This window comes from Equus przewalskii, chromosome 6 (genome assembly GCF_037783145.1).
Source record: "Equus przewalskii isolate Varuska chromosome 6, EquPr2, whole genome shotgun sequence".
Classification (NCBI taxonomy): Eukaryota; Metazoa; Chordata; class Mammalia; order Perissodactyla; family Equidae; genus Equus; species Equus przewalskii.
This window is the reverse complement of record NC_091836.1, coordinates 83,779,073-83,851,161: the sequence shown is the minus strand read 5'-3', so window position 1 is coordinate 83,851,161 and position 72,089 is coordinate 83,779,073. Positions and strand designations below refer to the sequence as shown.

General features: G+C 41.2%; 1 protein-coding gene and 1 long non-coding RNA gene across 3 annotated transcripts; one reads left to right on the top strand and one right to left on the bottom strand.

The window, feature by feature from the left end:
• Positions 1-28,317: 28,317 nt before the first annotated feature.
• LOC139083983 (uncharacterized) lies at positions 28,318-65,200 on the bottom strand. Its single transcript, XR_011541214.1, has 3 exons — positions 65,034-65,200; positions 29,373-29,510; positions 28,318-28,475 (listed from the first exon to the last, which is right to left on the bottom strand). It is a non-coding gene; the product is annotated as an uncharacterized lncRNA (long non-coding RNA).
• Positions 31,764-39,621, top strand: LOC103565272 (calcitonin gene-related peptide 1-like). 2 transcript variants are annotated; one of them, XM_070624373.1, is made up of 5 exons: positions 31,764-34,786; positions 35,776-35,870; positions 36,640-36,765; positions 38,792-38,901; positions 39,467-39,621. In XM_070624373.1, exons 1-4 carry the CDS (start codon positions 34,700-34,702, stop codon positions 38,874-38,876), a joined length of 393 nt encoding a protein of 130 aa, XP_070480474.1. In that variant the 5' UTR covers positions 31,764-34,699; the 3' UTR covers positions 38,877-38,901; positions 39,467-39,621. The 2 variants fall into 2 exon arrangements, with proteins under 2 accessions (XP_070480474.1, XP_070480475.1); XM_070624374.1 differs by lacking the exon at positions 38,792-38,901.
• Positions 65,201-72,089: the final 6,889 nt, after the last annotated feature.

The following is a 72,089-nucleotide window of genomic DNA, read 5'->3' as shown; positions in this document are numbered from 1 at the left end:
CATTGTTAACTGTGCTGCTTAGGCAATATGCTATCTGACTGCCACTAGGCTCCTATAGATAACATCTCCCTGGAGCCTGGGTCACCATGGTAATCGGTGTGTGAGCTGTTCTTCAGGAATTAGAACCCCTTGTCCACTTCAGGCCAGTTGAGACCACCAACTCATCAACTGGGCCCACACAGATGTCTGATAAGCAACGTTTTGACATCAAGAGCTAAAAGCTCCACCCTCAGACCATGGTCATGCCGCCATTTTGTTAACATGCATCCTATGAAGAGGCATGGAGTCTGACCATGCTTGCACAGATCATCAATCACCTCATCTCTCCTCACCTCTAATCACCAATCTCCACATTTCAGACCACCTAGCCCCTCATCCCATAAACACCCCTGAGTCCCTATTTTTGAGGAAGCAGATTTGAGACTTATGCTCTCATTTCCTCACATGGCTGACTTGAAATTAAACTCTCTCTCTCTGTTGCAACCTCATCATCTCGGTGTTTGGCTTTCTGGGTGGTGGGCAAAAATGAACCTGGTGTGGTAACAGAAATGTCTATAAATTATAAGGGGGAAATAGGTGTGACTCACAAATGTTGAGCCTGTATAAGTTGTCATTCAAGTAAAAAGGTTAAGAAACATTTTCAAACATCAAACCTCTCTGGACACACACCACCCACAAACTCATCAACAAAAAGCACTTCAGATGATAAAATCAGCTAACCAAAAGCTGATTCAAAATTAAGAACCTAAAGAAATAAAATGATAAGTAATGATTAGCATATAAACATAGAACACAGACTAAACAACTAGGAAAATTATTTCAGAAGACAGCCAAAGTACTACCGTTTGTGCTTGCAACCATGAGGGAGTCAATGGATTAGGACTCACCCTTCAACCATGAACAATTAGAAAGCTAGCCAAATATACATAAAATAAATGTTTTTAGACATTGGAAAACATCCAGTGAAGGGTGTGATCCCTGAAAGAAAGGAAATAAAATATGTGAGTCGTACAAGAGCCCCAGCTTTCAAACCCTAGACAATTTCTGGCCCATGGGTGCAGGTAGGGGGAATGTGAAAGGTCTGTGTAGTTTTCTCTGAGTTAAGGAGACGGATATTAGAGTTTAGAGTGGCCCAGGCAACTAGAATTTGAGAGTAGAATACTGTAGAGAAGGGTGCTATTCAGAAAAAAGGCTCCAGATATCTGAACAAGGATCCCTGTGAGTCTCTGACTGAATGCTAACCTGTCTATGCACAGCATAAAATTCAATAAGACTACACAAAGAACAACACATGGAGAAAGAAAAATTACCACAGAGTGGAAGCCAAACAATGTCCTTAGTTTTCTACAGGGCCAAGACTATTCAGGTCCCTCCCAGCCAGAGCAGAAAGATATGGTTAAATGCACATGACATTTACTACTGACCCTAAGAATCACATCTGGGGATAAATTGGTACCTTAGGAACATCTACTCTAGACACATCCTTAAAATGCTGAAAAATCTTTAAAACAAGCCTAGAAAATATCAGACTGAATCATGAGCCATTTAATTGCTTACCAGAACAAAATCCACACCCTTTAAAGAAATACAACAAATTCTGGCACTTAACAGTGAAATATTTACAATGTCTCATATCCAACTAAAAATTGCTAGGTGTGCAGAGAGAAGAATGTAACCAAGGGAAAAAATAATTTCATAGAAGCAGAGACAGAAATGATAAAGTTGATGGAATTAGTAACAAGAATGATAAAATAACTTTTATAAATATGTTCAATATGCTTAAGAACTTAAACAGAAACATGAATGTAACAAGAGAGAAGTGGAAGATTTAAAAAATGAAAGCATATGGAACTGCTTTGGAAGAAAAATAAAATGTCTGAGAGTGAAAATTACAGTGGAGGGAATTCACCACAGATGAGACATAAAAGATAAAAAAGGTCAATGAACTTGGAGACAGAGCAATAGAAAATATCCTAAATTAGGCACACAGAGGAAAACATAAAAATAAATGAGACCCTAAGTAATCTGTGAAACAATATCAAGCAGTCTAGCATACGTGTAATTAGTCTCAAAACAAGAGGGAAAAGAGAAGAGAAAAAAATACTTGAAAGAATAACAGCAGACGTTTAAAATACACAAAGCTGACACATGACAATACTGAAAGAAAAAATAAATAAAACTAAAATTATAGTTGTAGATTCCAAATTCTTCTCTTAGTAATTGATACAAAAGTACAGAAATTAGTAAGGATATAGAAGACCTGAATGACAATATCAAAGGAACTATTGGACATTTCTAGAAAACTCCACCCATCAAGAACAGAGTATATATTCTTTTCAAGTACACACAGAACATTTATCAAAATAGAAAAGATGCTAGCCATTAGCCAAGTCTCAATAAATTTAAAAACATTGAAATCATAAGGGAGTTAAATTAGAAATTACAAAAAGATTACAGAAATATCCAAATATGTGGGGATTAAATTTTATAATTTCATAAGGACCCATAGCTCAAATAATAAATCACAGGGAAAATAGGAAAATATTCTGAACTAAATCACAATGAAAAGTTAGCACATAAAAATTAGAAGATGCATGTAAAGCAGTCCTTAGAAAGGAAATTACAGCATAAAATGCTTATACTGTAAAATAAAAAAGTTAAAATCAATAAGATAGAAAATTAAAAAGCAATAGAGAAAAATAAATGGCCCCTAAATGTGGTTTTCTGAAAAAATTCAATAAAATGGATAAAACTCTAGGTAGAATGATCAAGAAAAAGAGAAGACACAAATGACCAATATCAAGAATAAGATAAGGAACATCACTATAGATCTTACAAATGTTAAAAGAATAGTAAGTGAATATTGTGAACTGACTGAAGAAATAAAAAATCATGAATAGCCCTACAAGACATTGAATTTGTGACTCAAATGTTTTCTCTAAGAAAATTCAAAACCCAAATGATTGTATTGTTTTATCAAACGTTTTAAAAAGATAATATACCAATCCTACACAAATTCTTTCAGAAGATTAAGAAGGAGGTATTACATCCCTACTCATTTTCTGATGCCAACATTACCCTGATGGCAAAATCAGATGAAGACATTATAAGAAAAGGAGACTACAGACCATATCCATCATCTACATAGGCAAAAACAAATCCTTAATAAAAGAAAATTTAAAAATTGGATCAAGTAATATGTATAAAGGATAATATATCTTGACAAAGTGGAATTTACCCCAAGAATGTTAAATTGGTTTAGTACTTGGATCAATCAATGTAATTTAACATTGTGGCAAATTAAAAGAAATACAGAATCATCTTAATAGATGCAGAAAATGCATTGACACCCATTCATGGTAAAAAAAAAAAAAAAAAAAAAAAAAACGGAAAAAAACCCCCTCTCAGTTCTTAGAGAATAGGAGGAATTTGATCAAAAATATCTATAAATATTCAGAAGCTAACATCACGCTTTCTTGTGAAAGAATGAATGATTTCCCCTAAAGATTATGAACAAAGAAAGGATATCCACTCCCACCACTTCAATTCAACTTTGTACTCGAAGTTATAGTCAATGCAATAAAGTAAAAAAAAAATAAATGAGGGGCCAGCCCCGCGGTTAAGTTCTCGCACTCCGCTGCGGTGACCCAGGGTTTCGCTGGTTTGGATCCTGGGCGCGGACGTGGCACCGCTCCTCAGGCCACGCTGAGGCAGCGTCCCACATGCCACAACTAGAAGGACCTGCAACTAAGATATACAACTACGTACCGGGGGGATTTGCGGAGATAAAGCAGAAAAAAAAAAAAAAAGATTGGCCACAGTTGTTAGCTCAGGTGCCAATCTTTAAGAAAAAAAAAAATGAAAGTTATACATATTGGAAAGAAAGTGTGATATTGTGATTTATAATAAGAAATATATATTTGGTCTTCCCCCTGTTCCTGGCATACAGCTTCAAAAGCTGTTGGAATTTCCTGTGATGAGAGTGATAATGGTGTCTTTTGTTATGCTAATGAGATGACTTTTGGAAAGCCCTTAGATCTCCTAAGGAGGGGGGATTCTGGTCGCCAGAGGAACCAATCCTGTGATTAGAGGGTTGAAACTCTCATTCCCACCTCCCTGACCTCCCTGGAGGGGAGAGGCTCTGGAGGTGGAATCAATCACCAATGGCAATCTTGCCTATGTAATGAAGCCTCCATAAAAACCCAAAAGGAGGGGATGTGGCGAGTTTCCAGGTTGATGAACTCATCCCAGTACTGGGAGGGTGACATACCCCAACTCTATGACGGCAGGAACTCCAGCATTCAGGACCCTCCCAGACCTCACCCCATGTATCTCTTCATCTGGCCGTTCATCGTATCCTTTATCACATCTTTTAATAAAGTGACAAACCTAAGTGTTTCCCTGAGTTCTGTGAGCCTTTCTAGTAACCCAAGGGGGAGGAGGTCATGGGAACCTCCGATGTGTAGCCCATTCAGACAGAAGATGTGGATAACTAGGGACCTACTACTTGAAGTTGCCATCTGGATTGGGAGGAGGGGCACTTTCCTGGGATTGAGCCCTTGACCTGTGGAATCTCATGCTATCTCCAGTCAGATAGTGTCAGAATTGAGTTAAACTGTAGGACAGCTAGCTAGTGTCACAGAAAATTGCTTGATGTGGGAAAAACTCCCACACATTTGGAGACCAGAAGTGTTGTGAGTGTGTAGCAGTGTGAGCGTAAAGGAGAAACACAGGAGGAGAACTGGGTTTTTCGCTAACACGGAAATTAAAACTGCTTTTATTCACAGATGGTAGGACAGTGTGGCTAGAAAATCCTGAGGGCCGGGCCCGGTGGTGAAGCAGTTAAGTTCACACATGCCACTTCAGAGGCCCAGGGTTCAGATCCCAGGTGCGGACCTACACACCACTTGCTGAGCCATGCTGTGGTAGGCGTCCCACATATAAAGTAAAGGAAGATGGGCACGGATGTTAGCTCAGAGCCAGCCTTCCTCAGCAAAAAGAGGAGGATTGGCAGCAGATTGTTAGTTCAGGGCTAATCTTCCTCAAAAAAAAATAATAACTAACTAAATAAAAACACTTCTCCCCTCCCCATTCTTAAAAAAAGAAAAAGAAAATCCTGAGGAATCTACAAAAATCCTGTGAGAACTGGTAAATGAGTAAGCAAGGTCACAGGATACAAGGTCAATATAAAAAAAAATTTGTTTCTGTATTCAAATAATGAACTGGTAATCGAAATTTACAAAAATATCAACAAACGTAAAACTTTTAGGAACAAACTTACAGTGGAAACTACAAAACCCTCCTGAGAGGACTAAAGAAGCCCCCCAAAAAATAGAGAGATAGCAAGTTCATGAGTTGGAATAGTCATTGTCATTAAGATTTCAAGTCTCCCCAAGTTAGCCATAAATTCAATGCCATGCCAATCAAACTACCAGAAGGATTTTTTTTCAAAATTGACTAGTTCATTCTACAAATTAAAGGGAACTGTAAAGGACCTAGAATAATCAAAACCATTCTAAAGATGGTTCAATTGGGAAGACTTACATGACCTGATTTCAAGACTTAATATAAAGCTATGGTAATCAAAACAGTGTGGTGATGGAGTGAGGATAAATGCGTAGATCAATACAACCAAATAGTCCATAAATAGACACACATATATGTGGTCAACTGATTTTTGACAAAAGTTCTAAGGCAATTCAAGGGAAAGTGACAATCTTTTTAATAAATGATGCCAGAACAACTGGACATCCATATGGTTAAAAAAACACATCTTGATCTCACACCACCCAAATATTAACTTGAAAAAGATCATAGACCTAAACATATAGGAGAAAATCTTGCACACTTGGAGTGGTGAAGATTTCTTTAGATAGGACACAAAAAGCATAAAACATTGGACTTTATAAAAACTAAAACCTCCTGCTTTTTGAAAGGCATCAAGAAAAGCCATAGGCTGGGAGAAAATATTCATAATACATATATCTGACATGATTAGCATCCAACATATATATATTATATATATATATATATATAATATATATCTCAATTTTAATTGAGTTGTTAGAAGATAACTCAATTAAATGTGGGTGAAAGATTTGAACAAACACTTGACAAAAGATAGTACACAAATGGCCATTAAGTACATCAAAACATGCCAATATCAATAGTCATAAGGAAAATGCCAAGGGAAACCACAAACAGATACAAATGCACAACCAGCAGAATGGCTAAAATTTTTAAAAGCTGACAACACCGAGTGTTTGTGAGAATGTGGAAGAAGAGGAATTCTCATACCTATTTGGTGGGAATGTAAATTGTTACAATCATTATGGAAAATAGTTTGGCAGTTTCTTATAAAATTAAACATATGCTTGCCACATGACCTAGCAACTATACTCCTGGATATTACCCCCAAAAATGAAAACATATTTTCACAAAAGTATGTACAAGAATGTTTGCAGGAGTTTTTTTTTAAGTAAACAAAAACTGCTAACAGCCAAAATGTCTATCAACAAGTAAATGGATAAACACAATGTGGCATATTCATACAATGAATTATTACTTAGCAACAAAAAGGAACAAACTACTGATACACACAACATAGATCAATCCCCAAAAGAATCCATATAAGGAGTATATACTGTATGGTTACATTTATTGGACACTCTAGAAAACTAATCTAATCTGTCAGATAGCAAATCCGTGGTTGTATGGAGGAGGAGGGGTGATTGGGAATTGTGGGGTTGATGGAAATGTTTTACATCTTGAATATGGTGGTAGTAACATGTGTATATACATTTGTCAAAACTCATCAAATTATATATTTATAATGAGTGCAATTGATTGTAAGTGAGTTAGACCTCAATAAAATTGGGAAAAAAACCAGCAAAGATATATATAACATCTTATTCTCAATATAATTCCTTCTAAAATAATGTGACACATTTTATGCAAGGCTTTGGTTTAAAATATGTGTATTTCAAACTTTGTGTTAGTTAAATCCTGTTTTCCTAATGATAAAAACATCATGTTCCGACAAAATAAAAATGTGACAAAATGAGATGGTATAGGGAAGTATTTTTATATCAGAGAGAAAACCCATATTCTCTAAAAGTGAAGCATATACTAAAAGAAAAAAGAATGAAAAGTACAGCTTCAAATTTTTAGGACAGTGAAATGCTCTGTGTGATATTATAATGACAGATATGGGTCACTATACTTTCTTCCAAACCCATAAAATGTTCAACACCAAGAATGAACCCTAAGGTAAATTATGGACTTTGGGTAATTATGATAATGTCAATGAAGATTCATCCTCTGTAAAAAATGTACCATTCTAGTGAGTGATGCTGATAATGGGGGAGGCTATGCACGTGTGATGGCAGGTGGCATATGAGAAATCTCTGTACCTTCCTCTCAATTTTGTTGTAAACCTAAAAGTGCTCTAAAAATGAAAGACTTTTAAAAAATTAATAGAACACTTCACCTAAAAAAGGTAAATTTTACTCTATGTAAATTATGCCTCAATAAAAGAAATTAATGGGAGAAAAAATATAGCTTCAATTCATCATAATTTTTATGATCATGTTGTTGAACAAATATCTATCTGCATTCCAGCAATTCCTTCAGCTTATTTTTTTCTAGTAAATTCAAGTAAGATAAATGTAATACATTTAAAAGGCATGTATAGTACGATCTTAGTTTCTAAAACCATTTTTATTTATCTACTTTCCTATCACCTACATATCCATAGTTTTGTCTGATTATGTGCTAAAGGTATGTTTGGAATTATTCTTACCAAGCACTAAACTTTGTTATTTCTGGCCATTTTGAGTAAATTGTTGCTTTCTCTGTCTTTTTTCTATATCACTTAAACTTTTTTCTTTCCTCTCCTTTTTCAGGTTATTTCTCAAAAGTTACCTTCCTGACACCTTCCCTGGCCAACTTGCGTCCTCACCACACCCACCATTTTCAATCTCTCTTCCCTTACTTATTTTTCTCCAGCGAAATCGTCACCATCTAACATACTATTTGTTTTATTTTTAAACATTTTTAATCAACTTTATTGCAACATAGTTTACATGCAATTAAATGCACCCATTTAAGTATATACTTGGTCTGTATATTCCTTTTCCTGTGATGATTTTGTTTGCGTTTAGCAGCAGGGTAATTCTGGCCTGAAAATGACTTGGACTCGTAGAATGAGTTTGTATAAGATTGGTGTGATTTTTTTCCTTAAATGCTTGGTAGAATTCACCAGAGAAGACATCTGAATCTTGAGTTCTTTTTGTGGGAAATATTTTAGTTATGTATTCAATTTTCTTGGTTGATATAGGATTGTTAGTTTTGTCGCTTTGGTAACTTGTATCTTTCAAGGGATGTGTGCATTTAATTTCAATTTTTAATTTATTGACATAAATTTGGTCATGATAATAATCCTTTATTGTCCTTTTAATATTGAGTATCTGTAGTAATGACTCTAGCATTCCTGATATTGGTAATTTGTGACTTCTTTTCTTATTGATCAGGCTTACTAGAGGTTTATCAATTTTATATATCTTTAAAAAGAACCAGCCCGTGGTTCACTGACTTTCTCTGTTATTATTTTTCTATTTTATTGATTTCTGGTCTTATCTTTATTATTTCTTTTCTTTTACTTACTTTGGGTTTAATTTGATCCTCTTTTTCCAGCTTCTTAAGATGGAAGCTTAGTTCATTGATTTTAGAACTGTTTTCTTTTCTAACACAAGCAATTTAAGCCTACAAATTTTCCACAAAACAATTCTTTAGTTATATCTTACAAATAATGATGTATTTTCCTTTCAGTTCAATTCAATTCAATTCTTTCTGACCCATGAGTTATTTAAAAGTGTATTATTAACTTTCAATGTTTGCAATTTTCCAGGTATCTTTCTATTATGGATTTCTACTTTAACCTATTATGTTCATAGAACTCATTCTTTATTGTTTCAATCATTTTAAATTTGTTAAGATACAAAAGAGTATGTACTGCATGATTTTAAATTTATTGAGAATTCCCTTATGGCCTTGCACATGCTCTCTCTTGTTTAATGGCATGTGCACATTTGTAAAGAATGTGTATTCTGCTGTTGGTGGTGAATGGTTCCATATATGTAGATTGAGTCCCATTGGCCATTAGTGATGCTCAAATCTCTTCTAGCCCTGCTTATTTTCTGTCTACTTCTTACACCAATCACTGAGAAAGGAGTGTCAAACTCTTGAACTATGATGGTAGATTCGTCTCTTTTTCCTTCCAGTACTGTTAGTGTTGCTTTATGTATTTTCAAGCAGTGTTATTGGGAATAAACAGATAAGATAGTTATGTTTGCTTGACTGATTGATCTGTTTAAATCAATGCTTCTCTTCATCCCTGGTAACATTCTTTGTCCTGAAATCTTCCTTGTGTAACATTCCACCTTTAGAGTGATTCGAATTTGCATGGTATATCTTTTTCCAGCCTTTTACTTTTAAGCTATCTGTAACTTTCTATGCAGTCTGACAATCTCCGTCTTTTAATTGGGGTTCTTAGATGATGTTCTTGGGATTTCATCTACTGCCTCGCTATTTGTACTGTCTGGACTTTGTCCCTTTTTTCTTCTTTCCATATTTTCTTTTGGATTAAGGGAGTATTTCTTGTTGTTCCATTTTATCTCTACTATTTAATGTATTTTCTGTTCCTCTAAGGTTTACAATATGCATCTTCAACTCATCACAGTCTGTCTCAAAATAATATGCAATATGCTTCTTCCCATATAAAGTAAAACCTTTACAACAGCGTGCTTCCATTTCCCTCCCCCGTCCTTTGTGTTCTTGTTGTCATAAGTTTTAATGCTACACATATTATAAACCTCATAACACACTGCTATTTTTTTTTTTTTGCTTTAAAGATTCAATTATCTTTTTAAGAGTTAAAAAATATTTAAGCATCCATGCTACAGATATATGGTTCCCAAACTGTCTGCTGAGGTGTCATGGGACACCATAGCAAACTCACAGGGGACAATGGGACAATTAAAATTTTCTAAGAAACCGTAATACTCGACGTCTATTGGACGTGGCATGAACGACTAGCTTGAGGTTGTTTATAGCTTTGGTATTAGATCATACTCCTTTCCTTTTGTTGATGTCATAGCTCAAGAAGCTGGCAGCTTCTGTCATATGAAGCAAGCATCACACAAAAAATCAGTGTGGAACAGGCAATGAAGGTGGTGGTGTCTATCTGATTCCAAATTTTGAGAAGTTGACAATACCCAACAGGCATGCGCATACTGTTAGCAAGTAATTGTGGTTGTTTAAGAATTAAATTAAAATGTATTTTCTTCCAATTTACATGTATTATTATTTCACATGGCTACTAAGTTATTAGGACATAAACACTTTAAGTTGTGCTGTGCGAGGAATATTGTTACAGCTTCTTTCAAAGTACAGATATTAGAAAAGAAAATGGATGAAATCCCTGACATTTTCTTGAATTTTTGTACTTATTTCTATAAATGATACCTCACCAATGAGTTAATTTGCATAAGACATGCCTCTTAATCTCTCCCACATGGACTTCTCAATATTTCTCTTTAATGGACAGGAAATTGAACGCTCTATATTCTCAATCACATCAGGACATGGGAGTCCCCTTTTTACAATACAAAGATATTGCCTGACCTCTGTTTACTGTAAGAATTAAGCAGCCAGAAGGTTCTGATATATCAGATTTGGAGTCTGGGAAAGAGAAGAAGGAGAGTAGAATAAAATATTCCAGTACAGGCACCATGTGATACCCATTACCAGCAATGACGAATCATTTATTCTAGGCCCTGTGATTCCTTGGGGCAAGTTCATGCATATCACATCCCATCACTGTGCCCAGCACACAGTAATGCCCTATAAATCTCTTTTGATTGAGTAAAGACATTTCTCCCATTGAATAAGGAGATTGTTGAACTGTCATTCCCTGTGATTTACCCACTTTCATTCAGGACATATTGTAAATCCCCACAGCGTCAAAACATCCAAGTGAAAAGAACAAAAAATCAGCTGAAAACTTTGACTATTTTAGTTAAGCAGCAAAAAAGGTCTAGAATCCATACTGTCCAAAATAATACCCACTAGCTTTGTGGCAATATATATTTAAATTTAAGAACATTTAAAAATCAGTTGCTGAGTTGCCCAATGTCAAGTGTTCACCAACTACAGGTGGCTAGTGGCCATGGCATCAGACAGCATAAGTACAGAACATTTACATCAATACAGAAAACTCAAAATTCTGTTAAACAGAAAGTTCTAGATGATTGCCTGAAACTCTTCCCTTTCATCTTGATTTTCTTTTGCTTTTATAACTATATCAGGGCTTCAAGACTTTTTCTAAATATTTGGTAGAGTCCCTTAAGGGAAATGATTTGGGGAGTCAGGTTTTCCTATAATTTGGGCTTGTGAAAATGACTCCAAGATTGAGGAGGGCTTGTTAATATACATTGAAGTAGATCTAGGATTCCCTGAGAAGCCTTTTCTTGCTCATTTCTCTATTCCCAGCAGCTAGGAAATTGCACTTAGTAAAGTCTGAATAATGTTAAATATGTATGTATCCTAACAAATTACACACTCTTATTCAGACATTTCACATACCTCTCATATATGACACGTTTATTTCAGATGTCAGAGGTGTAGTCCAGTCTGTTGCATAGAGGATGAAGAAAGGACCTGCCTATCAGCAGCTTTATCTTCTGATGGGCCTGTCTTCCTTCTTCCTTCCACCTCCAGTGTAGTCTATCTTTCCTGTCTTCTACAATAGTAGATTTCATCTAATGATAGTACCTTCACAGAGTTTATAATGATTGACCATATGCTCTACATTAATGATGTGTGTATTAGGCAACAATAGAATTTATTGTTGGCTACTGTCTTAAATGTTTGTGCCACCCCCCCCCCCCGCCCCCACCAAATTCATATCTTGAAATCCTAATGCCCAGTGTGATAATATTAGTAGATGGAGCCTTTGGAAGATACTTAAATAATGAGAGTGGAGCCCTCATGAAAGGGATTAGTGCCCTATTAAAGAGGCTTTAGAGAGATCCTTAGCCCCTTCCGCCATGTAAGGACACAGCAAGAAGAGTCATCTGTTAAGCAGGAAGCTAGACCCCAATCAACCATACTGACACCTTGATCTTGGACTTCCAGACTCCAGAAATGTGAGAAATAAATTTCTGTCAATTATAAGGTACCCAGTCTGTGGTATTTTAGTATAGCAGCCCAAACAGACTAAGACATTGTTCATACTGGTAACCTTCTGAGAGTGAAAGCAGTGGTATTAATAGTTCCAACTGGGATTCTAGGTGTAACCCAAGGCCACCCAGCTGGTTTTGTTCTTATCTTCCAGGAGTTCTATGTTACTGTAGACTGAATGTTTGTGTCCTCCCAAAATTCATACATTGAAACCTAACCCCCAATGTGTTAGTTTTGGAGGCTGATAATTTGGGAAGTGATTAGGTCATGTGAGTAGAGCTCTCATGAATGGGATTAATGCCCTTAAAAAAGAGACTTCAGGGCTACCTGGTGGTGCAGCGGTTAAGTTCACACATTCTGCTTTGGGAGGTCCGGGGTTCACCGGTTCAGATCCCGGGTACAGATCTATGTACCACTTGGCAAACCATGCTGTGGCAGACATCCCACATTTAAAGTAGAGGAAGATGGGCACAGATGTTAGCTCAGGGCCAGTCTTCCTCAGCAAAAAGAGGAGGATTGGCAGCAGATGTTAGCTCAGGGATAATCTTCCTCAAAAAAGAAAAAAAGAGACTCCAGAGAGCTCCCTCACCCCTTCTGCCATGTGGGAAGACAGTCATCTATGAACTAGAAAGTGGGCTCTTACCAGACCCCAAATCTGTCAGTGCCTTGATCTTGGATTTTCCGGCCTCCAGAATGGTAAGAAATAAATTTCTGTTGTTTATAAGGCACCTAGTCTATGGTATTCTGTTACAGCAGCCTGAATGGACTAAGACATATGCCTACTTGTGTCTTCAATCTTTTGACCACTAGAAGATGTCAACATTGGTTTCAATGAGATTCAGGCATCCTCAGCAACACATTCTTACACATATAGCCAGATTTGTGAACATTCATCATGCCCATTGAGTTCATATTGTTTATGTTCATTGACTAATACACACCATGTTTTACAATTATTTTGGTGATAATTAATTACAGAGGCTTATATAATAGAGATCTCTACAAGAATGCCAAATGAGGATTTTCTCCACTACCTGTTGAGCTGCCTGATATTCTAAGATAAGGCCTTTGGTCAGGACCTTGTTAAAATGCTAAATAACAGCCTAGGGTAAGGCCATTAGAAAACTCCCATGAGAGGCCAGCCCGAGGCCAAGTAGTTGGGTTCCCGCACTCGCACTGCACTGCGCTTGGCGGCCTGGGGTTTTGCTGGTTCAGGTCCTGGGCGCGTACATGACACCGCTCTCTGGGCCATGCTGAGACAGTGCCCCACATGGCACAACCAGAAGGATCTACAACTAGAACATGCAACTATGTACTGGGGGGCTTTGGGAAGAAGAAGAAAAAACAAAAAAGATTGGCAACAGATGTTAGCTCAGGTGCCAATCTTTAAGAAAAGAAAAAAAGAAAAGAAAATTCCCATGAGAACATAATTCAGATTGGACCTTAGGTGAAAAAGAAGGCATCAGAAGGAGGGAGATGATCCAAAAGGGGTGATCCTGAGGTCATCCTTGACTGAAATCGACATAAGTAGACTCTAGTCTAGCCAAAGTTATTGATCAAGATAGAATCCTTGGTCAGACCATTTTTTAATTTCAAAAAAGATTGATTTCCATTCTGTAAATATCCTCCAGTTCATTTAAATTAAAGAGCATTCCTTCTTTGGCATTCTTCCCCTGGCTACATTAGCAAAGGAGAGCTAGAGCCATGACTCAACAAGTCTGACTAAGAGCACTGACGAGATGCTTCCACCCCCGCTGCCACTGCCCCTTGGAGAATAGCCATTTATCGTGTTTTCCCAGGGCTGAGCAAAAGAAATAGCTCCCTGCATTTGCTCTGGAGTGATATAAAATGATCAGTAATGTTTGTCTATGGATTTGATCACAACAAGGATATTTGATGGAACAGGAAATGAAGGATTTCACGGTTTCATGGAAGAGATCCCATCTTCAGTATGCAAGTTAGAATAGGTACCTGGAGACAGGTAAATACCCTATACAGGGCTCTGACACTTCCATATGCAGAATGGTAACCCTCTTGATAGAGAACAGTGCTGCAGTGCTCAAGTGAGAGCCTCTTTCCTGCCCTTTAGGAATTGTCCCACTAGTACTCATCCTGAGGGGCAGCATCAAGTGAGAGTGTCTCATGGCTCCCTGCCAGTTCTTGGATAGCTTGTGGCCCTGGTGTGGGCCATGAGTGCTCACATCACAGAGATCTTCCAGCACAGAGTGATGCAACCAGCACAAATATGCCTCCTTTGTGCATTCAATTATGTGCACTCACAGTTTTGTTTCATCAGGATAGAAGAAAGAAAGGGCCTAAGATGGAACAACCTAGTTGATAATGTCAATTATAAAATTACACATGAGAATATATCCCATTCCTGAGTAGTAATAAATTGAAGAGTAAGTAAGGGCTTTGTCCCCTGTTGGATATTCTAACCATAAGGTACCAGTAGGCCAGAGGTAAAGTTGGTAGAGCATATTTATGTGTTAAGACCTGAAGAAGCCCTCTCAACACTAAGAGAAAAAATACTTTCTCTCACTGATGGATGAAGTTCCATTATTAGAAATCCATTCCTTTTGTTTAAGCCTTATCCATGGCAGGATGAGAATATTCAGAGCACTTGGCTATTATGGTAGAAATGGTGTCAGAACACTCAGGATCTTTTCAATTCTCCCAGCCAGCTAGGAAACAAAAATATGACTGTTCTCACACTTCCTTTGTATTGTCTTTGTTCCGTTGTCAAAGATCAGTTGACTATATTTATGGAAGTCTATTTCTGGGCTCTCTAGTCTGTTCTATTGATCTGTTTGTCTATTCTCTTACCACCACCACATTGTCTTGATTACTGTAACTTTATAGTAAGACAAAGTCAGGTAGCATCAGTTGTTTTCCTTTAAGGTTGTGTTGTCTGTCCTGGGTCTTTTACCTCTCCATATAGACTTTAGAATCAGTTTGCCAGTATTCATAAAATAACTTGCTTGGGTTTTGATTGAGGTTGCACTAAGTCTATATATCACGTTGGAAAGAACTGACATCTTGACAATATTGGGTCTTCCTCTCCATGAACATGGACTATTTCTCCATTTATTTAGTTCTTCTTTGATTTCATTCATCAGAGTTTTGTAGTTTTCCTCATATAGATATTCTACATATTTTGTTAGATATATACGTAAGTATTTCATTTTGGGGGGTGCTAATGTAAACACCATTATGTTTTTAACTTCAACTTCCACTTATTCGCTGTTGGTATATAGGAAAACAATTGACTTTTGCTTATTAACCTTATATCCTGCAAGCTTGCTATAATCGCTTATTAGTTCAAGAGTTTTTTGTCTTCTATTCCAAAATGTATACATTTTGTTTCATTTCTTACCTATTGCATTAGCAAGGACTTCCAGTATGATGTTGAAAAGGAGTGGTGAAAGGAGACATCTTTGCCTTCCAGTTGAATCTTAGTGGGAAAGCTTCCAGTTTCTCACCATTAAGTATGATATTACTGTAGGTTTTTTGTAAATAGTCCTTATGAAATTGAAGAAGTTGCCCTCTAGTCTCAGTTTGCTGAGAATTTCTATCATAATTGGTTGTTGGATTTTGTCAAGTGCTTTTTCTGCATCAATTAATATGGCCATGTGATTTTTCTTTTTTAGTTAGTTGATATGATGGATTACATTGATTTTCTCCACACTTCCTTAAAGCTACGGTCTGAATGCAAATTTTGTCCAATTAGATGCCTTGTGTGAGACTTGGAGGCAGGAAAGAGACAGATCTATCTTCGTGCCCTGCTGTTTCCTGCGGGTGCACACAGTCAAGGAACCAGGGGTTCTACGGCAGCGTTCCAGGGCCCAGAATCTCATGGGTGTGAGAGGTAATTGTGACAGCTCCAGGGGCAGCTTCCCAATCCCTGGATCCCCGCCTCCATGGGATTCTCTCGATGTCTACAGTTCAGGTGTGTGACCTTCTCAGTCCCCATCTTTGTGATTATGGTAAACATAGCATCTTTCAGAACTACAAACATTATTTTTTAACATCTAGCACCCTGTGTGAAATTCCTTTCTGCTTAAAATACCCAGAGTAGCTTCTATTTCTAAAACTGAACAGGGACTGTCACAGATGTGAATAAGCATTCCTACTGGGGAGACGGGATGAAGCAATGTGAGGGGATAAAATTCCTCATGAGGGCATGAGCTCTAAAACATGGGGAGAAAACAAGGCTCACAAGAAAACCAGTCCCATTTCATGTTTGACTAACAGAAGGCTTTCTTAAAGACTGCTTCTTCCAGGAAAGCTTACCAGAAGCTCAGGCTGATCTTCCCACAAAAATAAAATACAATAATCATCATCAGTGGCTTCCAACTACCTCCAAGGAAATGACATTGCCATCACACAGTGTCCTCCATTTGTTCCTTGCTCTCGTTTATCCACCTCCTTCACCCCCTCCCCATTTTAATAAAATAAAAAGATAAAACTAGAAGGGGACTCACAGCTATTTTAGTTAAATATTGCTATTTTCTAGACATATTAAGAGGCCAAATAGGTACAACGACTTTCTTAATGTGAGCTATACATGATCTAATGACTATATATGATGTAACTTTACCCCACACCTAGCAGGACTGCAGAGAAGAAAAATAAATGGACGAGAGCTAGTCTAGACATTTAATGCTCAACATACATGACAGATGTAGGAATAAATTTCCTTATAACCTCCTCCTATCCTGCCTCATCACCTGCAGGAACCTAGCATCTACGTTCCTATACAGAAAGCAGAAAGGGTTTCTTAGTAGTATTTTGGCCCCTGAAAACTCCTGGCCTTCTGAGGCAAAAGAAACAAGCCATTCCCAGGTTGACCACAAGGCAAAGGAGAAACCAACCGTTCCCTAACCCATGGTCTCTACTCTGCCCTTGGGCTCCTCAGGGAGCCTATTCTTCACATTCTCATTTTAACTGGAGGGTTTCTGTGGATGGTACTTAACGGTGCTGAAGAGAAGTTAGGCGCTGACTGCTTAAGTGTGTTTGACTACTGCTTAAAGCTGTGCCCAGGACAAGTGGCCCAGGGCTGGGGAGTTTCCAAAGGGCCTTTAAGATCCTCTGGGTCTTTGATGCCAATGACTGACTTTGATTTGAACATTTGAAAGCTGACTGATCTCTCAGCAGCTCCAAGAACCAAATACATATTTACCTGGAAATGAAAACACGATTTCTGCTCATGTCCTCAGAGCCCTATTTGTTATCCAGGGACACACTCCTCACAAGATGGCAGCCTGGATCGCTGAGCCCTGCCCACATCACGGGCTTTGTCTTCACCATGACCTTGCCTCCTGACGGAAACTACAAAACATCCACTCATCAGGTGTCACTTGCCTGCAAGCTCCCTTAAACCAGAGAAAGCTGGGAGAAGAGACCAAGAAAACAGCCTCTGAATAACTGAAATAGGTGTCAAGGCAATTCATTCCTGCCATCGCAGCCATTACTAAGTTCTCACTCAATGTCTGTATACTTTTCATTCACACACAGCTCTAACTTGTTTGGCTGTTTTCTCTTGCTTCCCTGAGCACAAGTCAGTTGAAGCTGTTGTTACAAAAAAAACATGAAGTTCCTGACCATTACTCATAAATGCTCACTTGGTATCTATTTACTCTGTATTTACACACAATTAGGACAAGCTTTGTTTCTGTTTGCTTGAGTACAGAGTAGTCGAGATGTCCAGAAAGACTTTGACCAGTATTTACACGTTTGTACTCACTGGATGTCTAGAGATAGGCTTCTTGTTCCCGGACCATTCTGTTTTACTGTTGTTGTTTTATTGTTTATTTCACTGCATACCAGACGAAAATGGGAGCGGATGGATTGTTGCAAAAGACAATGACGCCAGCAAGAAGTGATTGCTGACACCTTAACGTGGAGAAATGAAATAGAACAACCATAAAATTGTACAGGTATTCGACCTTAAAATAAAGGACAGCGTGATATCATCTAGTTTGGGGCTATCAGCCCTACATGTCTTATAGTCCCTGGGGGCAGACAGCATTAGTGTCTAACACGTTAAATGATGTTCTTATGATGGTGTCAATGAGTCCTCAAGAAAGAATTTAAGTTACATTTAGTATAATCTTTTAAGAATGTACAGGAGTATGCAATGCATTTTGCCTAGTTTCCATACAGGTTGATATAATTTGGCACTTGAAGGGGGAAGCCTTTGTTATGATGATAACAACAACCACCATTCTTGAGTGCCTCCTCCACGGCAGGCCACGTGCTAGGTGTTTAATATAAATTCTCATTAATCCTGCTGGGCAATGATGCTGCAACATGGCCAGAAAAGGATCTGAGAGGTTTGAGGAAGGCAAATTTCATTCTGTTGTGGCCTTGGTGATTGATTTTACTTTAAGAATAAAAGACATAGGTTGCCTTCTTCTTAAGAAAACAGAGGAATGTGTAATGATTTCATTTAATTTCCCATATTAAGCTGATGTAATTTGGTACTTGAAGGGACAGGCTTTTGGCGTAATAATAATAATTATAGTCACTACTCTTAAGTATCTGCTCCAGGCCAAGTAATATGTCTAGTCTTTAACATAAAATATCTTTACTCCTGCCAGGTAGTTATTATTATCCCCATTTTACATGTTGAAAAACTGTGGCTCAAAGAGATTATTATCTGCTCAAAGTCCATAGGTAAGTGATACAGCCAAGACTCAAATCCAGCGGCATAAAACCCCAAAGCCATACTCTTCCCAATCCCAGGCAACTCCAGTTATAGAGGAAATCCTCTTAAATGCACCTTATGGTCCCCGGACAGTGCCCCTAAAGGGTTGATTTCTGTAAGGAGCTTCCTGGTACAGTGGGAAGGTTCCTATTTCTATCCCTCTTCTCCATGGAACACTGTTCTCAGCCAGGGAGAGGAGAGCCATTCTGGATCCTGGGAGTCTGAGCCAAGGGAGAATTTTAGTCATCTAAGAGAAACCCATCCAGAGTAATTTCTTGACGTCACTAGCTGACTCCATCCTCCTCCCAGAGTGATAAGCTTGGCCCTCCTCCACCACACTCAGCATTTTCCCTGGCAGCTGAAGGCATCCTAAAATAGCCTCCAGACCTTGGAAGGTGCCTACAGTAAGAAGGTGCCTGTAGGTTTGGGAAGAGCAGCCCCCAGGGCAGGTCAACTCCTCTCTGTAGGAAAGTCAGCGAGGCCCTCTGACTTTCCAAGAACAAGAGGCCAGGAAAACCTCACAGACACACACTCCATTCCTTTATCCTGCCATAAATGCCTTTCTCTTTCTTTGTCTACCACTGATGTCTACCACTGAGTGTGACTCACCATCACTTTCTCTTCTGGGATCAGGGACACATTAGAAAGTTTCCCCAAGCTTGTGGGGTGGGAATCCCAGGGTTCATGTGCACCCACCGTGTTTTAACAATTCTCCATTTCTTCCCCGACCTCAGTGCATCATTAAATACTGGATACAGGTTAAAAGAAATGTGGGCTTTTTCAGATGGGTTTTTATCCATTGCTCAATTAATTCAAAGCCTTGCTGTTTGGTTATTGTCAAAGGAGTCTAGCAGAGGTATCTAAGGCATGGGGCTCAAAGTATATGCCCCAACTTTAGAACTTAATAGCATCATAATAACCTGTGGATGCGTGGAGTTATGTGATGGCAAAGTGTTCCTTGCCCACCTCTACTGGAGTTGCCCCAAATTGGCACCAATTCACTCAATAGCTCCCCTTTTTCTGTAGCATATCTGAACAGGAATATTGAAGGGTACAGAATATATTGGAAATTGCTAAGGGAAGAACATCTTATACTTGAGATTTCATGATTTCTAGAGACAATCTGTCTTAGGAGTGAATGCAGACAGCCATACAGGTCACAATTGGGAGAGCTCTCTTCCCAAAAGAAGAGGCTCAGAGGATGGCACCTGATTTAAAGAGGAGTTGTCTTGTCTCCTCACTCCCTGCCCCATACTCTATTAGATGCTCTCCCTTATCAGGGATGCTGTAACTTCCCCTCTATTTAGCCACTTTCTGGCTCTGGCCCACCTTCTTCAGGAGGCTTCCTAAGCACTCCAGCCCACAGCTGACTCTTTCTCCAAGCCCTAGTCCTTGCCAGTCACCCTGCATTTACTTATTATGGTAGGCAGAATAATGACGCCACCCCTACTCCCCTCTCCGCCCCGGCCACACCCATGTCCACATCACAATCCTTGGAAACTGCAAATATGTTACTCTACATAACAAAAGAGACTTTGAAGACGTGATTCAGTTGAAGACCTTGAGATGGAGGGCTTGTCCTGGATAATTTGTGCAGGAAGCCAAATTGTGAGTGACCTGGTGTTAAGAAAGGTATTGTGAACACAGCATAAATTTTAAAGCACATTTGTAGGATATCAAAATTAGAAAAGAATTTCAGAATCTCTCAATCCAATAAATTTGTTTGACAAATGTGGAAATAGAAGACCAAATGATTTTCTCAAAGGCACACTCTTTGTGTTAGGGGTATAGGAATTAGAAATCTATCTCCTGACTCTTAGCACTCTTTCCACTACCCTCCCACCCCCACCCCAACTGCATTCACTGGCAAAGTGAAACATTCTACAAAATCAACCACAATTTCAGACAATTTCAACAATGAATAATGCGAAATACAAGAAGTTTAGTCATTTGGATTTTTGTTTTTTGAACACTGAAGCATTTAAAATTTTTATTTTATGTGTGTTGTTATGAATTGATTTCAGTTTTATTCTTTAGCAATTTATATATCTTAAATGGCAGTACCAACATTTATTTTCCTGTTGCAGAGTTGTCAGTCTCCCAAATGTTGGGCCAGAAATTGTAAATGATTTATGCCTGGTCATTGAACTTCTCACTGAAAGTCACATTAGCTCTGAAACAGGCAGACATGCCCATGTCTTCCTCTGAGTCAATGCCAGAGGACCAGACCTCTTACTAGAGAGATAAGCCATATTAGGTATCTCTGAGCCTCAAAACCACCTGGAAATCATAATTAAGTCAAGCCAAATACTCTCTTCCCTTGCCTATAAGACAAAGATAACACCCATTTTATTAAAAGGTTGAGACTGTGAGAGACATTGTATACATAGGGCCTGGCACATAGCTGAACCCAATTGAGTAGTTGTAATATTTATATATTTTTGCTTTGTTTTATAGATAATTTTCATACAACTGCACATACATCTTTCAGATAATTTTATCTCTAAGTTATTAATTAAACACTGACGTCCACCTCCTCCAATGTTTACAGAGATCCACATGTTCTAAAGATTTCAGCGAAATCTCCAGCAGGGTTCACTTCCTGCCTCTCTTTTGCAGCCACTTCTGTCCTCCCTTCTCCAGTAGGGGCTTTATTAAACTCCAAATATGTTTTAGGTAAATGATTCAGAAGTTTTGCATCTCTTCCCACATTTGTCAGTAAAGTTACTGATGGAAAGCTTTGGTTTCTGCCCTTCTTTACACAATACAACCCATTTTTTTAAGACTTTATTTTTTTAGAGAAGTTTTAAGTTCACAGAAAAAGTAAGAGGAAGGTACAGAGCTTTCTCATACTCCTCTTGCATTCACACATACGTAGTTCCCCCTAGTATCAATATCCCCCACCAGAGTGGTACATTTGTTACAACTGATGAACCTACATTGACATCATAATCATCCAAAGTCTCTAGTTAACCTTAGGGTCCACTCTTGCTGTTGCATATGCTGTGGATGTGGACAAGTGTATAATGACATGTATCCATCACTAGAGTATCACAGAGTATTTTCACTGCCTTAAAAATCCTCTCTTCTCTACCTATTCATCCCTCCCCTCACCATCAACTCCTGGAAGTCATTGATTATTTTATTTTCTCCATAGTTTTCTCTTTTCCAGAATTTCATATAGTTGTGTTTTGGTAAGTTTTCACTTTATTTAGTTGGAAATATTTTTAAATTTCTCTTGTGATTTCTTCATTGATCAATGTGTTACACAAAAGTGTGTTGTTTGATCTCCATGTATTTTGGAGTTTTCCAATATCTTTCTGTTGCTGATTTCTAGTTTAATTCCATTGTGGTCTGAGAACAGACACTGTATGATTCCTGTCCTTTTAAATTTGTTAAGGTGTGTTTTAGGGCTCAGAATGTGGTCTATCTTGGTGATTGTTCTATTTGAGCTGGAGAGGAATGTGTATTCTGCTGTTGTTAGATGAAGTAGTTTATGGAAGACAATTATATCCAGTTGATTGATGGTGTCATTGAGTTCAACTATGCCCTTACTAATTTTTTGCCTGCTGGATCTGTCCATTTCTGATAGGGGATTGTTGAAGTCTCCAATTATGACATGGATTCATCTATTTTTCCTTGCATTTCTATGAGTTTTTGCCCATGTATTTTGACACTCTGTTGTTACCCATTAATGGGTGCATACCCATTAAGGAGTATTGTGTCTTCTTTAGAAGTGATGCCTTTATCATTATGTAATGCCCCTCTTTATCCCTGATAACTTTCCTAGCTTTGAAGTCTGCTCTGTCTGAAATTAATATAGCTACTCCCACTTTGTTTTGATTAGTGTTAGCATGGTATATTTTTCTCCATCCATTTACTTTTAATCTATATGTGTCTTTATATCTAAAAAGAGTTTCTTGCAGACAACAGATAGTTGGGTCTTGATTTTTTTATACACTCTGATAGCCTTTGCCTTCTAATTGGTGAATTTAGAGCATTGACATTCAAAGTGATTATTGATATAGTTGGAGTAATATCCACCTTATTTGTGACTGTTTTCTATTTGTTGCACTTGTTCTTGATTCCTATTTTTGTCTTCCACTCCTTTTCTATCTTTTGTGGTTTTAATTGAGCATTTCATGTCCTTCCATTTTCTCTCCTTTCTTAGAATATTGGTTATACTCCTTTTTCAATTTTCTTTAGTGGTTGCCCTAGACTTTGCAACATTTACAACTAATCCAAGTCGATTTTCAAATAACACTATACCACTTCACAGGTAGTGTGAGTACTTTATAATAACAAAAAATTCGTAATCCTTCCCTCCCGTCCCTTATATAACTGCCGTCATTCATTTTTATCTACCTATAATCATACCTAAACATTTATGTAGAGATATAGATACATGATATACATAAGTATACATTATTGAATACATCATTGGTATTATTACTTTGAACAAATTAGTATCTGTTAGATCAACTAAGAATAAGAAAAGTAAAAGCTTTTACTTTATCTTCACTCAGTCCTCTGATGCTCGTCTTTTCTTTGTATAGGTCTGAGTTGCTGACCTACATCATTTTCTTCTTTCCAAAGAATTTCTTTTAACATTTCTTGCAAGGCAGTTCTACTGGCAACAAATTCCCTCAATATTTGTTTGCCTGAAAGAATCTTTATTCTATTCTTTTTTCAGTCTTTGTTCTCTTTGCTTTTCAGTTTTGGAGGATTCTGTTGAAAAATCCTCAAGTTCAGAGATTTTTTTCCTTCAGTCTTGTGCAGACTACAGCTGAGGAAAGAATCTCTGAGTTTTTGATCTCTAGCATTTCTTTCTGGTTCTTTCTTAGGATTTCCATCGCTCTGCTTACATTGCCCATCTATTCTTGCCTTACCCATTTTATCCATTGCGTACCTCGCATATTAATCATGGTTGTTTTAAATTCTCAGTCTGATAATTCCAACATCCCTGCCATGCCCACTTCTAATGCTTGCTCTACTTATATTGTGTTTTTGCCTTTTAGTACACCTTGTAATTTTTTCTTGATAGCTGGACACGTACCAGTAAAAGGAACTGCTGTAAATAAGTAACGTTGTGGTGAGGCGTGAGGGGAGGGGAAGCATTCTATAGTCCTATAATTAGGTCTCAGTCTTTCACGAGTCCATCCCTCTGGACTGTGAACTTCACAAGTGTTTCACAGTTTTTTTCTCCCCCCTTAGGCAGGAGAGATGGCGAGAGTGTGCTGGAGTTAAGTACTTCCCTTCTCCCACTTGGAAGACTAGAACTGAATGTAGTTGGGAATTTCCCTTCCCCCACATTAGTTAGGCTTTGATAATACCCCAGCTGGTTAGGCTCTGGTTAACTAGTTTCTCCTGAGGGCAAGCCTTGTTAAGAAAAACAGAATGTTCTGGTCTATTTCAAAACGGTTCCTTTTCTCCTCCCCCTGCTGCAAGCAGCAGGGAATTCGCCTCCCCCCACCCCCAACTTCACCCCATATTTACTGTGAGAACGTGGTGGAGCTCCTGGGAGGGAAAAACTCACACAGTTGCAAGTCCCCCTCTATGACTGAGTGCCCCATGAGTGTTTATCTTTCAGAGTTCTCCACACTGAGCCACAGCAATTCGTTAGCTACAGTTCAGGTTTTCCTACCCCACCGCTTGCTCCAGGTGAGGTTTGCCCTTTTGAGCGTCCGCTTGGTAAGCCATTACTCCCTGTATGCATTTGTCTTTCTCTCCAGTTGTGGGGACAGCAATTTGCCTGTTAGGTCCTCACTTCTCTTAGGGATCTTTGAAGAGTTGGTGATTTTTAATCCGTTCAGCTTTTTATTATGTTGTTGTCATGACTTCCAAACTCCTTACATGTGGAATGGAATGCAATCAATTTTCAGTCGAAATTCCCAGTTAATTTCACAGCTCTGAATTTCCCCCAGGCTAAGGAGAATGGATTTGTGGTGGTGTTGTTTCTGCTACCGCAGTTGTTATTGTTGTAGTTTTGTTGTTGTTGTTGAGTCTATATCATACACACATTGTATAGAATTAAAGGAGTAAGCCTTTAGGTGCAACATTTTTAACTGCATAGAAATTCACAGAAGAATCTTCAACCACATATGGGTCTCTGGAACATCCTGCTAAATTATTATTTTTTTTAATTTAGATAAAAAAATCACAAGAATCTAATTTACACGAATGGAAATAAACATTATAGAGTTCATCAGTGTTGTAAAAAATTTTTTCCAAACTAAATTGTTTCCAACTCACCCTGATTTCCAGGTTTAAAAGTTATAAAATAAGATTGTAAAATCAAGGACCAAATAGTCAAGTGACTATTTTTAAATCAGTGCTTTTGCTAGACCAAGCTCTGTTTAGTCCGGAACTTCACAGAAGTTTCAGGGATAGCTGGACGCAATGAAATGTATCAGTGCACATGAAGGTCTAAATGTCCTGGGGTCAGTCTACAGATTCCATGCAGTCCCTAACAAAATTCCAATGGCATTTTCCATAGAAATAGAACAAACAATTCTAAAATTTGTATGGAACCACATGAGACCCAAAATTGGCACAGCATTTTTGAAAAAGAAGAACAAGCCTGGAGGCACCATGCTCCCTGATTTCAAACTACACCACAAAGCTATAGTAATCAAAAAAGTAAGGTATCAGAATAAAAACAGACACACAGATCAATGGAACAGAATAGAAAGCCCAGAAATGAACCCATGCAGGTATGGTCAATTAATTTATGACTAAGGAACTAAGAATATACAACGAGGTAAGGATAGTCTCTTCAACAAGTACTGTTGAAAAACTGGATATCCACATGCAAAAGAATGAAACTGGACCACTATCTTAAGCCATCCTCCAAAATTAACTTGAAATGGATTACAGACTTGAATGCAAGGCCTGAGACCATAAAACCCCTAGAAGAAAACATAGGTGGCAGGCTCCTTGACATCAGTCTTGGCAACGATTTTTTGGATCTGACACCAAGAGCAAAGGCAACAAAAGCAAAAACAAACACGTGAGACTATGTCAAAGTAAAACACTTCTACACAGCAAAGGAAACCACTACCAAAATGTACAAGCAACATACTAAATGGGAGAAAATATTTGCAAAACATATATCTGTTAAGAGGTTAATATCCAAAATATATAAATAACTCATTCAACTCAATAGCAAAAGAAAGAAAAATCCTATTAAAAAATGGGCAGAATATCTGAATAGACATTTTTCCAAAGAAGACATACAGATGGCCAACAGGTACATGAAAAGGTGCTCAATATCACTAATCATCAGGGAAATGCAAATAAAAACCATAATGAAATATACTCGCACACCTATTAGAATGGCTATTATCAAAAAGACAAGAGATAATGTTGGCAAGGAAAAAAGGGAACCCTTGTGAACTATTGGTGGGAATGTAAATTGGTGCAGCCACTATGGAAAAAAGTACGGAGGGTCTTCAAAAAATTACAAATAGAACTACCATATGATCCAGCAATTCCACTTCTGGGTACTTATCGTAAGAAAAGAAAAACACAAACTCGAAAAGATATATGCACCCCTATGTTCGTTGCAGCATTATTTGCAATAGCCACGATATGGAAACGACCTAAGTGTCCATGGATAGATGAATGGATAAAGAAAATATGGTGTGTGTATATATATATATATATATATATATATATATATATATATATATATTTATGTATGTGTATATATATATTAATGAAATATTATTCATTCATAAAAAGAAATGAAATGTTGCCATTTGTGACAACATGGATGATCCTTGAGGGCATTATGATAAGTGAAATAAGGCAGACAGCTTTTACATAGAGAGAACATATTGGTGGTTGCCAGAGGTGGGGATGAGGGGTGGCCACAATGGGTGAGGGGGGTAAAAAGGTACAGACTTCCTGTTATGAATTATGTAAGTCATGAAGATGTCCTGTACAGCATGGCGACTATAGTTAATCATACTGTATTGCATATTTCAAAGTTGCTAAGAGAGTAGATCCTAAAAGTTTTCATCACAAGAAAAAAATTTTGTAACTATGTGTTGTGGTGGATGTTAACTAGACTTATTGTGGTGATAATTTTGAAATATATACAAATATCAAAATCATTATGTTGTATACCTGACACTAATATAAGGTTATACGTCAATTACACCTTAACAAAAAAAATCTTTAAAATATCACTAAAGAAAACCCTCTTACTACAGTAGTCAAAATTGTAGTACTGGCATAAAGACAGACATATAGACTGATGGTTTAGAATAGAGAGCCCAGAAATATACCCTTATATAATGTATTTAATATATTTAATATTATATAATATATTAATGTAACATAAAATTTAAAATGCCATGTAAAATGTATTTAATAATTTAATGTATACAATATATAATTTTTGACAAGGGTACAAAGACCATTCAATAGGGAAAGGACAGTCTTTTCAACAAATAGTGCTGGGAAAACTAAATGTGCACATGCAGAGGAATTAAGTTGGACTTTTACCTAATACCATATTCACAACAGATCAAAAACCTAGATGTAAGACCTAAAGCAATATAACTCTTAGAAGAAAACGTAGGACAAAAGCTTCGTGACTTTGAATTTGGCAATCATTCTTTGGTTGTCGTAAAATTCACAGGTAATAAAATAAAAAATGGACAAATTTGACTTCATGAAAATTTTAAAAATTTGTGCATCAATAGGAACTATCAACAGAGTAAAATGACAATCCATAGAGTTGGAGAAAATATTTGTAAATCATATATCTGATAAAGGATTGGTATCCAGAAATTATAAAGAACTCCTAAAATTCAGCAATAAAAGATCAACCATGCTGATTCAATAATGGTCAAAGGAATTAATAGACATTTCTCCAAAGAAGATAGCCAAATGGCCAATAAGCACATGAAAAGATGCCCACCATCATTAGTCATAGGAAAATGCAAATCAAAAGTACAATCAGATACCACCTAACACCTATTAAGATGGCTATTATTTAAAAACAAAAAGCCACTAAATAATAAGTGTTGGCAAGAATGTGGAGAAATTAGAAACTTTGTGCACTTTTGGTGCACAATGTAAAATGTAAATGAACGTACATCACCGTTAATGTGTAGCCAGAAAGTCAAAAGGGACAGCCATTGTGGAAAACAATATCACGTCATAAAAAAAAAATTGTGGAAAAGTCCCCTGCCAAATTGTAAAACAAAGGAAAAAAGATCATGACATTCCTGACCATTGCTCCTAAATGCTTACTCAGAATCGATTTGCTGTGTTTACACGTAATTCTGACGAGCTCTGTTTCTGTTCTCTTGAGTACAGATCAATTGAGCAGATGAGCACAAGGACCCTTTTTATAATTCTTGACTGGTTCTCATTTAATGCCTATAAGCTTTTTGTTTCCATACCATTATCCTTTGTTTGGTTTGTTTCACTGCACACCAAATGAAAATGCAAGTGGGTGGATTGCTACTAAATACAGTTGCAATGACATCAGCAAGAAGTGACAGTTGACAACCTGATGGGAAGAAATGAAACAGAATAACTATAAAATTATATAGCTACTAGACATCAAAAAGACTGGCAGCGTGACATCATCTAGTTTGGGGCTATTGGCCCCACAGGTCTTATTCCCCTGAGAGCAGCTGTAATTATGCGAACACATTCAGTGATATTTTCATGATAATGTCAGTGATTCCTCAAGAAAGAATTTAAATTATATTCAGTTTATTCTATTAAAGAATTATTCTTTTTAAGAATGTTCTTTTTAAGAAAGTAGAGGAATATGCAGTGCATTTTATCCAGTTTTCTATACAAGTTGACATAATCTGGCACTTGAAGGGGGAAGCTTTTGTTATAATGATAGTAATAGCCACCACTCTCGAGTGCCTGCTCTGTGCCAGGCAATGTGCTAGGTGTTGAATATAAATTGTCATTAATCCTGCTGGGCTATGAGCCTGCAACATGGCCAGGAATGTATCTGAGAGGTGGGCAAGGCAGATCCATCGTGTTGTGGCTTTGGCAATTGGTTTTACTGTGAGAATTAAAGACTTACAGATTGCCTTCTTCTTAAGAAGGCAGAGGAGTGTGTATTGATTTCATGTAATTTATCATATTAAGCTGATATAGTTGGATAGGCTTTTATTATAATAATAACAGCCACCACTCTTAGGTATCTGCTCCAGGCCAAGCAATGTGTCTGGTCTTTAATAAAATATCTTTTCTCTTGCCAGGTAGTTATTATTATCCCCATTTTACACATTGAGAAACTGTGGCTCAGAGAGATTATCATCTGCTCAAGTACAATAAGTGAGTGATACAGCCACAACTCAAATCCAGCTGCATGAAATCCCAAACCCATACTCTTCCCAATCCCAGGCAACACTACTTATAGAGGAAATACCATTATACGCACCTTATGGTTCCCGGACAGTGCTCATAAAGGACTGGCTTCTGTAAGGAGCTTCCTGGTACAGTGGGAGGGTTCCTATTTCTATCCCTCTTCTCAATGGAACACTGTTCTCAGCCAGGGAGAGGAGAGCCATTCTGGATCCTGTGAGTCGGCGCAAAGGGAGAATTTTAGTCATCTAAGAGAAACCCATCCAGAGTGATTCCTTGATGTCACCAACTGAGTCCATCCACCTCTCAGAGTGACCTGCCTGGCATGGTTTACCATGTTCAGCATTTTCCCTGGCAGCTGAAGGCATCCTAAAATAGCCTCTGGACCTTGGAAGGAAACTCTCCTGGTGCCTACAGTAAGAAGGTGCCTGTGGGGTTGGGAAAGGCAGCCCCAGGGCAGGTCAACTCCTCTCTGGAGGAAAGTCAGCGAGGCCTTCTCACTGTCCAAGCATGAGAGGCCAGGAAAACCCCACGGACACATATCCCATTCCTTTCTTCTGCCACAAATGCCTTTCTCATTCCTTGTCTACCCTAAAACTCACTGACGTCATATTCTTGGTTCTAAGCTCTTAATGGCAGTGGGAAGGCTAGAGCTGACTGTTGTTGGGTGTTTCCCTTCCTCCTGCTAACTTAGGCCATGATAATACCCTAGCAGGTTAGGCTCTGGTTAACTGGTTTCTCTTGAAGGTAGGCCTTCTTAAGAAGAACAGAACACTCTGGTCTATTTCACAATGATTCCTTTCCACTCCTCCTCTGGAGGCAAAGGGGGATTTTTCTCTGTTATTTACTGTGAGAACCAGGGGTAGCTCCTGGAGGCAAATCCCACCAGGGGATTTTTCTGCCATATGTACTGTGAGAATCTGGTCGAGCTCCTAGAGATAAAACTCACACAATTGTGGGTGGCCCCTCTGACTGGGTGCCCCTGGAGTTTTAACTCTCAAGAGCCGTCTACACTAAGCCCCTAGCAGTTCATAAGTTACAGTTCAGGTTTTCCTACCTCAGTGCTGGTTCCCACTGAGGTTTGCCCCTGTGAGTCTCTGCTCCAGTCAGCCATTACTCCCTGTATCTGCCTGTCTGTCTCCCCAATCTTGTGGGAAGGGATTGCCCGGTGTTCATCTCTCTTAATGATCGCAGAAGAGTTGTTTTTTCTTCCAATCTCCTCAGCTTTTTATTTGCTCTTGGGACAGAGTGGTGACTTCCAAGCTCCTTGGATGTAGAACCCAGTACAACCAATTTTCAGTGGAAATCCTCCAGTTAATTTGACAGCTCCGAATGTCCCCCAGGCTAAAGAGAAGGAATTGTGTTGTTGCCACTGCCACTGCAGTTGTAATTGTTGTGGTTTTGTTGTTGTTGTTGAGTCTAGATCATATACACATTGTATAGAATTAGAGGAGCAGCCTTTAGGTGTAAGTCTTTTAATTGCATAGAAACTCACATAAGAATTTTCAACCAGATATGGGTCTCCAGCACAGCATGTTAAATCATCTTTTCAAAAAACTTTAAATCAAAAAGCATAGGAATCTAATTTAAAAGAATGGAAATAAACACTGCAATTAGATTTTATTAGAATTGTTGACTTCTAATAGCAAAGAGGCAGTCAGTTATTCCTCCAGCATAAATGGGTTTATTTGTGACCAGCAGAGAATTGCAATTCAGGTCTGCAACCAAGGCTCCCCACCTGCAAGTCCCCCAGCCGCAAGGGAGGAGAAACTCTTTCATAAAGAGAAGAGGAAGTTGGCAGCGCTACTGAAAACAAAGAGTCCCCTGGAGGAACTGAGCCTTCTATGTGTAGTGGCTTTTCATTGGCTGACTTATGACATTCTCTCATTGGCTGAGCTTCCTGCCTGTCAAGAAGAAGAAGTCTACCTTCTTCCTGTTGGGCTGGGCTATAGAGGTAGGGCGTGAGAGCGCCACCTTCTGGCCTCCCAACTTTAATTTAATAAGGTTTCTATTAGGTTCACAGTGTTGTAAAACTTTTTTTTTGGCAAACTAGATTGTTTCCAACTGACCTTGATTTTCCGGTTTAAAAGCTATGAAATAAGATCATTAAATCAAGGGCCAAATAGTCAGGTGACTATTTTAAAATCAGTATTTTCCTTGGCAGCTTTCGTTAGATCAAGCTGTCTAGGGCTGAAGTTCAGAGAAGTTTCAGGGAAAGCTGGATGCAATCTATGCAGTCTGCGCCAGCGAGGGTCTGGACGTCCATGAGTCCACTTGTAAATCAGGGGTGGGCTCAGAAGAGAGTGGTTTTATATTTTACACTAGGAGACCCTAGATTTTAGGAAGAATCCTTGGGATAACCCGTATTCCTCTGTCTCAATCCTGGAAACGTCTATCAGGAAACCTACTGTGTGTGCCAAATGAAATGGGAGGAGTCTGACTGAAATGTTTGTGCTCACAATTTCAGAATCCAGGCACGACGCTGCTCTACCTAACAAGGTCCGGATTTTCTGCAGGCTGGGATTAGAGCCCTGTAACAGCGGTGAGACTGGATGGTGAACTTGCTGGAATGAATTGGTTCTATTCATTCAACAAACATAGGCTGAGTGCCTGCCAGGGTGCCAGACATGGTGCCAAGTGCCAAAGTAAAGGACTGTTTTTTTAAACCTCGGCCCCCAGCTCAGCACCAGGCACTTCTTGCAAGTTCAAGGCGGGCTTGAGGGGTGAGTTAGTACCAGTCCCTCCCTAACTGAAGACACTGACCTTGAAAGGAAAGTCTGAAACTGCTGGCGGCTACCCTAGCACCTTCTAGAAGGGTGCAGAACCTGATTCCTTCCCCCACACCGCCAGCCCAGTTGGTAGCTACCAAAGATTTCCGAGTGAGGAGTGAATGTTGGCAAGAAGGCTGAAGGCACACGTGGCCTCCAGGGCTAGAGTTCTGAGCCCTCACACGGACATGGCCACGAAATCGGCTTCTAGAGTAGTCGTTTCTTAACCATTTTGCAGTCACCATTCCACTGGTGAATGCTATGCTTCTCTCCTTAGGAAAATGCAATCTCACGAACACATGCTTACTAGTGATTTGAGAAGGTTCATGTGTTAGAAATCTCAGGTATCGGAAGTGGAAGTCATTTCCGCGAAAGCATTTGGCACCTGAGAGCAAAGACTCCCCTACAGCAGCCTCGAGCGGCAGAGCCCAACCTCCTGCCGCACAGTGTCCCCTATGCTGCCTTTGCCAATTCGGCCTTGCAGCTCCGCACGGAAAGCCTAGGTCAGGGCTCAGGACCCAAACTGCTGAGCCCCGAAGCCCGGACTGGCTCTCAGCGGCGGCTGCCTGATTCTAGGCTCCAGGACGCACCGAGCCCAGGATCCGCCATCCTGAGCCCTGTCCCTTGCTCCGCTCGCTTTCCCGGCTCCGTGCCTGACGCGCACCTGCGTCCTACCCACCAGCCCTTCCACTCCCGGGTTCCCCGGCCGCCCTGCCTGTCTGCCCTGCGGAGAGCGAGTTTCAGACACCCAGTTCCCCTGCCCCGAGCTCTTATTCCCTTGAGGCAGTGCCGTCCCGGGAGTTAAGAAGGAGGAAAGTGGAATAAGGGCACCTTGGAAGTTAGGTGTCCCCGAGCATAGAGGCCACCAAGTGGAATGGGAAGAGATGTGCCGCGAGGCAGGTGTGTCCTAGGAAATGCTGTGTCTCCTGGGGACTGAGGACTGGAGTGCGGACCGGTGGCTCAGCTCACTTACGGCATCCCCGGGGCTAGTTTCTGCTTTGTTTGAGACAACCACCCAGCTGGCGTTCTTGCCTACCCTCCCCACCCCCATTCCCGATGCCGTAGCTGTGCTTGCGGCGCTGGGAGGATCTGTACAGCCTGCCGCGGATTGCGGGTGCGCGCTCAGACCCGGAGCTGCGTGGACAGTGGGAAGCTCCTCTCCCCGCACTCCACCCGCTGAGGGCGGCAAGTAGGACCTCAGACCTTCCAGGCAGGCTTGTAGCAGAAAGCTCTGGCAGAGGGGTCCTGAAACCCTGTTGAGCAGGGGGTTAGAGGGTCGAGGTTGTGCATAATTTGATATTGTGGAGCACGCTTATTCTCGAGAGCGAGTGCAGGTACGGTGCGAGCGGGTCATCATCATGCCAGTGTGTGCATGCCATCCCACAAGAGACTCGCAGGCACACTTGGGACGCAATTGAAAGTGAACCCAAGTGGATGTCCGCGCCAGTGTCGTTTTGAGAATGTCTGTGCTTTGGGGCGTGGGCGCATGTTTAACACAGTAATGAGTCTGTGTGTGTGGAAGTGAGTGTGAGCGTTAGTCTCCACAGGGACTCTTCAGCAGCGTCAAGCCCACCCTGTTCTCTAGTGAAGGACTCAAGTGCGGGGCATGCAGTGCAGGGCTGAAACTGCAGGCCTAAGTTGGCAAAGAGCAGCCGGAAGCTGGGGCTACTGGGCAAATGGTTCAGATGGGCGGAGGAGCGAGAGGTGACGGATGGCGAGGTGGAAAAGCAGATGCTAGAGCAGGCTTGGAGTCTCGGGAAGCATCTGTTCCTTACACCTCCCCACTGAGACCCAGCCAGGCATAACACCCTCCCTAGCCACATGTAGGACCACCCAGCAGGAGTCCAGTCAGCCACACAAGGTGGGCGTTCGGAAGGTATGGAAGGAGATCTTACAGAGTCCCCTATGTGGGCCAGGAAGCTCTTCCAGATCCCTGTCGAGCTGGGAGCCAGCCAGATGGCTGCTAATCACAGCATTCCTTCAAGTTGGGGCCCCATTTCAAAGATGAGTACTTGAAGCACTGACAAGTTACTTGCCATGATCCTGCTGCCTAGAATTGGTGCAGCTGGAACTGAGTTCAGGTCTGACAAAGTTCTCACTCTCGCCTCCATCTCTTGCTTCCCAGGAGCCCTGCTCCTCTGTGGGTGATTCCCCCTCCCTGAATCAGACATCCTGCCTGGGCCCAGAATGAACCCCACTGCACCTTAACCCTCCAACTCTCCATGGACAGGGGTCCAGCGGGAGTTTGGGGAAGCCAAGAGTCCCTACAGTCCTAGACTCTGACAAAAAAAGACCTCAAAGCTGGGGATGGACTGGGGCTTGTGTTGAAAATCAACGGAACTGAACAGGTGAAATTTACCATGAGGACAAACTGTCCTCAAATTCCTGCTCACTTTAAGAGTTTCTCCTTGGTCACCACCCCTCCCCCTTCCATCAATGACCTCAACGCAGATACAAGTAGGATGGTCCTGCTGGATGCTCCAGGTTCTGACGCAAACGGTGACACAATTCATCAGGGCACAAGATCCTTCCCCTCATTGGCTGCCCAGAATTCCTGGACCACCCCAGACCTGGAGCTGCAGGAATAAGAGCAGACACTGGTGCTGGGAGGCATCAGAGCCACTGCTAGGCTCAAATGTCACTGACTCTTCACAGTACCCATCGCCTGAGGCCAACGCTGCTGCCGCTGCCACTATCTCTGCTCCAAGCTACCTGCTGCCAGGTGAGCCCTGAATTTCCTGCTTACCTTGTACTCCTATTTCTCTCTCCCTCTGTCTCCATTAGTCTCTCTCTTGGCTGATCTCCTTGCCTGTCTCAGAGTCTCTGTCCGCTTCTGTCTGGATCTCTTCATCACAGAATCTCTACTAGTCCCCGATTCATTCCAGGTCGCTGCCCCAGGTAACACTGGACAGTCTCAGTTCGGGGACTCCCTGCTCCACTCTTCCCATGCTGAGGTGGGCTCCAGTCTCAGTTTCTTGCTGCACATGCTTAGGCCAATCTTGGGATGCTTGAGCTCCCCAAGCACAGCGCGCAGAGCAGGAGGCAGGAGCAGCTTCGGCAAATCGAGCACTCATGAATCACATCTAGTTCCTAGCAGTCCCCCAGAAATCAGTTACCAACCTGAGCCAGAACACTGTGTTTTGGGAGCTTTTTTCCCCAGTTTGAGTCCTGGGTCTGAATTTAACACTCTCTCAGCTTGGTTCTTACAGGGTACTCTATGCCAAAGTGCAGAGCGGCTGAGCAGTAGAATTTGGCTCTTCAGTTTCTCAGAGATTCCAACCTCAGAGATGTTCCCTCACTAGGTATCTTCCCCCACACACCCCAGGATGTGAGCAAAAGCCCCACACAAGGAGCACAACTGGGTGGCATTATGGAAAAGCTGTTGTGACAAGGTCCTTTGAGACTGTCCTCAACAGAGACCTGACCAACAGGTGTGAGAGTCGTTACGGTGGGGTGTGGGGAGATGGAGCTTACCTTCCCCACCCAATTTCACTCTGGGCTCACTACTCTAGCTTTGTTGACCAACGCATGCTACATGCTCACCAGACCCACCCAGGAGTCACTGACAAGGAAACAATAGTGAACGGAAATGACATGACCAGCTTGAAGCCAGGAAGCCAGGGAGTTAGAGGCAGAGGCAGGACCAGAGCCCAGGTCTGTGGGCTCACAAAACTTTTGACTGCTGAAAGTGGTGTCGTTCTTCCCTTGCAGAGAGGTGTCATGGGCTTCTGGAAGTTCTCCGCCTTTCTGCCTGTCAGCATCTTGGTCCTGTACCAGGCGGGCATCCTCCAGGCAGCGTCATTGGGGTAAGACAGCCCTGCCAGAAGCACACTCCCCTCCCACTTCCCTTGGGATCAAACAATTTCATGCTCTGACTGTTTAACAACCAGATGTCAGGCGGAAATATATGTATATAAACCTGCATAGAAGTTTATTATAAACTTTTTAAGATATAAAGATGTGTCACATGTAATTTACAAATAGAAATAAGATATACAATACTCTTTGTTGTAAAATTCATATAGCTCATCGAGCCTCGCAGAAGGTTTTCATTGCTTTCTACCAAACATACGTATCTGTAGCAGACTTATTTATCTAATTCAACCATAATTTGAGAAGTGAATTGCATCCTAATCTGCTAACTACTCTGCATATAAACCTGTTGTTATTAAATCTGATATGTGATCTATTAATCTAAGTCACCCTCATACAAATTATATTTATTGAACTTAAACCTTTTCCACATTCAAACTGTAATTGTAAGTTTTATCATTTAATTCTTAATAATGGCTATGTTTAACACTAAGCTCATAAAATTCCTGAAAATCTAACCATCCAGTTTTCACAAGCCCGTATGATCCAGTTTTAGCAAACCACTTCTTCAAGGCCACCGCAGTGCCGGGCTCCTGGTGAAGGAGCGTTTTGGAAGGACGCTGGCCTCATGCCCTGTGCACTGGGAGTTGGGTGGCCACGTTCTCAGGAGAAGGTGCAGAAACCAGGAAGCCTGGCTGCTTCTCCCGGGGAGGGGGCAGGCGGGGGCTCTGAGCCTGTACTGGGTTTGCCTCCCCTCCCCAGGGATATGTTGGAGAGCCTCCCAGACCCTACTATACTTGCTGAAGAGGAAACACAACTCCTACTGGCTGGTCTGGTGAAGGAATATATGCAGTTGAAGGCACTGCAGCAGGAGACAGAGAGCTACAGGTGAGACTCCCCACCCCACCCAGCACAGGGCACCCCCTCCCTCCTGTCAGGCCCAAGAAGGAGGAGAGAACCCAGCCGGACAGGAGGCCAGCAGGCTGTCAGTTCACCCCGACCTGGGGCCCCGCTGTTCTCAGGCTCCACTGAAGACAGGTCAGGTGGAGAGACTGTGGCTAGATCACATGTAAAAAGATCCATTTCTGAAAGCGGTTGGGGACGGTGTGGAATCCCTCTCTCTGGACACTGGTCTGGCATTACTGAGGAGACTTCCCAGCCCTGCAGGAGTTAGGAATGGTAAGTGTGACCCCAGCAGATGGACCCTATATATCTCAGGAGATTCTGGAAATTTGGCTCCACCTTGTTAACCTGCATACAATATTCTCTCTCACCTGCAAGGCGCCTTCATTGCACATTTGCAAGGTGAAGCCAAAGGCCTTGCAGAGGGTGGGCTCAGGTGGAGCAGTGTTGGAGGTAGGTCTGGGGTCTTGGGATGTGTAGGATCCACGGAGATGTGAATGATGTCAGGAGCCAGACACCCTTCCCGGCCCCTTCTCCCCGTGCACCCTGAGCTTGGAGACACACCTGTCCCTGGTCTGGGCCCAGCACTGCCCCGACAGAGGCACGTGTTGCCCCTGCATCCCCCTGAGACCCTCTCTGCAGAGCATGAAGGACTGCGCAGCATGTGGAATGCCAGACAAGGTCCCAGCTTCTCCACCACAGCCCTTCCCCACTGAGCCTGCTCTGGCTCAGTGAACCTCTGAGTTCTCCTAATGGACGAGGTGTGAGCTGCCCTCCTCCCTGGCCCTCCTGCGAGGCTCCAAGTGACTTCTACTCTAACCTTCCGTGTGACAGCCACAGCAGCAGAGCCAGTGCATGGTACCACCTGGCATGTCTTTTCCCTGCAGCCTGGATAGCCCCAGAGCTAAGCGGTGCAGTAATCTGAGTACCTACGTGCTGGGCACATACCCACAGGACCTCAACAAGTCTCATGTTTCCATAAACTACAATTGGGCTTGGAATGTGGGGCAAGAATAGGGTCATGGTCAGAGGCTTGGAGGGAGACCACGGACCTCCCATTGGCACGTCCCAGGATGCCTACTAAGCCCCTCCCTCTCCTTTCTAGTTCTCTTTCTTGCTTCCTTCCTATAACTTGATGTGTATGGATCTCTCTGCTTGTTCTTCGGGCTGGTATCAGTGGCTTTCTTTGTGGCAGTCGATGTCTGGAAGCTCAGATGGGAGGAGAGAGAGCAGGACCTACAGACCAGAAGAGAATCACCCAGGAAGAGATCAGAGAGAGAGAGGGCAGCCCTGTGAGTCCCTGAGAATTTCATAGCAGAGCTTCTCACTCCAGCTTCTGAATGTGCTTGTCATTGGGGAAATGAAGTATATTTCTAAAAAGACCGAATCGTGGTGGTTATTCTGTGGCCCAGATCCCAGCTTCATGGATTCAGGGACACCTGTCTTAGAAGTAGCCTTAGCTCCAGGTAGCTGGACTCAGGGCATGCTGGGTGGTCCCTGTGACCAACCTCAAGTAGCAAGAACAGGAGCCCTGAGGAGAAGGTAAGCACCTCCATGACGTGATGCTGCCAACTCTCCTCCTCTTCCAGTTAAGGCAGGGGAATTTTCCTTTTCTTAAGAAGGACTACTTGGTACCTGAGAATGGGATGTAGCTTCTAGACAGTCCTTAAGAATGGGCTTGGGTGCGGCCCCGTAATTCTCTCCAGTCATGTAAGCCTGGTTGATTTATTTATACAGGAAAGATTGACTGTTACAGCTCTGTGTCCCATCGACAGTTACCCAGCATCATCTCTGGGCTTTCTGACACCTCTGGGAATGTCTATGGAGAGTGATCATGGCATTTTTCCTATTGGCCAATGATTTTCTTCTGTGATAACTGTGTTTAGGAGAAAATTCTTAAGATTCATTGGTGCCTCTCAGAGCAGTAATTTGACCATGAAGATTCCATAGGTCAGGCTTCTGCCCCCAGGCTCTTACTGACAGGCCTCTTTTTCTCTTTTCTGCAAATCAGCTTAACTGAGGAGAAGAGCAACTTTGTGCCCACCAACGTGGCCCCTAAACCCTCTGGCCATCGCCGCAGGGACCTTCAGGCCTGAGCAATGAAATGGCTTCAGGAAGAAGGTGACTGCCCTTGTACTGTTGGATGGCTGGGTACTGCTGGGGTGCTGTCCACACTCTAACCCTCCCTGGGTCCACAAGAGCAAAAAGCGACAGGGGAAGGTGCCCACTCTGGTGTCTGGAGAAAGAACAGAGTCCCAATAGCTGAAATCCCTAGAATTTGGGTTCATTTCTGTTTTTCTAGTGTCTCCCTGGGACACTGAGATCATCTGCCAGGAAATATAGGTCCTGTTTATTTAGAATACTGTTCCCTCAGTTATAGTTGTGACTATTCTATCATTTGAGTCTGAAAGGCAATGACACTGTCCTTTTGGAGTATATACTACAGTGTCGTGTACACCTGAATTCAGAGCATACGCTTGGGTCCAAGTACTGTGTTTGCCCTCTACTAGCTATATGACCATGGGCCAGACACTCTATTTGAGCCTCAGTTTCCCCATCTGTAAATTGAAGGTAGCAATAGTATTCACCTGCTAGCATTAATATAAAGAATAAATGAGATAATATGTGACAAGAAGCTCATGATTCATAAGTAATTACATTATATCTGTTATTTTTTTTCTCCTAGATCACCATGAAACTGAACTCTACTTCCTTTAATTTTTAGTGAAAGAAATGTGTAGGACAAGGAGCATGGAAGACACACCTATGTGCACACTTCTAGATATTGAAATCACTCTTTTTGGTTTGAAATAAACTAGATCTAAATGCAGAATAAACTCATGGCAGTTGTCTAGTGTGCATCTTTTTATATTGGATTTGTCATCAATATTTATGATAGCATGTCTCATCGGTTTATCTGGTAGCAAATCTGGGCCCCATAAACCAGCTCGTTGATTATATAATATAAAATTATGCATATGAATTATATTTCCATGAGTTTTACGAAAAGTGTATCATAAAACCTACGTGACCATCACCACAATAAAAGGTACAGAATATTTCCAACATCCCAGAATGTTCCTCATGCCACTTTGAGGTCAATATCCCCCAGACCCCTGCCTCACACAATCACTGATGTGATTTCTATCACTGTGGATTCATTTTTCCGTAGATAGATGGTACGTACTCTTTTATCTAAATTCTTTCACTCGGCATAATGTTTGGGTGATTTATTTATATTGTTGCATATATCCGTATATCATTATTTGGGGAATTAATTAGGTGTTAATTCTCAAGAATTGGGGAGAAAGAGTTAAGTAATATTCCATTGTATGCCAAAATTTGTTGAATGAACATAGTTTTGGTTATTCCATATGACATTCTTATGAACCTTCACGTACAAGTATTTCTGTGAACAGCTGAAGTCATTTCTCTTGGATAAATAGCTAGAAATTGTATGGTGAGTGTCTGTATAACTAAACTGACTATGCCAATTTATAAATGGCTCTGCCATTTTACGCTAGCAGAAGTGTATTGTGATCGTTCAGCTTGCTCCATACATCATAGCCAATGCTTAGTATTTTCAGTCTTTTAATTTTTAGCCACTTTTATGACTCCATAACAATATCTCATTGTGGGTTTTTTTATTTCCCTAATGACTACTGATACATGAGTATGTACTCATGTGCTTATTGGCCTTTTGTTTGTCTTCTTTTGTGAAGTTCCTGTTCAACTATTTTGCCAATTTTAATTGAGCACATTATCTTCTTATTATTCAGTACAGGAGATCTTAATCTATTCTAGATATTAGTTCTGCTTCCTCTTTGAACACTATTTCACTCACTCACATTTCTCTCCCTTTTGAATCACTTCCTTTTGGAAACCAGATGACATGAAGTGAGGCACTCGAGCTGGCTATGGAGGGGACCACGTGTCAAGAAATGGAGGTGTCTGGCCAACAGCCAGCAAGAAATGAAGGCCTGTTAGTAACCAAATGAGTGAAGTTAGAAGTGGATTCTCCAGCCCCAGTTGAGCCTGGAGATGAGTGCAGACCCAGCTGAGAGCTGTGCTGCAACCTCAAGAGACACCCTGAGCCAGAACCACCCAGCTGAGCGTCTCCCACAGAGCCTACCCTCAGAATCTGTGTGACATAATAAATATTGGTTCTTCTGAGCTGCTAAGTTTTTAGGTAATTTGCTACTCAGTGATAGACAACTAACATCCATCCAAACCATAATAACTCCAGTTCGATCTCAAAATCTGGAAAGCACATTCAAGGAAGTTGGCTAGATATGCAGACCTGAGTTCAAGCTGGAAGCCACAGCTCCCAGAAAGGATGCACTGTCAGATCTCCTCCCCGCAGTTCCCAAGCCCAGATCGGATTAGGTGCACTGGCACAAGCTGCTCCCATTCCAAACAAAATCAGATCCTTCTGTTCTTCCTCATTATTGAGAGCTTTTTACCAACACTCTCTTTCTCTCTCTGAGTTCTCATTGTTTTCCATCTCACAGCTACTCTTTCACATCATGCTTTCTGCCTCTAAGATTCTCATGGTGGGAAGAAACACTAAAGGCCATTTAGACGAACACACATACTTGAGTGTCCTCTATAACAACCCTCAAGTGGTCTTCTAGCTTATTTTTGCAATTTTGATGTCACTATCTCCTAAGGTAGGTCATTCTATATTTGGATCATTCTGACTCTTAGAAAATTCCTCCAACAGTGAGCAGAATTCGCTTTCTCTGCCCTCTTGCTTCACTTAGTTTTCAAGAGATTCACTCTTGGGCAGACTTTCCAGGGAGAATTGGCTGCGACTGAGACCAGACCTCTGAAGCAAGGACTGTGTGTTGATTATTGGGGATTTATGGTAAATCATATTTTCTTTACTATGAATTCCCTAGCTGGACTTGGTTTTCTATGAGCCATCTCACTAGCTGGATGCATAAGAGACAATTATCTATTCATCCTCAAGAATGTATCTGGGTTTGGGAGATTTATTTGGATCCTCAGTTATTTCTGCACCGGGCGAAACTTTTATGGATATTCTTGTAGCAGCTGCTGCACATAAGTGATTGGTAGAGCTAACAAATGTCTTGCCCTTGTGTCTGGTAGGGCCCTGAGCCAAGCACTATAAATCTGGACCCCATCTTTCCCACTCAGGCTTGCCAGGACAATGATAAGATTAATTGTTTCCATAAAGAGGGGGATTCTAGAGACTTCCTGGAGAGCTTGGCTCATCTGTAGATCTAGGAAAGTTGTATAAATGATTTCTTGCCTACTTAAATGTAGCCAACAATGGCTAGAAAACCTAGCCATTTGTGAAAAAGCCTAAAACACAGTCCACCAAGCTATGTATGCTGTGGCACCTGACTTTTGCTCCAGCCACAATTCTCACCATGCTCTCTCCCACTCTGAGCTCCAGTTACACTGGCATTCTTTCAGTTTGCCAGAATCTGCATATTCTTCCTGCTGCAGGGCCTTTCCACATTCTTCCCTGTTCTCAGTTAACTGTTACTCATCTTTTAGATCTTCCTCAGGGAAGCCTTACAAGACAACCACCCCCGAGGCCAGATTATAATTCTTCTTATTTGATCTCAAAGAGTGGATGTGCCTTTTCTTCAGCTCACCATTTCAATTTTAGTTTATACATTTATTAGTGTGAATATCTGATCAATGTCTACTCCCCCTTAGACTGAAAGTTCCATTCTCACAGGGACTGCATCCATTTTGCTCTCCATTGTTACGCTTAAAATAGTGTCAGGTATAGTGTTTGTGGCATGTGTAAAAGAAGCAATTAGAAACCACTGTGATAAATGCTATCCTTGGAGTAGGTACAGGGGAGGTATAGTCTAACCTACACTTTCCTGGGAATGTGATATCATATCACTTCTCTAGAAATCAACAGGATTGTGCCAGATGAACAGAACAACTATGGAAGTAAGAAATAATAAGAGGGGCCGGCCCGGTGGCGCAGTGGTTAAGTTCTCACATTCTGTTTCTCGGTGGCCCAGGGTTTGCCAGTTTGAATCCTGGGTGCAGACATGGCACGGCTTGGCACGCCATGCTGTGGCAGGCGTCCCACGTATAAAGTAGAGGAAGATGGGCACGGATGTTAGCTCAGGGCCAGGCTTCCTCAGCAAAAGAAGAGGAGGACTGGCAGTAGTTAGCTTAGGGCTAATCTTCCTCAAAAAAAAAAAAAAAAGAAATAATAAGAGCCTGAATGAGCTCATCAGTCATTGGACACAGGTCAAGTCAATTATTTCTCCTCTACAATGAGAACTATTAGTCCTTCTATTCAGATACAGGAAGTTATTGAAAGTCTCATCAAGGATGGCAAGAGATTTAAAACTGGAAGAGAAATGACCTTGTAAGTTGGCAATTGGATGACACACAGCTCCTGTGAGATAGCCAGATACCATCCCAGAGCCTCACTGAGGAAGACCAACTTTTCTAGAGAGCTGTGTCCTTGATCACTCATGACGAGATTTATGGAGATGGCAGAACGTCCAGGGGCCAGAACTGAGGAGTCCAAAAGGAGAAGTGGTAATGCCGGGTCAGGCAGGATCACTATGGCTATGCATCCTTCAGTTTCTTGAAGGTTGGTCTCCAGACATGACCCTGGAATGCAAAGGCAACTCCATAGCACCCTAGAGAAGCCAGAAAGCAGTGCCACATACACCAGAGCTGGGGAGCTGTCAAGGAATACTGGGCCTGTCTATAGGGCATGTGGAATCAGCTGAGGTGGTGCTGAACTCAGCTGATTCCCAAGAGTAATCAAATAATTCAGCTCATGCAAATTCATATGTTTAAGCTCTAACCTCTCATGTGATGGTATTTGTGGAATGTGTACAAGTGCTCTTGTAAGAACAGTCACCAGAGAACTTGCTCTCACTCTCTCTACCTGCCACGTGAGTACACAATGAGCAGGGGCGGCCATCTTCATGATGAGAGACCTCACAAGAATGTGATCATTCCGGCACCCTGACCTCAGATTTCCAGCCTACAGAACTGTAAGAAAACAAACGTCTGTTGTTTAAGCCACCCAGTCTATGGTGTTGTGTCATGGCAGGTGCCAACTAACACAGAGGCGATACCGTGGTGAACAGGGAACACTTAATCCCTACACTCGTTGCTAGATGAATACAGAAGACTGATATCAAAGTTTCTCCCACTTTTGAAATCCTAGAGTCATTGCCTTGTTCCAACTGTCTTATGCATATACTGCTGTGTAACAAATTACCACACACTTAGTGGCTTAAGACCCCACACATTTAGGTATTACCTCACAGTTTCCATGGGTCAGAAATCCAGGTTTTGCCTAGCTAGGTCCTCTGGTCAGGGTCTTATAAGGCTGAACTCAAGGCACTGACCTGGGCTGCAGTCTCATCTGAGGCTCAGTGTCCTCTTCTGAGCTCACAGGGCTGTCAGCTGAATTTATTTACCCGAATACACAGAATTTATGGTAGCTTGCTGCTTCAAGGCCAGGAGGAGACCACCTCTCTTCAGAAAAGACCCAGTTTCTCTTTCAAGTGCTATCACCTAATTAAGTCAAAACCACCCAAGATAATCTTATTTTTGACTAACACATAATCAATGCGTTTAGGATTTTAATTACATATGTAAAATCTCTTTACTTTGCCATCTAAGGTAACCTAATCATGAGAGTGGCATCCACCATATTCACAGGTCCCACCCCTAGTCAAGTGGAAGGGGTTATGCAGTGGTGTACACAGGGATCTGGAATCTTGGGGCCTCTGTTAGAATTCTGTCTAGCAGAGGCCACCCTCTGATTCCCAATGATTCATGCCCTGTCCACAGGCAAAATCTATTCACTGTCCTCCAAGGTTCCCAAGAGTCTCATTCCATCAGCTCAATATCCAAAATTTCATCAAAATCAGTTCCAGGCATAGAGGAGTCTCCTGGGTGTAATCAATTAAGCACAACTCCTGGGGCAATTACTCTCCTCTGGGGACCTGTGAAACTAAAGAGACAGCCCCCCAACAAACTCCACATGCAATGATGGGACAGACATAGGATAACAGCTATAGACATCCTGGCTCAAAGGAGGCAGGAAACAGAAGGTACTAAAGGACCATTGGTCCACGGTAATTCTAAAATCCACTGGACAAATGTCTCTTGATTAGGTTTCAAGGCCTGAGAACAATCCTCCCTGGCTCTCAGTTCTGTCCTCAGAGTCATCCTGCCGTTTTCATGAAAGATAACACGTTTGCAGCTATGTGATTTTATCAGCCTACTTCCAGCCAGTACAATGTTGAGGACCCAATATCTCCTTTGATTTTGTAATTTCCTGTCCCTTTTAGTCTAAGCTGGCAGTGTTTCTGCTAAAACAACTTTTTTCAAGTACCTGTGGGTCTTCCATGGATTTCACAGAGATTTGCTCCATTAGACAAAAGTCTCAACCATAAATTGTTTCAGATAATCCCTACTCTATCCTTGGCTCTTGCTAAAATAGCTGAGGGACAATGCTCTTAAGTCTCCTAGAGACCCTCTGACTTGATTAAAAAGATCTATGAGGCCCACCCTGAATCTCTCAAAAGAACCCTAGTGTGGCTGAAAACTCTGATCTTTTGATCTTCTCAAACTTTTAGCAAAATATGTAATAATAACCTTCACCTTTTCCCTAGAGCACGATTCCCCAACAGTGAATCTCCTAATGTTAGCATCTTTTGCCATCTGGAGAGGCTGATTTTTCAAAGTTATTAGGTCCTAATTCCAAATTCTTCCTCCCTCAAGTCATCACTCTCCTCTCCCATGCTTTATAAATGACGAGAAGAGATCGAGGGCACTTTCAACACTTTGCTTGGAAATCTCCTTAGCTATACAATCTAAGGTCATGACTTACATTTTCTCCTTCTCACATAACTACAGGAGGCAATTTTGCTAAGTTTCTGCCATTACGTAACTGGGATTTCCCTTTCCCAGTTTCCAATAACAGTTCCCCACTTCCTTCTGAGTCCTCACCAGCAGTATGCTAAAAGTCCAGGTTTTTACTAGTCTTCAAGACAATTAGAACTTCCTCATTCACGCTTTTCAAAACTCTTCCAGCCACTGACTATTCTCTGGTTCCATAACTGCTCTTATATTCCTAGGTATTTGTTACAGCATGGTCCCACTTCCAGGTTCTAAAATCTTTCATTATCTATTACTGCATGACAAATTAACACACATTTAGTGGTTTAAAAGAACACGCATCCTCACAACCATTGCCTTAGTCCAACCCTTATTTATTTCATGCCTGGATTATTGCAATAACTTCCTCCTGGCTTCTTGCTGTGGTCTGGCTTTCTCCCTTTCAGTCTACCCTCTTCACTTAAATGAGATAGATATGATCTTTTTGCTCCTCTACTCAAAGAACTTCTTGAATTCCTATTGTCTATAGTCTTTGACATAGCATAAAATAGTTCTCACAGTATGGTTCCAGCCTATATTTTCAACTTCTCTTCATTCATTTTTCCAATACAGCTACTACTTACCATTCTCCAAAGGTACTCTGCCAACAGGCACACGAAAAGATGTTCTACATCACCAATTGTTAGGGAAATACAAATCAAAATGACAATGAGATATCACCTCACACGCATCAGAATGGCTATAATTAACAAGACAAGAAATAACAAATGTTGGAGAGGATGTGAAGAAAAGGGAACCCTCATACTCTGCTGATGGGAATGCAAACTGGTGCAGCCACTATGGAAAACAGTATGGAGATTTCTCAAAAAATTAAAAATAGAAATACCATATGATCCAGCTATCCCAATACTATGCATTTATCCAAAGAACATGAAATCAACAATTCAAAGAGATTTATGCATCCCTATATTCATTGCAGTGTTATTCACAATAGGCAAGCTGTGGAAGCAACCCAAGTGCCCACCAACTGATGAATGGATAAAGAAGTTATGATATATATACACAACAGCTGTCCATAGATGTGTAGCTTCATTTCTGGGCTTTCAATTCTGTTCCATTGATCTGTGTGTCTGTTTTTGTGTCAGTACTATGCTGTTTTGATTACTACAGTTTTGTAATATATTTTGAAGTCAGGGATTGCGATGCCTCCAGCTTTGTTCTTTTTTCTCAGGATTGCTTTGGCTATTCAGGGTCTTTTGTTGTTCTATTTCTGTGAAGAATGTCATTGAGATTATGATTGGAATTGCATTGAATCTGTAGATTGCTTTAGGTAATATGGATATTTTAACTATGTTTATTCTTCCAATCCATGAGCATGTAATATCTTTCCATTTCTTTATGTCTTCTTTGATTTCTTTCAATAACATCTTATAGTTTTCAGTATTTAGGTCTTTCACCTCCTTGGTTAAATTTATTCCTAAGTATTTTATTCTTTTTGTTATGATTGTAAATGGGATTGTACTCTTGACTTTCTTTCTGCTAGTTTGTTATTAGTGTATAGAAGTGCAAGTGATTTTGTATGTTGGTTTTGTACCCTGCAACTTAATGTAGTTGTTAATTATTTCTAATAGTTTTCTGGTGGATTCTTTAGGGTTTTCTATGTAGGGAATCATGTCATCCACAAACAATGAGAATTTTACTTCTTCCTTTCCAATTAGACCATATGCTGAGAAATAAGGTAAACCTCAATAAATTTAAGATTAAAATCTTATCAAGCATCTTTTTAAAATTTTTCCTTCAGGAAGAGTAGCCCTGAGCTAACATCTGTGCCAGTATTCCTCTATTTTGCATGTGGGTCACTGCCACAGGATGGCTGACAAGTGGAGTAGCTCTATGCCCAGGATCCAAACTTGCAAACCAGGGCTACCCAAGCAGAGTGCATGGCACTTTAACTACTAGGCCCTGGGGCCGACGCCTCAAGCATCTTTTCTGACCACCATGCTATGAGACTAGAAATTAACTACAGGAAAAAAGCTGGGAAAGTCACAAATATGTAGAGACTAAACATGAGACTGAACAACTATTGGATCAATGAAGAAATCAAAGGAGAAATCAAAAATTACCTGGAGACAGGGGCTGGCCCAGTGGCCGAGTGGTTAAGTTTGCGCGCTCCACTGCAGGTGGCCCAGTGTTTTGTTGGTTCGAATCCTGGGCGCGGACATGGCACTGCTCATCAAACCACGCTGAGGCAGCGTCCCACATACCACAACTAGAAGGACCCACAACAAAGAATATACAACTGTACCCGGGGGGGGTTGGGGAGAAAAAGGAAAAAAATAAAATCTTTAAAAAAAAAATTACCTGGAGACAAATGAAAGTGAAAACACAACATACTAAAACCTATGGGATGCAGCAAAAATGGTACTAAGAGAGAAGTTTATAGCAATACAGTCTTACCTCAAGAAACAAGAAAAATCTCAAATAAACAAACTTACGCTATACCTAAAAGAACTAGAAAAAGAAGAGCAAACAAAGCCCAAAATCAGTAGAAGGAAGGAAATTATAAAAATCAGAGCAGAAATAAATGAAATAGACAAAGAAAACAATAGAAAGGATCAATGAAACTAAGAGCTGCTTCTTCGAGAAGACAAACAAAATTGACAAACCTTTAGCCAGACTCACTAAGAAAAAAAGAGAGAAGACTCAAATAAAATCAGAAATGAAAGAGGAGAAATTACAGTGGACACCACAGAAATACAAAGGATTATAAGAGAATAGTATGAAAAGCTATACACCAAGAAACGTGATAACCTAGAAGTGGGTAAATTCTTGGAATTATACAACTTCCCAAAACTGAATCAAGAATAAATAGAGAATCTGAATAGACCAATCACAAGCAAAGAGATTGAAACGGTAATCAAAAACCTCAAAAAGGGGGCCAGCCTGGTAGCATAGTGCTTAAGTTCGTGTACTCCACCTTGGTGGCCCAAAGTTTGTGGGTTCTGATACCAGGTGCACCCCTGCACACTGCTCATCAGGCCATGCTTGGGTGGCATCCCACATACAAAATGGAGGGATATTGAACAGCAGCACAGATGTTAGCTCAGGGACAATCTTCCTCAAGAAAAAAGAGAAGATTGTCAACAGATGTTAGCTCAGGGCCAGTCTTCCTCACCAAAAATCAAAAACAAAACAAAACAAAACCCTCAAAAACAAAAGTCCAGGACCAGATAGCTTCTCTGGTGGATTCTACCAAACATTCAAAGAAGATTTAATTTCTATCCTTCTCAAACTATTGCCCAAAATTGAAGAGGATGGGATGCTTCTTAACTCATTTTATGAGGTCAACATTACCCCGATACCAAACCAGACAAGGACAACACAAAAAAAAGAAAATTACAGGCCAATATCTCTGATGAACATAGATGCAAAAACCCTCAACAAAATATTAGCAAATTGAATACAACAATACATTAAAAGTACCATAAGGTATGATCAAGTGGGATTTATTCCAGGGATGCAGGGATGGTTCAACATCCACAAATCAATCCATGTTATACCCCATATTAACAAAATGAGGAATAAAAATCACACAATCATCTCAATATATGCAGAGAAAACATTTGACAAGATCCAACATCCATTGATGATAAAACCTCTCAATAAAATGGGTATAAAAGTAAAGTATCTCAACATAAGAAAGGCCGTATATGACAAACTCACAGCCAACATCATACTTGTGAAAACCTGAAAGCTATTCCTCTTAGAAGAGGAACGAGACAAGAGTGAAAAATAGTACAGGAAGTTTTAGCCAGAGCAATTAGGCAAGAAAAAGAAACAAGAGGGATCTGGTGGCATAGCTTTCAGCACCACAGCAACATGCAACCCCCACAGTATGACAACTGACAGATGGGTGGTGAGATTCCCTAACCAGGAAACAAACCCAGGCTGCAGTGATGAGAGTGCCAAATCTTAACCTCTAGACCACCAGAGCTGGCTAAACCTTACATTAGGGTTATAAAACAGCCAAGATCAAAAAGCGTTTAAAGGGCAAAACCAGGAGGCAAGTGTACATCCCTAGGGAGGGAACATGAAATTCCATGATCACCAAAGCCACCTCCGGAGCCAGAATGAGAAACCTCCTTTCAGGGAGATGCTGATATGCTTGCCAGAACAATCTCCTTTAGCTGGGATCTGAGCATCACATCCTCCCACATCCTAGCCAAGCAAAGAGCCTGGCACTAGCTGCTGAGTCACTAACTTGATAAGGCACCAAGAACAGAGACTGCAGTGTCTGTCCCTTCCTATGTCTCTGCTGAGACCATATTGCCTTTGGGAATAGACCTTTGGGACAAGTGGCCCCATCTTTGCTCAGCACATCTAGTCTTTGCTTAGATTTCTGAGGTCCCCAGGAGGGTGGGACCGGGAAGCATGGACAGGCATATGCAACAAGCCACAGTCCACATTAGCATGCTTGAACATGGAGGCCTTTTTTCCCTGAGCCAAGCAGCCATCGATTCTTCAGCAGACAACACCACCAGAACATGTGGCAGTGTAATATATGAAAAAGAGGAATGACCTAAGGTGGGGCGTAGGGGTCCAGGATCCTGACCTCTCATTTCTACTGTGCTTTGGCCTCCCTGTGTGGTCTTTGCCAGTCCTTACTAGGCCTTACCTCTCCTTTCTGTAAAGTGAGAGGATTGGCACCATATGGTCTTAAAACTCTCGTCTAGTTCATATTCTGTAGGGATGGTGGCAGAATATGTTGTAAATTGCAGTTTCTGGGATCTTTGCCCATCTCACATGTCTTTGGACACTTCAGCTACTATCATCATGACCTGCTGATCTCTTATCTCCATCACAGGATCTGGGGCCTGTCTGGCCATCAGCTATTTTTATGCTAGCCTCTCATCTTGCTAATCTGAGAGAAAAGAGGATGCTGTCTAATCCTGAAGATATATTATAACAGAGGGAGCCATCACAGGGCCCCTCAAAGACCCACCATGAGACAGTAGAGCGGACTCTGAAGCTAGAAAGATGAAAGTCAAAGAAAGGACAAACTCCCCACAGGAACTGCAGAGTTCTCTTCCTTATGAAACTCTGAGGAGGAAACCATTCAAAACCCGGAATTATACTGAAAACTTACTTTGTATGGGAATGGCCTCTGACTTTCTTTGATTCTTTAAAGGCTTTGATCTTCAGCCATTGTCTCATTCCTAGGGAAGGTGGAAGTCTCCCCAGGTCCCCTACAGTCTGTTCTCCTTGTCACTAAGGGCTGATTGCCACCCCCCTCCTTGGGGAACTAGAGAGACAGGGGCAGTGAGAGTCTTAGCCATGAATGTTTCTGGGCCTCAAGGTGGGGACAGATAAGGATGGCGGAATTTGGAAAGTAATTAAGGTTAGATTAGGTCCTGAAGGTGGGATCTTCATGATGGAATTAGTGGTTTTATAAGAGGAAGAGAAAGAGATCTCTCTCTCCCGCTGAGAGCAAGCCATGAAAAAGGTGATATGAGGACATAAGGAGATGGCAGCCATCTTGCAACCCAAGGAGAGAGCTCCTACCAAGAACCAAATCTGCTAAGACTTTGATCCTTGGACTTTCCTGCTTCCAAAACTGTGAGAAAATAAATTTATGTTGTTTAAGCCACTTAGTCTATGGTATTTTGTTATGACAGTCCAAGAGACAAAGAGGATGTATTAAAAAAGAAAGAAAGAGTTTTTTATTCATCCGTTTTCCCCATCATCTACATAGTGGTCTGACGTTAAGCAAAGCCTCAATATATCTTTGCTGATTGACTGATTGAGAACCTAAGACCACATGGTCTTCTTTCCTGATCAAAATCAAGTAAGCTGTTAGACTGCTCTCAGAGTTGCTCAGAAAGGAGACCAGAAATGTTTGCCTGAGAATGGGGACAACCCAACTCAGCATCCCTATGTGGCCTGGCTTGTGACTAATTTCTGCCTCTATATCGTCCCAACTTATGTCAACGTCTTCCTCATGTCAAATGAGTAGGGGAAAGGGGCTGCTGCCATGAGGGGTCTCACTGAGTAGGAGTAGGGAAAAAAGGTATGGGTGGGAGATTTGGGGGTCTCCTTTACTTGAAGTCACTGCAAAAGTCAAAAGCCCCCACTCATCTCAGAGTGAGCAGTCAAAAAGAGTATCATCACGTCTGGCATTTTGGATACATATATGGACCCGACTGGGTCCAGCACTTGGTCTAGCCTGAGTCTGGCAAGTATTTAAAAGATTGATAATATCTAGAAAGAAAATTTAGCAATTTCTTTCAAAGTTTAAAATGTACGTACATATCCATTGATCTAACAATTACACTCCTAGGATGGTGTCATGATGACATACCTAAGCATACAATATCATTTCAGCATTTCCAATAATAATGAAAAGGTGGAAAAAAACCCCAAGTGCTCATTGATAGAGAATTGGCTAAATAATATCCTACCATCTTCTGGCTTCCACTGTTGCTGTTGAGAAATCAGTTGTCAGTTCAATTGGTGTTTATTTGCAAATAATCTGTCTTTTCTCTCTAGTTGCTTCATCCACCAAGCTTCTTAACTTTTATATATTTTCTATTTGTTTGTTACACTACCGAATCTAGGGAATTTCGTTAAATCTGTCTTCCAGAGAACTAATTCTGTCTTTACCTTTATTACTCTATTTTACCCCTCTGTTGATTTTTAAAATTTTAATTGCTGCACTTTTTGCTTCTAAAATTTGTATATTGAACCTGTACTCCCAATGGGACTGTATTTGGAGAGATGGTCTGTTAGCTCAAGGTCAATCTCCCTCAGCAAAAGGAGGAGGATTGGTGGCAGCTCAGGGCTAATCTTCCTCAAAAAAAACAAAAAAAACACCGGATGTGTTTGTTTTGAAAACAATAATTATTGTATCTTCATTCTTTGTGGGTCTGATTCTTCAGTTTCTTATTTCTGTTGACTCTTACTTACGATGATTTCTTCCACATGTATTTGTGATTTTTTTAAAAAATTTTTAGTTTGGTTCATTTGTAGTTAATCAATGGAAATTTTTATTGGCCTGGGTTTAAATTTCCAAGAGATAATTTACATTTACTTCTATTTGCTATCTGGGACCACAACCAGTTCAGAATAAGTTTAAACTGAATTCTCTATTTCATTAAGGGACATTTTTTCTGTTTATTTGGCTTGGCCACTCTTTTTAAGTCTGCTGAGCTTCCTCAAATATTGGTTGATTTTTTTTGCTGTTGAGATATATATATACTAACCAACATTAATCAGTGTTGGATACTAATGTGTTGTCCTCCAATGAGTTTGTAAGTCATAATTTGTTTGATTTGGAGGTGGAAGGCTTCTCTAAGTATAAAGGGAACTGTGTACTTCCGGGTATGAGGAGTGGGCAGGCACAGACTCACAGGTAGATTTTCCAACAGAGTGCTCCAATGTGCCTCATAACATTACAATTCAAGTAAAACATTGTCCTTGAAATTTGGAAAGTTTGAAGTTTCAAATTGTATATCTTTCATCTTTTTCTTAGAGGCACAGACACCTTCCCAGACTGAGGTCCTTTTCATGATTCATAAAGGGAAATAGCTTGCCAAGTGTGCCCTCTGTATCTGATTTATAAAACATGATATATATCAAAATTCTCTCTACATTAAAGTTATTCAATTTACTCTAATGGCCTAGATATTAGAGTTATGTCTATTCATAGCAGACAACATCTGTAAGTCATTAACTGGAACGATAGTGCTGTTAATTTTCATCATTAAAAGCTTGGACTTAGGGAGAAAGGTTTCTGAATTTTGCAAGTCTATCCTAAAATAGCTATCTCTCATACTAGAAAATTATAAACTTAGAAAATTATAAAGATACATAAAATTTCTCTTGTAAGAAAAAAAGGAGAGAGCCAGCCCAATGGCCTAGCAGTTAAAGTTTGGCACGTTCCACTTTGGCAGCCCAGGTTCAGTTCCAGAGAGCAGAACCACACCACTCATCTGTCAGTAGCCATGCAGTGGTGGCTGCTCACATAGAAGAACCAGAAGAACTTACAACTATATACAACTATGTACTGGAGCTTTGGGAATGGAGGAAGAATCAAATAAAAAAATGGAGGAACATATGCAACAGATGTTAGCTCAGGGTGAATCTTCCCCTGCAAAAAAAAGAAACCAAGAAAGAAAGGGAGAGGACTGAGTCAATCATGAGTGATAATCCAAAATGGCTTCATCCTAGTCAGACTCCACCCTATGATCTCTTTTCCCTATTCCTATCACTCTTTATTGATCTCAAGGATACTTGGATGAAAAGCAAAATTTCTTGTGTAAACCCACTTATAAGTAATACAATACTAAGCGCTACCAAGCTGTAGTTACTTTAGAATGCTAGACTAGGATAAAGTGAGTTTGGTTAAAGGATGGTCTTCAGTCTCTGCCCAAGGGCATTTCCTTTCCCCTAACCTGAAGAATAAACTAGCATTTGCCCTACAGTGCTGATTTATGGCCTACTTCTGGGACTATGTTGACTCATGAGAGCTTGTGGCCAAGCCTCGCTGAGCACCCCTTGTCGGGAGCTCCCCCTAACAGAGTGCAGGATCCTCTTTATCATATTTCCTGCCTCCGTCTCCATTCCTTGAACTCTCTCTCTGTAGCATGGTCGTGATATCCTCGTTCTGGAATGAAATATCAAATTGTTGTGTCTTTATAGAGATGTAGTATCTCTTTGAGATAACTTACAAATGCGATGCAATAGGGTTTTTCTATTATAATAAATGGAGGGGTTCTAAAGTTCACTTTAAAAATAAGTGGTCAAGAGACCTAAAAATAAGAACTCTGGGGTATAGATCAACTCTAATAACTACTAGAACATATTTTTAAAAAAACAATAATTGTTAAAATACTGTGGTTCTGGTATAGATAGAAATATGTATCTGATGAACTGAATGAAATGTCAAGAAGTAAACTCAGTTATTAGATAGGTAGGTAAATAGATTGATTGATTGATAGATAGATAGATAGACAGATTAAAGATAGAGTTAATTAGTGCTATGAGGTGGGGACAGGGTTAACTCATCCATTAGACACAATAGGCACAGTTTAGGGGCCCACAAAAATGTTTTAATTTTAAGGTGTCTTAAAGTAAGAAAAAAGTACGTAATAATAATGATCATATAATAATGAATCTAGCCTAGACTATATTTACCTTTATAACAAAGTAGTTATAAAATGTAATTTTTAATATTTTTCAATGGTGGAAGGAGCCCATGAAGGCAAAAGTGTGTAGGGCCCGAGAAAATCACACTGTGGTCCCGGCCAGGAGAGCTCCAGCAGTTCTCTATTCATAATCGCCCTCAACCTCACCTCCATCATAAAGCTACCCAACAGCATGCAGGTCAGTAAAAACAATGTGCTTGCTGCAGAGATGCAGCTTCAAGACAAGGAGTCTGCCCTCTCTTTTCACACGATTGCTCCCTAAGTCTCTCACATATAGACTCTAAGCTGCCATGGATCACCAGTTTGAGAAAATATCAAGTTATGTCCAAAATTGATATTTAAAAATTACAAATTTATTAAATAACTTAAGGATCATAAACTGCACAAAATAGAATTGAGAGTTTTTATATGTTTATTTAGATGATAATGTTTGAACTCTGAATCTTCGAAAGAATTTATAAAGGAAAAAATCAGTACATCATTTCTGTACAAGACCAACTGATCACAGTGAAAACGAAAAGAGCAGGAAAGCATTTGTCTCAAATGTTAGAGAAATGGATTATGTATAACATACTAGAAGTTTATTCTAATATATATAAATATTACAAAAGCCCGCTTAATGGCAAATGACATAAACAGAACGAAATGTATATAGTAAGCAAACAGGATAATGTTCAGCCTGTAACAAAATTCAAATTAGAACGACAAAGTAGGTTTTCACATCTATTAACTTGGCAAGGAAGATGTAATAATAATACTCGCGCCATTGTTCACAGCGAAATTGATGAATACGCTCTGACAGTGGATATAAAAGAGGAACGCGGCAGTATGCATTGAGAACCAGAAAATGTTCACACCCTTTGACCCAGTAATTTGATTCGTTGTAATTTAGACTGAGGAGATAATTCAAAAGGAGGACAAACCCCTGTGGATGAGGCTCTTCATTGTAGCATTCTCTAAAGTAGCAGAAATTGAAAACAACCTAAATGTCCAACAGTAGGGACAGAGAAAAGAGAGAAGTAAATTGCAGTACATTAACTGGATGGAATATTCTGCAGCTCTCACAATAATAATTATGAGGAAAATGAGACAGTGTAAGGAGCTGTTCAAAACACCATTTTGTAAAAGAAAATATCCAATTATGTAGATGCTTTGATTACGACTATGTAAAATATACCAGTATGTAGACAAGGACTATGAGGGAGGAGAGAACAATAGACTGTGTTAGCTCCTACTCCTTCCCTTCAAAACATGAAGTTGGTGAAGTTTCTCATCCGCGTCAACACATCCCTCTACCTGCATCGCTCCCCCTCCTTTACTTTTCATAGCTCCTTCTGACTCATTTATTAAATGAATTTGTGCTGCTCCAGGGCACCCACGTCACTTAGAAAGAAAGTCAAGAGATAAATGTATTCATTAATATCAGAGTCTTTATTTAGCATTCAGCACTGGGATACAATAATGATTAAGACCTGTACCCTCTGTTCACTGAGCTCAGTTTACACACAGATGGATAAGGAGATATCTGCAATACGGTACAGAAGCTCATAAAGTGAAAGGACAAAAAGGAAGACAAGTGGGGACCAGAATCCTTAAGAACCACATATTTTATCTCTTTAAAGGAATTTTCCATTTAAAAGATGCTCAAGGCATTTACTTCTTTAGTTACTCCACTTTCTTTCACATTACGTATTTCCCTTTCTGGCTCCTCCACCAAAGACGTAAAAATGCTCAAGTCTTTCCTCCACGGCAAAAATTGAGTTTTTGACTCCATACTTCTCTCTCATCGTCTGTTCTATAATTCTCCTTCCTTTTTAAGTCACAATTCTGTACTTGTTTCTAATTCCATACTGACTAGTCACTGCTTAGCCCACTGCTCTTCAAGTTAGTTCTGATAACTAGAACTACAAGAAACGTTGAGGGTACACAGGAAGATGTCATGCTCACTCAATCCAGGTGAGAAGATACAAATTGCAAAGGAAAGGATGTACTCAGTGTGTTCCAGAATGGAGAGCAAGCCAGTATGTCTGGAGCATGGTGAATACGTTGGGGAATGGCAGGAATTGAGCCTGAAGAGGTAGGCAGGAGTCCCAACACATGGGTCTGTAGCTCTGAGCAGAGTTTGCAGTTTATTCTAAGTACAATGGGAGGCCATGGGGTGGCAGCCAGGGGAGCGGGGGCTTCAGTGGGAGAGGGACATAATGTAATTGATGTTTTTAAAGGATCACTGTTTGAAGAGTGGAGAATGGATTAACGGGTCCAAGAATGGAAGCAGGCTATTGCTATAATCCTTGTGAGAGACATTGATGGCTTAGGTTAAGGCAATAGCAATGGAGATGAGAAAAATAGATAAATATGAGATATATTTTAGAAGTAGAGCTATCAGTAGAGCTTGCTGTTGAATTGCAAGGATTGGGGCTAAAGAAAAAAGAGGGATCCTAGAAGACTCCTCGATGTTTTGCTAAGTGAATGCTTGTGCCACTTACTGAAATGTACAATACTGGGTTAGAAATGTTTTTGATGAGGGGTCTTCTTAGGCTCTACTAAAATCACATGACTGCCATTAGACATACTTGGCACAGGTCTTCTTAGAAGGATACAAAAGAAAAATCCCAGTTGTTCAGCAGGGCATGTCATGAGTTCCTCTTCTGCTAGGGTCCTTGAAGCAGTCCAGTTGTCCAGGATCCACCATTTGCCAAGTGACAGCCCAGATGCAAGGGTTCCAGATCTACAGCAGTCAGGCTCAGGGGCTTCCCTGGCTTAATAGCTTCTTTGCCTAAAGGAGCCAATATCTGTGTCACAACTCCAAGGACTTGCTTCCAGTTTCCCAGGAACACTGATGGCAATTACAAGAATCGCCACACTCAGGGAAGCCCCAAAGCACGCTTTCCCACCAGGTAGTTATGGTTTCTTTATACTTTCTCCCACTCTAGGCTTAGATTTCCAAACAGGAGTCATTTTTACTACAAGCAATGCTGCCTAGTAACATAGTTGACATTCTTCCCCTCTTCAGGTTATTAGAATAGAACTAGACTTTGAAGGTCAGCTTCTTATGCAGAAAGGAAAAGATTCCAGGTTCTTATGCAGAAAGGAAAAGAGTTTTCTTAACTACTTACCCACAGGAGTAGAAAGCAAGATTTCTGGTTTTGCCATGCCAAGTGTTTAGAGGAGATATGAAATAAGCAATTTAATATACAAGTCTGGAGCTGAATAGGTAACTGAATTTAAATGAAATCAGCATATTTACAGCCCTGGCAGCAGAGAGGCTCACCCAGAGAAAGAGGGCAGAAAGGAACAGATGGCCTGGGGTGGAGCTCTGGGGCTCTTTAAAATTTCAAGGTCTAGAAAAAAAAGAGGAGCCAGGAGAGAAAATTAAGAAAAAGTAGCCAGTGAGGTGGGAGGAAAATGAGGTGAAAATGGAGTCATAAAAGGCAAGATAAGAAGTTTGAATAAAGAGGGAACACTCAGCTATGTCAAAAATACTAGAGCTATCAACTAAGATGAGACCAGAAGTATAACCCCCAGATTTGGCAACAAGGAGACCATTAGTGACCTTTGCAAGGGCTGTCTCACTGGCCTGATTGGAGTGGACTGAAGAGAGAATGGAAGGTGAGGAAGTGGAAAAAGTGACCATGAACAACAAAGCAGCAGGAGTAAGGGGAGAAGTCAACAAGGGTTTGAAGAGAGTGGGTACTGGGCATGTTTGTGTGCTGATGGGAATGATTCAGTGTAAAGGGGGAAATGGATGCAAGAGAAAAAGTCAAGAGAGTGAGAGAGGATGCACCCAGAGCCTAGAGGGGTTGGCTTCTAAAAGAAGTTGGGGCACATCCTTGTAACAAGTGTGAAAACAACTGGGGTGAGTATTCCAGAGCATCTACCCAGTTCCCGAGGCAGAATCCTGGGGCACTTCTACACTTTTTGTCATTTAACCCCACAGCCAATCAGTGCTATTGAATTCTAAAACCAGACAGAAGTTCCATGAGGTCAGGAGCTATGTCTTATTTCACTCTGTATTTCCAGCACTAGGATTGTGGCTGGCATAGTTGAGCTCTCCAACAAGAAACGCAAAGGAACAGAGCCCTAATGGTGGGTCACATCAGGGAAGGGTGAGAGATATTGGGGAGCAATTGGTCTGCCTGATATCTTCTAAATCGTATTTCCTTGGGTACCTGTCCATCACACTTTCCCTCAGTGACCTGAGGAAAACATGTCCTTGCGTTACACCTGCTCCCAGGAAAATCCCCCTTTACATTTTCCTTCTCGAGATCATGTCAGAGCCTTGTCAAGAAGCCAACTGCTCCTCTCTAGCTCCAAGAAGCAGTGCCTTGGGCCAGCTGCTGACACTCTGGGGACTTGTTCTCTAAAGGACCTTTTTCATCCTTGATTAATAAATTGTAGGAACGTTGTTTCTCATTCACTACAGTCTCCCTGAGAGCTCCTGGCTGCAGAGATGGGGAAGAGGAGTGGGCCTGTGGCCAGTGCCACTCAGAGACCCCTGGAGAAGAACGAATCCAGGCACCACAGGCCTCAAGCTGGGTCACCTGGACATTTCCCCTGTGAGTGACTGAGGGAGGGTCGCGTCAATGTGGTCTGACTTTTGTTTGTAAAGCCCCAAACCAACAAGACATAAATTGGTTTATAGCTTCAATATTAGAGGAAGAGATTTAATAAATTCCAATGAGGAAAAACGTGTTGCCATTTTAAAATATCTCTGTGGAAACCTTTTCATTTGAAATTAGTTCGGCTCAAACAGACATGTCAGGATAATAAGGAGGAAGCCTTACACCAGAAAAGATAGCCCTTGGGTTCAGTGACCCAGGTAAGCCCCCTTGGGACTGAAGCTCGTTGGGGTTCCTGCAGGCCAAGTTTTTTTGTAGAATTAATGAGACAATCTCTGTGAAGGAGCTCTACAAATTATAAAGAGCTATGCAAATCATACTGAACGCTTTGGCTAATAGCTAAGACCAGATAGTTAACGCGGAAAAAAAAGAGAGAGACTGAGCCACATCTGTGTCCCAGTGAGAAAAGAAGCAAAGAGAAACCAGGCTCAAGAGTGTGAAGCAGGTGAAGGAAGGAACAGGAATGTCTGGGGACACAGGGGAGTCATAGGCAGGGCACAGACTGGGCTGGCAGGAGAGACAGGTGCTCTCAGAGCATTAGGGTGGCAAGAACTCTTGAGCTGGTCTAGTTCCAATGCCCCATTTCACAAGTGAGAAGATGGAGATCCAGAGACTGACATTGACCTGCATAGGGTCACATAGTCTGTTAGTGGCAAATGATAAGACACAGAAGGACATTTTCCTGAGCTCAGCCTGTACTTGGATAGGTAGACAGACACCCAAAGCTTGCCTCCTTAGCTGGATTCAGCTGGACTCTCCTCTGTCCTGAGGCTTCTGGCTTGCTACAACTTTCCTGTCTAAAATCACATGGTTTTCAGTTCTAGTACCTGCCCCACTAAGGGATGCTGCAATTTCTGGAGGGGATGGAATGCAGAAGAGAGAAGATGCTAGTGCTGTCAAGGCTGTGAACGTAGTATGAAGGCCTTAGGCACTGGCAGCAAAGATAGCAGCCTTGCACATAGCCCCAGTTAAGTCTGCAAGGCAGCCCTTCCTCCACGCCATCCAACCTAGGAAGCCAAGATACTATTAATTCCTCAGTAGCCATTTCAGGAAGTATCCAGTGGTTTACGAGCTCCTCCTAAAGCTGGCTTGATAGGACCTTCAAGACAACGAAGTCCCTCTGCTGTCAAGCACTGTCCTGGAGAGAATGAGGGACCAGAGGGTAGGAGCTTCATTACAGGGGAGTCTGGCCATCCTGGACCAGGTTGAGAGACCTTCTTGCTATGCTTCTGCTGAGACAGGTGCTGCTCTGCAGGTTGGAGCAGAATCTGTTGCCCTGGCTGATGTGCAAAGGATGTACCATGAGCCTCCATAAGCTCTAACTTCTGACCTTCGTAGCTGGGGCCACTGGGCTCTTGTGGAGGCTCACTCTCATGACTGCCTTGGGAACCAGTCTCAGCCTAATTGCTAGTCTCAGCCTAGAAAAAGCTTGCCCAGAATCCATTTTTTTTTTCCTTTACTTCTCTTCCCTTCCCTTTCTCATCAGTCCCACCTGGCCTGAGGAGCCCTCGCCATGGCTGACCCCTGATCCCCATGGGATTCCTGATCCCAAACCTCTCTGCTACTAAATGTATTCAGAACTGGCCTCTGCAGCTGCTGATGGGATATTCTGACTAGATTGTAATGTAGCCCCTTGGGGAAGAGGGTAGAGCGTAGAAGGCTTTGAAAATCTATTTTTCGTCCATTTTTATCACCCCTCCTCCATCACTTAGGCAATCTCCTCCAAAGTTCCACACCTTAAGCCACATCTCTACTCTTTCTTCTCTCCCCACTAGACTGTTTGAACAGCATCTTCATGAACCCTGATCCTCAGGGCAATAATAAGAAATAAGTAGATTGGGCGACAATGCCCATTTTAAAGTTGAGGAAATGAGATTTGACCAAGGCCGCATGACTAGTAAGGGAAATAAGAGTAGTAAATAGGAATATTAATTGGCCTGGGAACTCAAGAGATAAAAGTATGGCCCTTCTTTGTCAATAATCCAGGTAGGTAACTTTTCCCTTTTGCTTCACCCGAAAAGCTGTGTTCTGTAGGGGCACTTCCAACTCTCCACTATAAAATAATAAAGACTCTCATTCCTTTTGAGCATCCTCACCTGGGGATCTTCCTAAGGACACAAGCCAAACCAATTTAATCAGAAGGTGGAGAAGAAAGTGGAACCTAGGTATCAGCATTTTTTGATGTCCTACGAGATTCCAATGAGCATCCTAGGTTGAGAACCAATGTATTAGAAGACTCTGAGGGACGGAGACTGCCTTGCCCCGGCCTTCCTTCCTTGTCCTCCATCACCTACCCCTCAGGTGCCTCCTCCCTATCCTGGGGTTCCTGCTGAAACTACAGGCCATTCCCCTTAACTGCTTTCCACCATATTTACTGTCCCCCCAGTGACGGTCAAATGGATTCTGCAGATTAAACAATCCCAGCCATCTCTCTCTGCCCTGAGATTGCTATGTCAGACAACGGCAGAAACCCCCCTTGCTCCTTGTTCTAATTGAGCAATTTACTGTAAATAACCTACATTTCCTCCAAGAGCTCAGGTTCCTTAGCCAAATGGAGGTGAGTACAGGCTGCCTCTAATGGGATGCAGGAGCAGAAATGAGCTGTTCAAATAGACCAGTTGTTGCAGCAGCTACTGAATTAACACAGAAACACTTAAGGCCTCAAGTCCTTATTATAAACTAGCCACTCCTGGTCTAGGGTAGGTGCAGCCAAGAGCCCTGCAAAAATAAGTTTGCAGAGCTGGCGAGGAATTTTCAATTAGGAAGGGCCCCAGGGGAGGAGATAGGTGGGTTCCCTCTTCCCTGCTCACATCCTACATCTCTTTTCCTCTTCCCTTTCCCCCACCTCCGTTCCCCTAAAATTATCATCCCTGTTCTGCCCTATCCCCTAAAGGATTCCTCAGAGCCTTATTCCAACTCAGTTTAAGAGAGAAGTTCTCACTGTTCCAGACTTTTGTTCAGGTGTCCTCCAACAGTGTAAGGGAGGATCCAGAGATTAAGATGCCTGATATCAGCTGGCACTGGTACCTGCTGGGAACCAGGACTCTGAGAAGAGAGGAGTCATCCACCAGGGAACATTTTCCTTGTCCCTAAACCTTTCCATCTAGAGGGATGCTGCACAGTCACCTTGTTTATTTATCCATTATTAATCCACTTTTTTAATAGATAATTATTTTCACCTAAACAAGGTAAATCCCATGTTTCTTCTACAAGTTGTGTCCAGCCCAGCAGCAGAGATAAATATGTGTATATGGCAGGACACTCGCTGTAGCTTCAGCTCACATGCCTCAAAGATATCACCCTCCCCTTTTCAAGACGTTCTTGTGGTCATTGGAGACCATATCATTTGCAGTATGCTTGGAGGAGACTTCTGGGAGGAAAGAGAACTGAACCATGGCCGTCCCCCTGGTTGATATACAAACACATTGGATGGACTGGGGTTGTCCTGGTCAAGGCCAGAAGCAAGAAAAAGCCATGGCAATGAGAATGGTATGTGAGCATCCAGGAGTGGACTGGGCCCACAAAGACCTGGGCAGCAGGAAGAAATTTGCTTCTGGCATAGTGTGCTACTGGAAACAGGAAAATCCCAAACAAGCAGCGTATGCACATACAGAGGGGAACGAAGGAGGCTGTGTGAGAGTGTAACTGAGAGCTGTTGCAGGAGCACCTTAAGACTGAATCTCAGAGCAGACATCTCCCTTGCATTTAGGAACAAGATAGCAGTGGCTGCCCACTGCCTGGAATTATGAGTCATAACCAAGGCAGGCTCCCCAAGAGAAAGGAGCATACAGCCCCCCTAGGAAATATTACTCATGCTCAATCTTCAGGTTGAGAAAAACAGCCATGGTGACTCACTTTTAATCATGTTTACTAATGGGAATGCATCAGAATCATTAATTATATTGTCACAGAAAACAGAGTGAGAACCACAAGACTAAAAGATAAAAGTCCACCTAGCAAGGCATACATAGCCCCTCACAACCTAAGCTCAATCTACCTTTTGGCCTCCTCTCCAGCCTCTAGCCAGTTTTCCCCCAATGTCCATTCTGTCTAGGAGCTGTGTGATTTGTGCAAATTAGGCTCCCTTCCCCTAGCTGTAAAGGTGGGTGTGATAAATTTTTAAATCATCACAAGTTCTTAAAGATCTTCCCATCAAGAGGTAAGGACTTGCTCTGACCAATATAATATGACAGCAATTGTGTCACCCAGGTCTCAACTTTAGATGTCGAGACCTTACAGCCTCTGTCTCACCCTCACAGAATGCTATGCACGTCAGAACAAGTCCAAGCTGGCTTGCTGTAGAGGACACACAGAACGGAACTGAGGCAGCCCAGACAACTGGCGGACCTGTGACCAACACCAACCAGGACCAGCCAGGCCTGAGCTGACTTGCCAAGTGATTCTAAATGCATAAGTGAGCCCAGCCAACACCACACGGAAGAGAGTGAGCCATCCTAGCTGAGCCCTGCCCAAAGTCGTGACCCACAGAATCATGAGCCAACAAATTGTTGTGGTTTTGAGCCATCGCCGCAGGAACCTTCAGGCCTGAGCAGTGAAATGACTCCAGGAAGAAGGTGACTGTCCTTGTACTGTCGGATGGGAGGATGGATGGCCGGGTACTGCTGGGGTGCTGTCCACACTCTAACCCTCCCTGGGCCCACATGGGTAACAAATCCACAAGGGAAGGTGCCCACTCTGGTGTCTGGACAAAGAACAGAGAGTCCCAATAGCCAAAACCCCTAGAATTTGGGTTCATTTCTCTCTGTTTTTCTAGTGTCTCCCTGGGACACTGAGATCATCTGTCAGGAAATATAGATCCTGTTTATTTAGAATACTGTTCCCTCAGTTATAGTTGTGACTATTCTAGCATTTGACTTTGAAAGGCAATGACACTGTCCTTTTGGTGTATATACTACAATGTCATATACACCTGAATTCAGAGCATACAGCTTGGGTCCAAGTACTGTGTCTGCCCTCTACTAGCTATATGACCATCGAACAGCCACACTGCAAGTTCTCTCCCAACCTAAATGAAAGCTCTTGTTATTGGCAGCCCTGGGATCAGATCTGCATCTTACCTATATGAGCTTAGGAAATAACTCCAAATCCCTCTTCATGCTTAACAGAGCCCTCCAGCTACCTTGCCTGCTCTCCAGCCAACTGACTATCAGAACTGTTTTACATGGTAACCACGGGGCATAGCCCAACAGGCATCCAACAGGCAAACACTCATTCACCCAAAAATATTCATAATATCTGTTCCATAGAAGTGTTGTGAGGTTTAATGAGATAATGCATTTCAACAGCGTGGCAGCTAGGGCGTGCCAAACGCATGGTGGACGTTAGACTGGATTGTTGTTACTAATTCTTCACATCTACCCTCTAATAGATTTACATATCTAAGCCCTTTGCCATGTGATTTGTCAGTGCCTCCGTCTTGAAGTGGACTGCAAAGCTCAGTCTCACTAACACTGAACTTGACCCTATGACTTCCTTTGGCCAATGGAATGTGAGTGGATATATAGTATATGTCATGTCAGACCAAAGACTTTAAACGTACTTGAATGTTTTTTTCTGTCCTCCTGGAGTGTCCACCCTGTGCCGTGAGATGAGCATGTCCCAAGTGGTCATTTCTCCTTCAGCCTGGGTACAGGAATGGACACAGAGAATTTCCAACCCAAGCCAAAGTCTGGAGTTCAGCCTGGCTAAGCAAGCCCAGCTGGGATCACTTGAGTCAGAATTTACCTGCAGAGTCATCAGCAAGAAGGATGAATATTGTTGTAAGCCACTGTGAAATCTGTGGTTGGTTGTTATGCAGCACTGTTGCATCAATAGCTGACTAATAAAGTGATGATGATGATGATGATGATGATGATGATCTCTGCTCTAAGGAACATGTCAGCGTTTGGACTCTCCCTGCAGAGGGAGCTCAGAATATTACAGACCAGGGTGAAACTATCTAAACTCCCAGAACATTATATTTCATTTCACATATGGGAAAACTGATACTCAGGAATCTGAGATTGATCACCCAAAGGCTCACAGCTTATCCACTGACAGAACTGCAACCAGCATATGCCTCCATGGTAAGAGTGACCTCATGTTGCAGTTTGTCCAGGATGGTCCCAGTTGACACCTGTTGCCACCATGTGATGATTAACAGCTCCTCCTTGCCCTTTCAATACAGTTCTGATTTGGACAACAAGTCATATGATTGCCTTACTCACTGGCTAATATTCATAAAAGTTAGTTTGAAAGTTGTCAGTGAAGATGATTTCAGTTGTAAATAGAGAAAATCCAACTCAAACTGGTTTATATAGCAAAAGGGATTTATTAGCTCCTGAGTAAGGTGGGAACACCAAAGACTTCGTTTATTTTGACCTGTCTGATCCACATGTCACATTCCTCAAAGGCTGACTCCTCTTCATGGGACAAAGTGATTAGTTGAAACCTGCTTCCTCATCCCTCCCGCTGTGCTACATGCTTCCTCACTCCTATCCCAGAAGAGAGGAAAGAACATCTTGAAAATCCTTCAGAAGAGCAAAGAGCCATATTTCTCAGAGGCTCCCAGCAAACGAATCTTCATGCTTCTAGACCCAAATTTGCTTGCATGCCCATCCTTTCACCAAAATCTGGGGCCGAGAATAGGGCCACACTAGTCTGAATCGGATGTCCTGCCAAGGGCCAGGGGTGGAGCCAGCCTCAAATGAAGTGCTTGGGCTGGGTAGGGTTGGCATTAATACCCAATGAAAGTTGGGGTAATCACCAAGAGAAGAAGAAATGGATGCCGGGGAGTCACCTTCTCGTCCATTCACTGCGGAGACTGTTGCTTTCAAAAGGCAAGTGGGGTTTCTGCCTTTAAACAATGAGTGTTCTATGAGACAATCCTAGAGTGCAGTGGGCCAGTTTTTGCCAGGAGTCCCCATCAGTTAGGATGGTTAAAGAGGAGAATCTTTTCTGTACCTACCATCCTGGTCTGGAAAGAATTTGGGTCAGAGCATCAGACACACCTCGGTTGAATCCCAGCTCTGCTATTTACTTTGTAACCAAGTGTGTAGCTTAATCTCTCTCTCTGTCTCTGCTTCCTACATGCAACCTGAGGGCAATAATGCCTACTTCACTGTGTTATGAGAGAATTAAAAAAAATAAAGCATTTAAATTATCTAGCACAGTGCTCAGTACATAGGTAATTACTTTCCTTTCTGTGTGCCTTAATTACTTGTTTAGAGAGCACAGAATCAGAAAAGGGAGCTATAATGGCCTGAGTCATTGATCTTTACCCAAGAGAAGATCCTATTATCTGGATTTATGAGACACAGCATGGGCCTACATCCCCCCTGGACCCTGCTGCAAACATGCTAATTCATAGTTCTGGCTATCTTTTCTATAGACTTGGTTGCCACCTCTGTTTTATACTTTCCTTAGTGTGTTAATTAATGACGTCCCAGTCTTCTTTCCAATCAGTTTCTTTCAGAGAAGACACTTTGGTCTCTACGAATGCCAAACCTCAAACATTATAAGTAAGACATTCATTTTGTCCTAATGTCTTGGGAGAAGCTCATTCTAGTTCTCGTTGAAGGTAAGCACTTTCCTTGCCTATCCTTCCTTTCAATGGAGAGGGTCAAAGGAGTTTAAGGATGTAAATCCTTCCATAATATTGAAAACCCCATTCAGCTAAGGGTAACATTATATGCACTGCTAGAGGGCCAACATTTCATGGACCTTACATCAAGCAAGCCTCCCTGTTCCCTCCACTATACTCCTCCTGCCAAGCCTCAGGTGGAATGTTTTGTTTCCAACTTTTTATTTTGAAATAAATTTAGATTTTCAGATGAGGTGCAGAGTTCCCGTATACTGTCACCCAGCTTCTTAAGTTGTTGACATCTTACATAACCACAGACCGTTTATCAAAACCAAGAAATTAACATTGGCACAGTAAAATTAACTATACTATAGACTTTATTCAGATGTCACCAGTTTTCCCACTAATATCCTTTTTCTGCTCCAGGATACCATGTTGCACTTAGTTGTCATATCTCCTTAGTCTCCTCTGATTCTTTAGCAGCTTCTCAGTCACTCCTTGTTTTCCATGACCTTGACAATTTTGTGTACACTGGTCAGGTATTTCTTACACTGCTCCCTGATTTAAGTTACCTGATGTTTTCTTGTGATTAGAAAAAGGTTATAGATCTTGTGGAAGAATATCCCAGAAGAGAAGTGCCTTTCTCATTGCGTCATATCAGGGAGTCCATGATGTCAATATGTATTGCCGGTGAGGTTAACTTTGATCACTTGGTTAAGGTAGGGTCTGCCAGCTTTCTCCTGTTACTAAAGTTACTCCAGTTCCATTTCCATATTCGGTCTGTTAGATGAATCACTACATCCGCCCCACACTTCAGACATTTGAGCACTTCCTTACTTTCTAGCACTACAAGATGCTCCAGACTCATCTTGAATTTTCCCTGCCCCAGTCCTAGAATCAGCTCTTTCTCTAAGGATTCCTGCTTCATTTGATTGGAGAATGTTACATAGAAATAGAAAGAGAGAAACCACTATGTGGTGTTTACAATGCTATGTGCTGAGGATGGCACAGTTTGTTTCTTCCAACAAGAAAGTCAGGGCCTGCCCTCAAGCAGCTTCATTCAGTTGTGATGAGCATTATAGATGGGAAGTGCATAGAGCTATAGGGCACACAGCTAGTGGAGCTAACCATTTGGGTGTCAGAAAAACTTCCAAGGGTAACTGGCACTAATGCTGAGGCTTTGAAGGAAGAGCAGGAACTAGTGAAGAGAGAAAACGAAGATCTGGGTGCTAGATGTGCTATGTCTTGTGATCAGCTTAAACTTCAAAGAACTCATCCATTTTCACAGTTTTGTGATTAATTCCCTAATCCCTTTACTGCTAATCTTTCCACTGAACAGAGTTCTACTCTGACTCTCCCCAATATCTCTTCATTCATTCATTCCTTCATTCAATATTTATTGAAAAGCAAGAAAAGAAATGCATTCCAAATTTAAGAAGAGCCTGTGGGAAGGCCAGGATGAAAAAGGGCATGGTGTGTCCTCAAGGAACTGAAGGAAATGCGTTACACCAAAAGAGAAGAGAGCAGGAGAAAGAATGGCAAGAAATGAGACTGGAGACATGGGAATGCACCAGGTCCCATACATCCTTAAAGGTCAGTTGAGGGATTTGGACATTATTCCAAGGACAATGGAGAACCATGGAAGGCTGGTAAGCCAGTGAGTGACCAGACAGGGTCTACAGGCTGCAGTGGGGCGGATGGGTGGGAACAGAGCAAGGCATTAACCTCTGTAAGGCTTAGTTTCTTTCCTGCTTCACAGGATTGGGGTGATGGGGTGAGGACTAAATAAGGGGACACGTACAGGTTCCCCGGAATGATGGGCAATCAGGAAATTTTAGTGCCTCGTTCAGTCCAACAACTCTGATTCTTTTTCCATCTAATCTCATTTTTCTCTTTATTCCCCTTCCCATATTTTGGGTAGAAAAATACCTTTTAAACTCTTTTCTGCAATTAAAATTGATTCCTGTGCTAGACACAGTGAACAAATAAGACCTGAGTTCTTCCTCAAGATATGTTCACAATGAGCCATAACATGGTATGATATGAACCACACTAATGACATAGCCCGAGCTCTCAGAGGGCAGGGATGGCATCCTTCACCTCTGTCCCTGATGTCAGGCAAAAGATGTGGCCACAGGACTTCAACTTGGATTTCTCGACCAAATGACCACATGCTCTGGGAGTCAGAGGTCAGAGTAGGGGGCTTGGATGCACTGAAAGTTCAGTATCTTAGGATTCAATCCAGGCTCGGCGAGGACGGTGACTTCTTTCTGTATATTTTGTTGGTATTGTTTGAGATAATTTTTAGTATGCTTTCTGTTTTATTTTTTATTTATCATGAAATTTTCTTCAGTCATTTTAATCACATTTTCAAATCAAAACTTTCCGACCATGAAGCACACTGTAATAACAAAAACATCAAATCTGTGCTGAGATGCTTGGTTTGATATTTAATTCCTAATTATCTACGGTATTTCCATCTGAGTCATAGACAACAGGAGGCAAATTTCATTCTCTGTTGCTGCCTTCCTCCCACCTCCCGCCCCCACTTGTACCCTGGCCACCTAAACTAACCCCTAGCTGATGTGCATTTAGAAAATCAGAGTAATTTTCCCCTTAGCCTGAGCAATACACCAGTGAACTAGTATGGGATCCTGTAATGTCGAGTAAAGTAAATGACTGTGGGGTCATAACTAACACTGTCCCCTCTATTAACATGGGTAGCTCTCCCAGTTTCTATACTGATGTATTTTATTACTGAGGAAAGTTGAAAAATAAGGTAAGTAATCACGCTGACTGTGGGAACACGTAGCATTATTGTGGGAAAGTTAAAGGCAAACGCTGTTTTCTTCTTGTATTTATGGTTCTTCCAATTCTTATGGTGGAATTGACCTTGGTCAAATTGCTTACTTTTTCTTAAAGATTTTTACTTTTCCAGATGAAAGCTATGGCTGCCTGTCCTCAACGCATTTGAGTTGGTGGCTTCATGTGTGACAGATGTCGTGCACCAATACGACCACCCAGGAAGGACAAATGCACTTCAAATACCTACACATGCCCCTCAGATAAGAAATACTTTTTAAAGAAAAGTGGAAAAATAATTCTCACACTTTATAACTAATCTGTATTCTTTAGATGCATTTGAAAGTATCTTTTATTATAAAACCCAAACTTGAAGTAAGAAATTTAAAAGAACCAAGATTGTGGAAAAGGAAATGTAAGTTCCTATTTCCCAATTCAGTTCCACAATCCCATATCCCAGAGGTGCCATTGTTAACAGTGTTTTGGGTGTTCTTGCAGACATCGCTCTTTTTATACAACTAGGTAAATCAAGTACCTATTATATATTTTAATGCAAATGGAATCATCTTACATACAGTTTTGCATTTTCATTTTTTCAATTAAAATTAAGTCAGTACATTTAAATCTTTATCTTCTTTTTAGTGCCTGTATATCATCCCATATAGAGATGTACCATTATTTATTTTACCTGTTAATGATAATTTACATTGTTTCCTTTTTTTTTTTTTTTTTTTTTGCTACTAAAAACAGCACTGCAATGAACATCCTTCTACATACATTTATTTTCAAACTTAGGCAAGTATACCCATTATGTAAATTCCAAGCAGGAATCCTAGCACTGCTTTGAACAACATTCTTCACTTGAATTAGATGCCCAAATACTCCATCCCAACAACCCACAGGGTAATTTAAGAAATGGTGCCATGCAGTACCGATAGAACACGTTCTATTGAATTAGGCAACGTTCTAGTAATCTATTGCTACATAGCAAACTACTCTAAAACTTAGAGGTTTGAGACAAAGCCACTCATCTGTTTAGCTCAAAAACTTGCAACTAGTTGAGGGCTGGGCAGGGCTGGCTTGTGTCTGCTCCACACAGCATCCGCTGGGCATGGCCTGACTGAGGGATAGCAGACCTGTTTCCACGATGGCTCACTTAAGTGGCTGGATCTGGCTTTCAGTTTGAGGCTCCAGCGGGCCTGAGGGCTGGGAACCCTCAGTTTTTCTCTGTAGAAGCCCACGTGGCCTGGGCTTCCTCATAGCAAGATACGTGTATTCTCACGGCAAGAATCCTGAGGGACAACAGAGCTAGGTGGAAGCTGTACTGCTTTTTACAACCTAGTCTCGGAAGTCTCATAGTGCCCCACCTGCTGCACTGTATTCACTGAGCTGGTCACAGAAGTCCTTCCAGGTCTAAGAGCATGGGACATAAACTCATCTCTTGATGGAAATGTGGCAGGGTTCTTTAAAAAAGAAGATGGAATGGGAAATATTACTGCAGCCACTGCTGGAAAATATAATCTGCCACAGCCAAAATATACCTTCTTCAACTGGAGATAGACAAATAGTTCAAAATATTATGATATGTTTATTTTTGAAACAAAGACATCCAAGTTTTATTGTTTTTCTTTTTCCTTTGATTCTGAAAAAATATTTTATTAGAGCCATCAGTTTCTTTTCTTTCTGGACGTGTAATACTCATGCTAGTCCCAACTATGACTGAAAACTGTGGTAGTTGCATGATCGTCAATTTTTTTTAATTGATGAGAAAGAATTTATTCTGTTTTTCCATTCCTCTCCATTTAGCATAGCACCCGATGATGATGATGATGATGATGATGATTCTTATTCCATGTGAGATATTGTATCTTCACTTACTGATAAGGAAATCTACATGTAAAAAGGTCAAGCAACTTTTCTAAAAACACATCAGTGGTGCAGCTGGGAATTGAACCCAGGTCTTTGTTCTAAGCCTAGGATCTTACTGTTAATTAAACTTTCTAAAACATTGGGTCAAGAGTTTTGTTATGTCAAACCTATGAGTAAGAACATCTTTAGTCATGACTCTATCCAAATGTGCTTTTATACCCCTCCAGAAAACTGTGTCCTTGGATATTTCGTGCTAGGGATGTGGGTTATATACGGATTTGCATTTGAATATTACAAGGTCTGTTGTTCCTTCTGGGAGAATGCTTGAACTATTATCACAAAGCCGATCTAAAGATCCGATAA

Excerpts from the sequence above, each read along its gene's own strand:
- LOC103565272 (XM_070624373.1), top strand. The coding sequence starts at position 34,700 with ATGTCACTGACTCTTCACAGTACCCATCGCCTGAGGCCAACGCTGCTG. Across the intron at positions 35,871-36,639 it reads CTCCAGGCAGCGTCATTGGG|GGATATGTTGGAGAGCCTCC; the intron begins GTAAGACAGCCC and ends TCCCCTCCCCAG. Across the intron at positions 36,766-38,791 it reads CAGGAGACAGAGAGCTACAG|CTTAACTGAGGAGAAGAGCA; the intron begins GTGAGACTCCCC and ends TCTGCAAATCAG.